Source organism: Syngnathoides biaculeatus, chromosome 16 (assembly GCF_019802595.1).
Source record: "Syngnathoides biaculeatus isolate LvHL_M chromosome 16, ASM1980259v1, whole genome shotgun sequence".
NCBI classification, from domain to species: domain Eukaryota; kingdom Metazoa; phylum Chordata; class Actinopteri; order Syngnathiformes; family Syngnathidae; genus Syngnathoides; species Syngnathoides biaculeatus.
In genome coordinates, this window is record NC_084655.1 from 15,634,633 (window position 1) to 15,687,204 (window position 52,572).

A 52,572-nucleotide genomic window follows, 5' to 3' on the forward strand; every position below is an offset into this window, starting at 1 on the left:
TTAGATTATTGTGTTTATTTATTTATTCGAGATCCGGTGGTTATTCTTGGAGCTGACATCACCTTTTTTTTAAATCAGTTTTTATTGTTTAGACGTTAGTTATTTTTTTGTTTTTTTTATGATATTGCTGCGTAACATTTGAATTTGCGTTTCCCCATTTTATTTTTTTTTATTGTCTACATACAGTATGACCATTCTAAAAAAAAAAAAACAATTCAGAGGTTACAGTGTTTTTCTTGACTGAATATTTATTCTTAATTTTTTGTAAGACTACTTTTTAATGAGTCATATTACCCAAAGCAACAGGACCCTAATAATCATACCTGTACTAAAAAGTGAAGTGAAATCATATATATAATTTTATTTTATCTTTTTGGCGTATACTATACCCACGTGTGGCTATTACGGTTATAACTGTCGACGCCATGTAGTGTCGTTACATATATTCTGTTTTCCATGACATATTTGATTACTTTTTTGCACATTGAGGAGGAATGAATGAACGTGACGAATGCTGTGCTACGTCACCGCTTTCTGCGCGGAAGGATATTGTCAGGGAAACGTGCAGTTCCGGGATATGGAACTACTTCATTGGAACAGGCCAGGAAGGAACAAGCGTTGAATTGTGCAAGGATACAGAGGAGTTACACGTCGCTAGCAGGTGCACGATAGCTTCGTGAATTTTCAAGTCCTGAGAGAGACGCGTCATGGCGCCGCATTCAGCGTTTTCCTGTTTTCGTTCATTGTGAGCAACACGTCGGTCGCTCGTGTTCACATGTGACGAATGTCACGGTAAGTCTGGCTCACTGGCGAATGTGCATCCTAATCGCTAGCCCTATGCTAATGCTACATAACAGCTGACATTTCAATGAACACATTGCTGACACGTTCGCTACCACTTGGAGTGTTTTTTTTTCTTTTTTCATTACTATCCAGGGCTTTAGAAAATGTCCATCCGAGGTTAAGGTTCGGAAAAACGGGTTAGCCTGAAATAAAAAAAAAAAGTAACGCGTGAGACTTTCGACGTCATTCGGCACCTGTGTCGTTTTACGTCACATGACGTGGTAAATTTGTAGGTTTTTCTGTCCAGGAGTTTCTATGGTTGCCTTTATAAAGACCGAGTGGAGAGTTTTTCCTTGGGTCTTCATTCACCCCCACACAAGTGACGTTAGAAAAGCTTGCAGGGCAATAAGAATAATTTTGCGAAGCATCATCCTATCTTGACGTCACGGAACATTTGTTTTGAAATGGCAGTGTTGCCACTATTTCCTATTACATGATCATGTGGATAGGTTTCCAATGACGTCACCGCGCTCTTTAGACCAATCGGATAAATTAACAATGGGAAAAAAACTTCACGCCTCACCTGTCACCTGTGTTCTCTGACTTCTCTGAAACACATGATGGCGTAATTGGAAACCTATCCACAGATGAGGAGGAAGTAATCTAGATTGAGCACGTTTTTTAATATCCAGCTCGAGCTAAACGTCATTTTTGTGTGGGTGGATGACGAGCATGAGTCACCGCAGTGTTGTGCTTACTGTGCGTGCATGCTCAGTTGTAGAAGCACAATTAAAGTCACATCCTCGACCCACACAGGAGAAGTCTTGCGGCGTGCTGTTTTTCCATGGTAAACAAAGGCGCGCATAGTCTTAAGGATGTTTGACAAGACTTGTGTCAAGTCAAGTTTGCTGTCCGAACAACTTGACTGCTGAATACTGAGTGTCATGGGATATGGTATTCACTAATTGAATGAATTAAATTGTTGCAGAAAGAATACCCCTTAAAACACTTTGCCCATAAGAAATAATGGGAAAACAAACTGTTCATAAGTCAAACTGTTGCCATTATGAAACCTTTAACTTTTCATCCATCCATTTTCTTTGCCGCTCATCCTCACAAGGGTCGCAGGGAGTGCTATCGCTGCTGCCAATGGGCAGGAGGCGGGGTACACCTTGAACTCGTTGCCAGCCAATTGCAGGGCACATCGAGACAAACAGCTGCACTCGCAATCACCTCTCGGGGCAATTTAGAGTGTCCAATTAATGTTGCATGTTTTTGGGATGTGGGAGGAAACCAGAGTGCCCGGAAGAAACCCACACAGACACTGGGAGAACATGCAAACTTCACACAGGCGGGTCCCGGATTTAACCCTGGACCTCAGAACTGTGAGGCCAACGCTTTCCCACCTAAGTCACCGTGCCACCTGTTGACTTTTCAGTGATGTTTTAACATTTGCAGTGGTATTACAACTGCAAACATATTTTACGAATGGAAATATTAGTTTAAATTAAAAAAAAAAGCAATCAAAAGTCTTGATTGTCACATAAGGGTCAAAATAATATTCATATTGAAGTTGCTCACTATCAAAAAAATACGCCTTAATCTTGACCACACAGTCAACCAGAAACTCTGATAGCCAATATTCAATATTGACCTTTGTAAGTGAATATTTTGGGTTGGATTTTGTGTTTGTACTGTATATGTGCAACAGTTTGTAGGAGAGGTTCTGCCACACTGGATTTCTTGGCAGGTGATTAAAGTCTATGTCAGGGCATAACTCTCAAATCCCGACACTCTTCTGAATTCCACATCCCCTGAAGCTGCTTGGCCGTCCTCCCATCCTCAAATTGATTTCTCATCTCTTTTAAGTCCTAAATCCTCCTCAGCATGCAGCTGAATGAATCATTTCTGTGCAGCCTCTTGCACGTCATGCTCGATGCCCTGGTTTGTTTGTGTGTAGTCGCATGTAAATGAGCCAACGTCTGACTTTCCCGAGTTAGTGGGTTTTGCTTCCCCAAACGATTAACTTTGCTGCCATGCACCAATCCTTTAAGCTGTGTTTTATACAAATGTGACTCTTGGGTAATGCAGGTATATTGAGTAATATTACACATATTGTCTTGGGAAAAACTACTATTTTGTTTTTGTAAAATTACAGCTTTGTCTTCTGAATATTTCAGTTTTAATTTTTTATATTATACGCCTGTATTATTATTTTTGTTGTTCTGCACATCCACCACATGCAAAACCTCCAATGAAGGTGATATAAATCTTTAACAATTTATATTTTCATTCATTCATTGTAATTTAGCCGGGGCTGTTGAGGGTAGTGATGTGGAAGTCAATGTTACATTCACAGATTCAGAGGTGAACAGAACCACCATTGTCATTTTTGGGGGGGTGAAAGATCGGTTTGTAAATTCTAGCAAAGGGCTGCTAATGTGCATAAAAAAGAATGTGATGAAATATTGAGACCAGTAATGAGGCTCTTGTGAGAACAGCAGTCATGTGGTCATGAGAGGGGGTGTCGTCCTATTTCTCGTTGCTGCTTTTTTTTTTTTTTTTTTTTTTTCATAAGTCTGTGATTCACAAAGAGCCTCATGTTTGAATGTGCAGCTATAAGAACCACATTGTGGTGTTTTGTGTCAAGCAGGTTCTGGAACTCCTATTTCACCTGACTTTGGAGTAACTGCAGTCTTTGGATCGAGAAGACAGCACTCTCGCAGCCAGTAGTACCATGTCAGGTATTTATTATTTATGGATTCAATCATTTTTCAAAACACAGCTGTTTAAATTCAGTATTTTATTTTTGAAAGTTTTTCCTCAGCAGTCTTGTTTAATTGGATATCTATATTTCAGGCACTTATACTCCAGCCCCTGGTGGGCCCTTTTCAGCTCTAACTCCAAGCATGTGGCCTCAGGACATTTTGGCAAAGTACTATCAAGTAAGCACATGACTTCTCTTGTATATTTGCCAGTCACTCACGTTTGAAAAATGTACGGGTGTGGTCAGTCATGCCTGCAGATAATAAAGTTGCGGGTGTGCGTTCTGTTTGCAATTGAGTATACCCCTTTAAGAGCGGAGGTGGGTGGTGGCAGGTAAACTAGGAATTAGAAGTAGGCTGAGCAGAGACAGTGTGCTACCGTGTTTAAGAAAAAAAAAATAAAACAGACGTCAGGCTGTGGTTCACTGCGCCGAGCGTGTGCGACAAGTGGCGCATCATAGAGGGAACATTGGTCAAGACTACACAAAATAAGCGACATCTTTTAATATCTATGTATTTCTACTCATGACAAATTTTACACGCGTGATTTTTCGTGCTCGACTTTGCAGATTTGCGAGTGACTGACATACTGTTTTTAGGTTTTAGATCAGTATTCCCTAAATACTAACAAACATTGGTATATTTCTGAGAGACCTTCAGGTAAATTTTCTACCTTTTTTTTTTTTTAAGTCCAAAAATTATTTACTCCAAATAATATACCATGCGATATTTTGGGACAATTATTTTTCCCAGTCAAGTATAGTGACAGACAGAACAATTGAATGCTCGTCCACTAGATAGTAGAAGGTACATAGAAAATTAACCCGCTTCCCCACTTTTTGTGACTTTTTTAAAATATAGATCAAATATGTGCCATGGCTCAATATATATCAGAAACAAATGTTTTGGAAAATAACCATTCTGTCATTAATTGAAATTGTTCTCTCCTCTACAGAAAGACAACTTGGAACAGAATGAACTCAAGTATGATGAGTTTGGCTTCAGGCTGGACATCGACGGTAATGTTTTATCCATATGCATGCGCTTATTTCTTTGCTAGAGAAGTTCCTCAAATTCTCTCTGTGAAATATTCAGTGGAAAATTAATTTGGGCACACATTAGTTGCACTACTTAGTGTCTACATGTGATCTCTGAATTGTAACTGCAACTGACTTAATGTCTTTGTACTTATACTGGCATTCCTGAAATGTTCTATCTAGTCTGATGTTTTTCCACACTTTTTTTTTTTGTTATTCAAAAGCTTTCGCAGTCATTGATTGTCACATGATTATTTTATGAGGTCATGCTTTTTTTCTTCAATTTTTCAATTATATTTTCATGTTTTTTTTTTTTTTTTTTTTTTTTGTCTTCTCATTCAGAGACTGATCCAAGTCCTTGGCTAGGCACTGAAAGCTCACCACAACGTGAAAATCCTCAGCAGAGATTGCGGTGGCAGGCACATTTGGAGTTCACACATAATCACACAGTGGGTGACCTCACCTGGGAGCTCATTGCACCTGTCCTTCCACGGTCCGAACGCCTGCGGGGGCTCGTACTGGGCGGCATCCCTCATAGCATGAGGCCACAGGTAAGGGGTGTGTGCTGTATTTCCAAAATAGCACCAAAGCTGGGAAGTGACTTTCGGGGGGAAAACAAACTGCAACATGCAAAATGTTTTCTCTCTGGCAGTTATGGATGCGTCTGTCTGGAGCCCTCCAGAAGAAGAGGACATCTGAGATCTCGTACAAAGAAATCATCAAGAACAGTTCCAATGATGACACCTCTACAGCTAAACAGGTGACACCCCCAAAATTTTTGTATACATTCAGTTGTCGTAACATTGCTGGGTCTGCATAATCTAATGAGTTGATTAAAATCTGTTTTTAGGTACCATCCCTTTGCATACGTTGACAAATGTATTTTTTCTTTTTCAACCCATCCCTCAGATAGAGAAGGACTTGTTGCGGACGATGCCCACCAACGTGTGCTTCAATAACCTCAAAAGTGTCGGCGTGCCAAGGCTGCGACGGGTACTTCGAGGTCTGGCCTGGCTTTACCCTGACATTGGGTACTGTCAGGGAACCGGAATGGTGAATGTTTATCCCTGAAGAGCTCATCTCCTCTCACTTTGCTAGTGGTTTCTTCGTCTATGACCTACCTCTCCCTGTCTTTTTAGGTGGTTTCCTGTCTGTTACTCTTCATGGAGGAGGAGGATGTGCTATGGATGATGTGTGCCCTAATTGAAGACCTCCTCCCACCGTCATACTTCTCATCCACCCTGCTGGGTGTCCAAACAGACCAGAGGGTGCTTCGTCAGCTTATTGTTCAGTACCTGCCGGCCCTTGACCGCCTTTTGCAGGAGCATGACATTGGTACGGCAAAAGAAAAGGCGGGGGAACAGGGGGGGACATATCGATCCCCGTTTTATTCAAACATCCGTGTCGAAAGCGTACTAAATGCAACCCTCTCCTCACTGTACATTTAGAGCTATCTCTGATCACATTACACTGGTTCCTGACATCCTTTGCCAGTGTGGTGGACATCCGTTTACTCCTCAGGATCTGGGACCTCCTCTTCTACATGGGCTCCCTCGTGCTTTTTCAAATCACTCTGGGCATGCTCAAGATCAAGGTATTTGCTGAGATATTTCATTGAAGATGCTTTCACGTCTTCATTTCTTTCTGAAATAAATGTTTTACAGAACAGCAAGATGAAATGTCAAAAGGTGTTTTATAATGTAATGCTGCTGATTAATCCTCAGTATTGCGTTTCCACTCCCTCAGGAGGAGGAGCTCATATCTTCAGAGAACTCTGCGTCCATTTTTAACACGCTGTCTGACCTACCAAGCCAGTTGAGGGATGGGCCTGCAGTTCTTGGTGAGGCGATGAGGCTGGCGGGGAATCTGTCACAGGACACGTTGGATGCCCATCGGCGCAAGCACCTTGCATACATCCTGAACGAACAGACACAGCTGAACAGTGGAAGCACACCACTCAATTCCAATCTCAACAAGGTTAGTCATTTAAGACTAAGCTTCATTGGTATACAATTGTACCTTTGTTCTTCTCAGCACTCACATAAAACCCATCCTTAGAATTGCGTTGGTGTGTGTGCAGGTGCTGAGGAGACAGTCCCTGCATAGAAAATCCACTCTTAGTTCTTTGCTGTTTGGGGAGGATGAGGCCGACGCTCTCAAGTCCAAGAACATTAAGCAGACAGAACTGGTGGCAGCCCTTCGGGAGGCCATAACCCGCACTTCAGAGCATTTCCATTGTCTGGACCCACGCCACTCCAGCTCTGTGAGTTCACAACACCACAGCACCGAATCACTACGTCGTGGATCTTCAATAAACCGACTTGTAGTCATAGATAGATGACTCACTTAAATGTTATGTGAATCAAGTATTTTGCCCATCTTGTCACTGTAGGAGCTGACCCCCGACTACTCCATGGAGAGTCACCAGCGGGACCATGAAAATTTCCTCGTCGTGTCCCGAAACCGTCGACGACGAGCCAAGGCTTTGCTGGATTTCGAGCGCCACGACGACGACGAGTTGGGCTTCAGGAAGAATGACATCATCACTGTAACATATCACACACAAAATTAACATTGATAATCATGAACAAAATAAACCAAACTGTGATGATTGTACTCTCAGATTGTCTCACAGAAGGATGAACACTGTTGGGTTGGAGAGCTCAATGGACTTCGAGGTATGCATGTGTTTTTGTCGTACTATGGGTAAGCTACATTTCCATAATCCGTCCAATTTACCGTATCTTTGTCTTGCTCTCAACAGGCTGGTTCCCTGCAAAGTTTGTCGAGATCCTAGATGAAAGAAGTAAAGAGGTATAGTATTCGTTAATTTTCTCCGTAATATAAAAATTAATTGTACGTTGTATTAGACCGGATGTTCCTTGTAAAGTGACATTTGTATCATACTACTAGAGGTGCTTTCACTTTCTCTCTCTTCAGTACTCACTCGCAGGGGACGACTCAGTAACAGAAGCTGTGACCGATCTCGCCAGAGGGACACTGTGTCCTGCCCTGAAAGCCATCTTTCTCCATGGCCTCAAGAAACCCTCCATTTTGGGGGGGCCCTGTCATCCGTGGTTATTCATTGAAGAGGTCCGTTGTCAAATTTCACCTCACTCTGTATTTTTTATTTTTAGAAGTGTTTCAACTTCCGTCATTCCACCACAAACCATTTTCAGGCAGCCAGCAGAGAGGTCGAGAGGGACTTCAACTCTGTCTACTCCAGACTGGTGTTGTGTAAAACCTACAGGTAAGACTCACATTTATAATTGCTTGCTTGGTCTTATTTTGTAGCACTGATGCAGATGAACAGTGCGTGTTTAGTATTGTAAATGTAAATTAAGGAACTGTTTTTATTGCAGGTTAGATGAAGATGGGAAGGTTTTAACACCAGAGGAACTCCTTTACAGAGTGAGTTGGCTTTAAATATACAGTACAGTATTTTGGTTGATTTATTGGTTTGTGAGAAGTTCTTGATGGGGGAAATATCTTGACTTATGTTTTCAAATACACTGATGCCTCGGTTCTCGACCACAATCCGTTCCAGAAAACGGTCCGAGAAGTGATTTGTTTGAAAACCGAATCGATCTTTCCCATTACAATGAATGGAAAACGAAATAATGTGTTCCAACCCTAAAAAATGTGGCCCCTTTTAAAGCATTTTTTTAGTTTTTTCCTGATAATAAACTTCATAGTAGAAATACATGTATAGTTTGAATACTTTATATAATAAAAAGAAAATATTTATTTTTTGCTTAAAATGTATGCTTTAGTAGTATGCTAGGCTGGGAGTGCATTGCCGTATCTGTAGCGACTCGGCCCCCAGCCTTGTAAACTTTTTGTATTAACAAAAGTGCAGAATAACTTTAAACAAGCAACTTGACTTCTTTTGGAGCCATGATTGGGGGTTAATACGGTAGTCCTCGATAAGAAGAAAAACAAGTCACTACCAAGGACACATTTGTGTACAGCGGCTACGTTATATAGAATAACAAGTGTGCTGGTTGCGCCACGCGAGTTATGTCATTTCTGGGTTTTTTTTCGGTGGGTGTTCGAATAGACAACAAAACACGTCGTGAGTGGATCAACTGCTTGCACTGCGCGCATTATGTTATTTCCGGGTTTTGTGGGGGTGTTTAAGTACCAATTTTCGTTCGAAAACGGGGATGTTCGAGAACCGAGGCTTTACTGTAGTTCGCAAGATGTAGATGATGTTGTCTGAGGGGCTCCTGTCGTATTTCTTCAGGCAGTGCAGTCAGTCAACATGAGCCATGATGTAGCTCATGTACAGATGGATGTCAAGTTCAGGTCTCTTGTCTGCGTTGGCCTCAAGTGAGTTCACGCATCTGCTAGAATTAAGTGATTGTTAGAGGGTAAAAGTTGGAAAATAAACTAAATCAGAACACGCACTTGCATCTTTCCAAACAGTGAGCAGGTGTTGCACTTGTGGCTGGAGGTTCTGTGTTCCAGCATGGCAGCTGTAGAGAAATGGTATCATCCGTGGTCGTTTCTACGCAGTCCAGGATGGGTTCAAATTAAATGTGAACTCAGGTAAGAATTTGCAGTAGATCTTTACTTTTACTATATACATTTGAGAAGGTTGAATGTTATCAATCCAGTGGCCTTGTACAATATTGTGAAACAGGATTGACCCTCTCCTCAAATTCTTATATTTTTGCACATTTTCCCCACATTAACATCATCAAACAAATTAATTATCAGAAAAATACTGTCTATCCCAAGTGACTTTAAAATGTTTTTATATGATTTCATTTTTTAAGGCTCTGTAAACTGTTCGAAGTTACCTAGCCATTTGTGGAAAAAGTAATTGCCCCCAAACTTAAAAATGTGTTGTCACCCTCAGTAGCAACAACTGAGGTGAAGCGTTTTCCTTGATTTGCAATGTGTGTTTTTTTTTTTTTTTTTTTCCCCCACTCTTCCTTGCAGTTGTTTGAATTGAGCAAAAATGTCAAGTTTTCGAGCATAAATACCCTTTTCAAGGTCATGCCACTGCATTTTACATCGATTCAAGTCCAGACTAGGCCACTCAAAAAAATTTTTTGAAGCCATCAAGAAGTTGACTTGCCGGTGTCCTTTACATTATCCTGGTGCAGAACCCACATGTGCTCCAACTTGAGGTCACTAACTGAACGGCTGATCATTCTACCTCAGGATTTTCACTTGGGTTATATTTCTCAGTTTTACATTTGTTTGGTGATCTAAGAGTGGGGAAACTATCATGAAATAAAAAGGAATTTGAGGAGGGGTGCCTATACTTTCTCACTACACTGTACACAGTGTAGTTGGCACAAATGCAAATTGTTCCTCTTTCCACAGGGTCCTTTCAAAGTTTGCCTTCAGTCTATCTCAAGATTGTGAATTACCTGAGCAAAAAGAGGTATGCTAAGAAAGTTGCAAAACCATTGGGTTTAGAAGGGGACATATTTATGGTTTCTTCCATTCGGTAGGAACTTCATTTCTACTTTTGTAGGCTGATGGTCCTGCTTCTTTGCCTTCTGTTCTAGGAGAAGGAGCAGAGGCCACTGAAGGAGGGTGTGCAGGACATGCTGGTGAAACATCATCTCTTCAGCTGGGACATTGACGGCTAGACAAACACTAAACAAAACTGCAACCTAATTGGTGTGGGTGTCAGTGTCTGAACTGTCTTTTTGTCTGATTATTGGACACATTATGAGGTTTATTGTCAGACAATGGTAACACATTTCAAGGACTGCAAAACCCCAGTTTACTCACATGGGTGTGCATTAACACGCATCCTGTTTTTGTTCAATGTGGTATTGAGAGATATTTTGTCAAGTTTTACGATGGTCAAACTGAGCAAGTAGTGCAGAATAATCTGTAGCCAGTGGACTGCAGCACTTTATTTTAGCTATTTCCCCCCCCCCCCCCCCCCCAATGGTTTTGGTGGAAGGTGACCTCAAGGACAATTTCATGTGAAGTGCAGCTGGAGGTTCTTTCACACTCATTGACTTTTCTATTTAAGTCAACTATATTGAGACCAAAACAACATTCCATAAAGCTGTAGTTGTAAATTATTTTTCAGAGAAATGTTACATATCTCATCTATTAAATGTTTAAATACTAACATTGCACATACCAAGTTTAGCTTTTGTTATATTAGAGGACGTGTGTGAATGTGTACTACCTGAACAGTGGTAGTGAACACTGCACGATGTATTTTTTTTCCTGCAATCCAAATAAATCTTGAGTTTTGCGTACTAAAACAAATTTTCCCATATAACCTCATAGCAAACTGACGATTGTGATTTGTCAACGCTTCTTTTCCTTTCGGCTTGTCCCAATTAGGGGCCGCCACAGCGTGTCATCTTTTTCCATCCAAGCCCATCTCATGCATCTTCCTAATACCCACTGTCCTCATTGTCCTCCCTCACAACATTCATCAACCTTTTCTTTGGTCTTCCTCTCGCTCTTTTGCCTGGCAGCGCCATCCTCAGCACCATTTTACCAATATACTCAGTCTCTTGCCTCTGGACATGTCCAAACCATCGAAGTCTCTCTTGAACCTTGTGTCTAAAACATCCAACTTTGGCTGTCCCTCTAATGAGCTAATTTCTAATACTATCCAACCTGGTCACTCCAAGCGAGAACCTCAACATCTTCATTTCTGCTACCTCCAGTTCTGTTTACTGTTGTCTCTGCAGTGCCAGTCTCTAATCCGCACATCATGGCCGGCCTCACCACTGTTTGATAAATTTTGCCCTTCATCTTAGCGGAGACTCTTCTGTCACATAGAACACCAGACACCTTCCGCCAATTGTTCCTTCCCACTTGGACCAGTTTCTTCACTTCCTTACCACTCTCACCATTGCTCTGTATTGTTGACCCCAAGTATTTGAAGTCGTCCACCCTCGCTATCTCTTCTCCCTGGAGCTTCACTCTTCCCCCACTACCCCTCTCGTTAATACACATACTCTATTTTACTTGGGCTAATCTTAATTCCTCTCCTTTCCAGCGTGTGCCTCCATCTTTCTAATTGTTCCTCCGCCTTCTCCCTGCTTTAACTGCAGATCACAATATTATCTGTGAACATCATTATCCAAGGGGAATCCAGTCTAACCTCATCTGTCAACCTATCCATTACTACCGGAAACAGGAAGGGGGTCATGGCGGATCTCTGATGCAGTCCCACCTCCACCTTAAATTCTTCTGACACTTACGGCACATCTCACCGCTGTTCTACTGTCCTCGTACATGTCTGTACTATTCTAATTATTTCTCCGCCGCACCGGACTTGCACATGCAGGACCACAGTTCCTCTTTTGGTACTGTCATAGGCTTTCTCTTGATCTACAAAGACACAATGTACCTTGGGAAGTCAATTATTTAACCTAAAACAAAAAGCCTATTCTGGATGGCAATAAAACTAGTATTGTGCAGCTTAGTACAACCAGTTTATTTATTTTTATTTATTTTTTTTATTTTTTAAATGAATGTCACGTTAACAGTAGCAAGCTGTAACACAATAGGTACTAGAGTTCACAATTAGCATCGTATGTCTTAGAATCATGTGTGACTGACTGCCGGGGAGACAGGATTACTGTAGGGTGGAGCTGTGTTGTAGCACACTAGTGGGTAAAAGATCACAAGTGATACAAGGTTAAGTATCCAAGGGTAGAATTTTCCATGAGTGCCAAATAAATAATTGACAATTATAAAATGTAACAGCTAATATTCTAGTTTCCATACATCTAGGATTAAAAGGATGTGTTCCCTGCTACATTCAGTTGTATATATTTTCAACCAGGGTGCGAACAAGTATAAATAGTACATGAAAAAAATTCTTTTCATTGCAAATCGATGGGCAAGTGTCTGTTTTAGCTGCTCGTATTTCTTGGACCCTTGTTTCGGGTTTTACCTCCCTCCCTATCATTAAGCCACTGTATTAAAAAAAAAAGGTAATGATTTTGACATCACCTATCATGTAAACCATTGGCAACAGTGATGGTAGATTTGATTGATTGACTTAAAATCCAATTTTCACGTTCTGTTGTTTTAAAAAAAAAAAAAATCCTGGTTTAAAAAAAAAAAAAGGCAATGAGGAGTAGGACTGAGGAGTGTTTTGTGCTAAAATAGCTGGAATGACTGATGGAGAGGGAGGTAAGCAAAGAGAGAGTCAGTTCAGCAACATCCTGCTCCCGATGTGGAGGCCACTGCTGCAGAGTTGCTCTGGCCTTTCCCTTTGTGTCGCTGGCCTCCTCTTCTTCTCCCACCTCCTCCCGTCTTTGGCTGGGCAGAACAGATGGTACATGAAAAATATTTACAACAAAAGTGGGAAGACAAAAGTTGAACATGCAGAAAACCTTTAGGGGAAAAAAACTGCAGAGAAAAAAAAGAAGCATTTTACTTAATCCCCCACTCAGGATCACCACCGTTACGATGACCCGCTTTACCTTGTTCTCTTTGTTGCCCTCCTTTAACTGAGGGTCCTCCTCCCCCTCTCCCTTTGGGGAGCCAGCCACGCAAGCAGAGAGGGGAGAATATGACATGATGTATGATAAAGTTTGAATGGATGAATGTGTTGTTCCAAGAACAGAATAAGGACACAGAAGAGTGGACAAGTTAGAGAAGCAGCTAGCGGTGTGAGTTTATAAGAGAGAGGTAAAAAGCAGAACCCCCGTTTGGGATTTGTCTATTCTTTGTACTGTGTATCTCACATGTGTCGCGCTTGGCCCCGATGACTGCGATATCGTCACGCCTTCGTCGGTGGTTGCCGTGGTGCCGTCCTCTTTTCGAGACTGTGTCTTTTTCGTGGATTGCATTTTTATCTGTGGAGGTTTGGAGTTTGACGGCAAATTATTGGTGGACTGCAGGAGCTGAAAAGAATGTGACGGGGAAATAATTTTCATGGCAAAGGTAAGGACGTTTGATTTTTCTGGAAGCAAATCACACCAACAAACTCTTGATGAGAAGTCCTTTGTCTTACCTTTGTGATTGTCCCCACAGCCTTGGTCCGTCCCTCCCTGAACACTAGCCTCTGGTCACAGTGAAGGTACTCGGGGGTCTTAATAAAGCGGAAGTGGACAGAGGCCTTGTCTCCTGTCCGTAAGCAGTCTCTGTTCATGGACAAGATGGTGGCGGTCTGCCTTATGCTGCCACAGTGGACTGTGTGAAGAGTTAAAGAGGTGCAAGATGGGAAGGTAAGCAACCATTTCAGAAAAAGCAGATTGTCTACAGGTGTATGAGGGATGAGAATTTTCCACAGATTCGTGAGTTTTTTTCAGCTGAAAATGTCACTTTTGTGAAATGTGTAAATTCGTTCTTTTTTTTGGGGGGAGAGGGTACATCTTGACGCGGGGTGAGGCTGTGATCAAGACTGGCCACCAGCATCTATCGGCAACGCTCGTCCAATAACGACAACGTTCCGATTTCCATCAGCATTTTGGCGGTATTTAGTCGGTATTTTCATTTTGATGTTAACATTTCATAGATATGCTTTCTGTTTACTACGGCAGTTATAACTCATAGACATACGTACGCACGTTATCAAGCGGTCTGCACGTTTGCCAGTATGGCGAAAGTCTTGGAGCGAAAAGATGAAAATCGTGCCAGGGAAATTGATAAAAACCATGGGGTAAAAAAGTGTTCCAGATGGGCATGGCTTGAAAAAAAGTGTAAGCGTGCAGATAGGAATGAAAACGGTATCAACGTGTCTAACCGAACACATACAAAAATGTGGACGTACCCGGCAAAGTGCTGTACACTTTGTGTTCTGATGGGACAAAAAAATATCCGGGACCATATCCAAACCAGGAAACACAAAGGTCAGTTGGATGTAAATTTCTCAAATATTATATAATTGCCAACTGTTATTACAATTAGACCTATCTGTCGCACAGACGTTTTCAGTGTTTTTCCAAATTGGTCATTCTCATCCCTGGGGTTTGAACAGATACACACTAAAACCAAACAAGATCCAACTTTGTTGGTTACCCACCCATAGCTTGGTATCGGGGTGATATCGTAGTGGGGTGATGCAGAACAAGAATCTCTGCCTCAAACTCCCAGGTGGCTTGTGGGTTCAACCTTGAGGACACCATCACCATGCCTTTCCTTATGGTTGAACGCTTTATCTGTATCACAGAGAAATAATATGGGGGATCACGGAAACACATTTTTAAATATCTATTTCACTTTGGCCAAGTGATTCCTAATTTCTGTTACCGTAATTTCTGGCCTGTAAGACACAACTTTTTTCACACACTTTCAACGCTGCAGGTGATGCGGCTAATTTGTGCATTTTATTTCTGACGGCCGCAAGTGGGCACTCGAGCGGGAAAGGTAAGAGTGAGACCAGTGGAATATATGACTTTTACCGGTATGTTTTTTTTCTTAACCGCCCCTGTTAGCGCTGCGCTACCGTATTTCTGCTGTGTTTTTTAGTGTACCGTCTTTCTTTGTAAATATCTAGTGTTTCAATGTGGGTACTTGCAGGTTTAACACAGGTCCAGCTTATGTATGTACCAAATGGTATTTCCTTTACAAATGTACTGAGTGAGGTTTATAATCCGGTGCGCTCTGTAGGTCCGGAAATTTCGGTACATATGAGGTGATCAAGGCACTGTGTTTTAATATAGAACAACAATACAAGCATTTTTTTCAGTCCCACTTTGAGTTGAAGTCTATGTTGAGGTGTCTTATAGGTTTATAAATGCAGATCTGAACATGGCCACCAAGTAGTGCTGTTCACCCACTTACCTTTTTGAGTGCAAACGAGGCAGTCTGACCCCCTCGGACTTCCTTCACAGGCATTCGCTTGCGGTGAATGGATTTGACGGCGATGGGAATGAAGCTGCCCAAAGGGTCTGGCCCCAGTAGCATGGTATCATTCAGACGGATTAGTCCACGTAACGTGGTTCCGGATACGACTGTTCCAACTCCCTAAGACAGGAAATAAGAGTGCCGTTGGTTTAATAGCAGAGTGGGTCCTGGGGGAACTGCATATCAGTAATTCCCAACCACTCACACAATCTGTGCACATTCATACAACAGAATACAAATTTTCACATTCCCAGACTGAACAGATCAGTGTAAGTACATTTCTAAGTCATTTGAGACAAAATCATTATTTCAGTACACTGTGTATCATTTTTGAGACATTTTTGTTTGGTGGTCCATCACGTTATTTTCAAATAAAATAAATAAACGCTGCGGCTCAATCAAAGTTGGGAAACATCCTGCACTGTTCTAACCTCAGCAAGCATAAAATGCAAGTTTGTTGATCGCAAAACAGCCACCCACCGGTACAGAGTAGGTGTCGTCGATCTGAAACTCGGCTGGCTGGTCGTCTCTGTAGCACGTCCGGGATGACAGCAGGTTCAGGAACATCTTGAGCAGGTCCATGTTCTCTCCAGTCACGTTTGAGATTTGAAAAATGGGACACATCCTGCAAGGAAAAACACGTGCAGAACTTACTAAAAAGAATTAAACTTGCAGTCACTTGAGAAGTGCCTTGGGATAGACTTTGTACCTCTCAGAGCTGAAGTTGGATGCCGTGACTATGACGTCGTCCTTGTTCTGCACTAGGACAGGGATTTTCCTGCAGCCAGGGGACTTCAGTAACCTCTGAAGCAGCTTTAATGTCTCTGTTAGGATCAGCGCGCACAAGCATGACAGCTTCCCTTCACATTTATTTTTAATCTCTAGACTTCTAGTAAAGAAATAATGACCTGGTTACTTGGCTCCAAGAGCAGTTAATAATGAATGCCTATGTTGGGTTCTAATATACAGTGCCATTTTCTGATTTCTGATTTTTCTCTAATATCGCACACAGATAACCCAAGTAAGTATGAAATGCACTTTCAAAAAATGTGTGGTAGGTTTGGCGGACTACTCCTGGGAAGGTTCTCAGTGTTTTCCAGTTGTGGATAACAGATAATGACCGTGGTTCAGTGGCATCCCAAAACCGTGGAAATAGATGTGATTTCAACCACTTTGTTTCTAATCTGTTCTTAAATTTCCTTGGATCGTAGCATTGCCTGACAAGTACTATAGAGGTGATTTCTTGATTTTAAACAAATGTGGCCAGTGTAATTATATTTGCCTTTACAAAAGTGTTATTAATTTGAAAAATTATTGAAGAGGATTTTTTTCAAAAATAACAAGGTGCCCCCAAATAAAAATTGCATACTTATATAACAACACACCATTATTTCAATTTGTAGCTGATTTAGACTAACTTGCATGGATGTTGGACTAAAGCTGGGTTTAACTTCACTTGTCAATTAGAGAACTTTTTCTAGGTATAAAAAATAATGGAGACTTCTACGGAAGTAGATTTAGTGCCACCAGGATTTGAATTTGAAATGTAAAGTGGAATAGGATTTGAATTTGAAATTTAAAGTGATGACATTTTCAATAGTTGTATTTCAGTGTAACTTTTCAATGTTAACAATTCAACTGGCTACAATTCACGGTCTGAAATTCAACGTCTGTGCCACCAGGAAGGGTTACTTCAGGTCAGAACCAAACAGCCAGCCAATGCAGTTACTCTTTCTTAGTGTGTGACGTCACGTGACTCAGAAAACGAAACCCCGATTGGCTGGGTGCTCTGCCAGGTGAATTTCAGACAGCAAATTGTAGCAACTATTGAAAATGTGATCACTTTACATTTAAAATTAAAATCCTGTTTTCTGTGGCATTTCAAATTCAAATCCTTGTGGCACTAATCTACTTCCATCATTTTGACCACCAAAAGAGGCAACCATTGCAGGCTTAAATTTGTTTTCCTAATGATCAGCTCACTCTAGAGCACAGCTGCTTTTAACAACAGCAGACAAAGTCTTTACGTTTCGGCCAAGCCAGCAGATTTGGAGAAAACGAGCAAGAAAGGCCTTTGCTGCCAGACGACTGACCTTGCAGGATGTTAGCTGGACACATGTCTATTTTCGTCACCACAACAAAGACGGGAACGTTGAGGGCGAGTGCCAGACCCAAGTGCTCTTTGGTCATGCCCACGATCCCCGCGTTACTGCCGACCTGGAGAGGACACCGGCGAAGATCACTGCAAGCTTGTAATGTTATATAACGCAATTTCAGATGCCACGTCTCACCATGAGCATGCAAAAGTCTGGTAAGTGTCCGGTCATGCCAAACACGGTGGTCTTGAGGTATTTCTCATGGCCAGCAAGATCGATGAAGGTGATAACTTTGGAGGACTTCTCACAAATTTTGGTCCAATCTAGACTTCCTCCGTGGCTGTCCGGTTTGTTCACCACCTAAAATCATACGGATTGAACAACTTGAATCCAAATGGCACTTGAACAATTATCTGTTTGAGGTCACAAGTTTAAATGGATGAACTACCATTTCCTACAATGAAACAAGGTAATCTCTCAGAATGGCATCATTTACTTGTACAATCAACCGCAATTGATTTGACAACACATTACTCTTCTGACAATGTCAATTGAAACCAAACATTTTTTCTGTTTTTGTCAAAGACAACATTTTTGCTACAGCTCTTGACTTTCAATAATTCTGCCATTCATTTGTGCAGGAGTACTTTATGTTGTGGCTAGTTTGCAGGTATACTAGCTGCTTATTAAACATCACATCAAAACCTAACACTTTACTGTAACTATTATGTTTTGTTATTTTTAAAACTAGCTGTTGCTATCTTAAAAGTAAACAAATCTTCAGCTTCATTTGTAGGCTTTTGCCAAGCACATGTAAAAGCAACAAGCGGTGCTACATCCTAAAGCGAGACATAGTGGCGTATTGGGCAATGGGATAATTCATTAAACAATCGGACTAGTTTTGAAAGAGATTACCGCCTGAATATTTAAGGTGAATAAAAATCTGGCACAACAGTATATGCCACAATGCATGTTCCAAATCTTTCTTTGAGATTTACTATAAGTTGTTCCACTACAGAATTACCTTAAACAAATCAAAATTGAAGAGATTCTTGGCCAATGTGGACAACTCAAGTACTGTTACCGTAATTTCTCGAGTGTAATGCCTCCTGAAGTATAATGTGCACCCCCAAAGTTGACCTAAATAATCAGGAAAGCCCTTCTACCAATACACATTTGCTCAAAATATTAGGAATGATCTGTATTTATATTTTGTTAGGTTTGTACTTGTATTGTTGTTCAAAAAACTGTACGTATAACAATCATTAATAATCATTGTGCGTGTGCTGATGTAGTGGCAATACAATCTCGGGACAGGCCACAGAATATGCTTGCCCTGGTCCCTGTAATTGAACAGAATCCCTCAACCAGCTAAAATAAATGCTCAATGATGGCACATTTTAATACTGTTGATAGTACATATTAGTCTTAAAAATATTTAAGTGTTTATTAAACACTGCATTAAATATTTGTGCACAGTGCAGTTTATCCACTACAATACACATCCTTGGCCAAGCTATCAAAATAAGCATTATGACTCATCTCCAATCCAAAAAAGATCCATAGTACCGGTAGCTACCTTTGGTGCACTGCTGTGGAATTCATCATTGATGACTTGAAACTTTTTTTTCTTAAATCCCAAGAGTTTGTTGAGCAGCGCAACCTCTCCCCCTCCGTTCGGCTCCAATCCGTAGCATCTTTCACGGTGGCGTCAGGTGGCTATCAAAACAATGTGAGCTCAAACTACGTAAACGAGCGTAATGGGCACATTTAAAAAAAAAAAAAAAAAAGGCGAGCATTTCAATTGCGTGCACGCTCCCGTGTTTTTTTTTTTTTTTTTTTTTTTGTCTCTATGACGCTCTTACTACGTAGTTTGCGCTCACGTTGTTTTGATACCCACCTGAAGCCATTGAGGCAAGCTTTGAAAAGCAGCTGCAGAACTAGCCGTTGTAGTCGACATTTTTTGTCTTAGTTCAAGCTAAAACCAAATCACGGGCAGTCGTTTATGCTCTTTGGTGCAGTAGCAACAAGCACGCTACACTAAACCGTAAAACGCAAGCTCCGGGAGGAGCTCTGAGAGCTCAGGTTGGGGGCGCACATTACCGTAATATATACAAATGTGTAATATAAGACATCGAATATTATATCGAAATGTATATGTGTACATTTTTACCAATATGTACCTGTATATGACTACAATGTGATTGTATTTTTTATTTTTCATCCATACCTAAATATAATGCGCTCTATTAACTTTTGAAAATATTTTGGGAAAAATGTGCACATTATTTTTGAGAACTTACAGTACTTGGATCCTGACAAAAAGGAAATGGTTTTGTGTTGTGCTCACAAAAATCTCTGCTATAGTGGATGATGACTCCAATGCAACATTTTGTGTTCCCCAGGTAGAATACAAGCCTTCCCAGTGCACAAAACCATCTTTCTCACCTGTCCCTCTTGGTCAAATCCGAGTATATCGTTTCCCACGCTGCTGGTCCTGCCGCTCTCCATCTCATGTTTGTGTCTGAAAAGTTTCTGGCGAGCGAAGCCTCTGCCGTTATCCAGCTCTCCATGCGTTAATACTCCTAAAAGAGTACTCTTCCCAGCATCCACGTTCCCTACCACTGCCACCCTGCGAGAAAAGACAAAACCAATGTCGTACAGAAAATGCTAGCTACAAAAACAAAGCAGATATAGTAGCAAAGCTTTGTTGCTCACCTGACCTCCAGGAAGTCCAGCTCCCCCACACGCCGACGGATCAGATAATCTCGGACCAAACCCTCTGCTTCGGTCCGTTCCCTCAGCGGGATTAGATCAGAGTCCAGTTGTGCACACATGGATCGCACAGTTGCCTCTGAAGCCTCCATATCCTTTTCATTGAGACCCCAATCGCCACCATCTCCAAAGACCAAAAAGGATATTTAAACAAAAATAATAATTCAATTAAATCCAACCTTTTATATAAAGGCCTGGAAAATGATGTGTGTAAATAGGAGGTTTGTGAGTGGATGCATATCAAGTGAGTCTCACCTGAACCCATCCCAACCACATAGATGGTCTCTCCGGACCCTTCTTCCATTCTGTCCTTTAGCTGGCTAAGTAAGGAGTCATACTGCTCTCCATTTGGACTGACAAGAGCCAACTTGATTGCATGAGGTAGAGAGAGAGAAAACAGGGCATTACATTGTAATGTCAATTGCAATTACATTATAATAAACAATATGCTGTTAAAAAAATACTTATCCCTTGTTCAATTGTGTACTAATTGCAAAAGAGAACGGGCACAATTTAAGGGTAAGGAAAAAGTTGAAAAAACAGCATTCCACAAATACAGCTGTCGCTCCTTATGAAATATGTATATCATCGTACATATGACTGCTGATCGAAGTGTGCACTAACGCCACAGTGAAATGATATAAAGTAAAACTTCAAGCCCTTTAATTCACATTGAATGCATTGAGAGTGCTGTTTACCGATTTCAATTAAGGAATAGATTCGCTGACTGGAGGCAAAGTGTCGGAAAGTGATGCAACCGTGTGTAATATGGTTGGCACTTCACAATCTTTTGTGATGAGTAATTTGACCTTCGCAGCCAATTGAATATTACAGACACACTCTAAAGTTTACATCATTCAATCAATATTCAGAACTCGTTTGACAAGAATGAACACCAAAACAAAAACATGTATATATTTGTATTGGGTTTTTAAAAGCAGCTCTCACTGAATAATAGCGAAAATGTTGTCACACTTTCAAAACTGCTTACTTTTTTGAGTTGCAAAAAAAAAAAATGCACTTGTTTAAAAACATTTTTCAACTAAGTGTGACAAAATGTGAGCCAGTTCACAAACTGCACCCCACGTTTGTCTGAAAAGTAACCACATTTATCGATCATTCCATTTGTTCCTCTACTTGTTTCATCATTCAACGTTAACCTCCAGTCACGTGTTATTATTTATAACTCGTTACTGGCTACCAAATGGTGTGGAAAGCCTTGAGGCGGCAAGTTTCAACCACGTAAAGGAAAATGCTCTTAAGACAGTAGTGTGCTTAAATTGACATGTAACGATAGCTTTATTCACGTCGGTAGTTGGCGCACGCAGCAGCCGCTTCATTTGCTAGCCTTAGCTATTACAACAACAACAACCAGTCTTGTATCATGTTCGCTATCGTTATTGAAACAATATGCTCTACTTCCAACACGAAACACAATGTTTAGCAAAAGATACGTCTAAACTCAATGATACACCAATTTCTCATTCATTTTTTTCCCCCACGAACAGATAGCTAGCATTAGCAGAGTGCTGTCTAAGGCCTAGCTTCACCTTGCTGGTAAAGTCGATCCTCCGGTCCTCGGGCTCTCCGTTGACTGCGTCCCCGTCCTCGTAGAACTCGTCCCCGGGGTCGTCCGCGCATCCTCCGCGGTCAGGCGCGAATATGCTCGCCGGGAGTAAAGCATCGGCGAGCGCGGAGCTCGACTCGTGCGCCGCCGCTGCTGCTACCGATGCCATTTGGAGGTTGGCGAGGAGCGTTCCTGTAGACTTGTCAGGCTGTCTCGGTTGTTGTGATGGCGGCTCAGAGCAAACGTCGGATAGCGGCTCGCTACGCCACTCAAAGTTTAAATTGTGCAAACATGGCAAATTGGGAGATGGGGGGCTATTTGTGAGCTGTCAGTTTCCCTTACAAAATAGCACGTCACCGCCCTGTTGGTGATAATGAGGTAGGTGTGGGTGAATGTGTTACATGCTCGCCAATCGTCTCTGGGAATCTCCGGAATATGCGAGCGGATGGCCAATGCCACGGAGGGGGGGTCGAGCATGTTTCCGCTGCCTCCTCCTCTCGGTTTTCCGAATCTTTTGAGTGCAATATGTGAGCAACGGCGCCCGTCATACGTTGACAAATCTGCCATTCAAAGTCCACTATAGTTTGATAAACACAAGGGCTGATCTGGAATTTGTCATCATCATCATCATCGTCAGTCACTTTAAAACCGATCGACTACTCTATTACAGAGCGAACTGTGACGTATGACTATTCATATACACTTCAAGTATTAATATCGTCCTATATATATATATATATCTATATCCATTTTATCGATCTCAAGCGGGCCGCACCACAATATTTTTGGTTAAAAAGCCGCAAGTAACAATGATTCAAAATTTTACCTGTTTTTGTTCAAACTGTTGGAAAATATTCACATTTACTCGCTCTTGTTGCAAACCATTAGCATTCTCAAATTTTTAACCCCATAATATTTCAACAGTATTATGAATCAGGGAGCGTGCACCATTCAGTTATGCATCCTTTGTAAAGCTATACATCAAGAAATTAAGTTGTGACAATGCATGATCAGGGAAAAAGCTTTTGACTGACGTTTTGTAATATTCAATGTCTTAAAACATTTCTCGAGGAGGTATTTTGACACCATTTTATTTTAATGTGCTCCTGAAACTTGACATTGTTTGCCCTTCACAAGTGAATCAATGTCATTCAAATGTTTGTGCACCCTCGATTGGACAAAGTTAGCAATATTTGAAAAAATAGCAGTGAATGTGTTCTCCACCTCTAGGGGGGGCAGTGGACACCTGAATGGCCGATTCTGTCACGTGGGCCGTGTGTTGTTTTCTCAAACATTCCCACCTTCACAGTTTTGCAAGTTGTCTTAACCAAAAAGTGTCAAAGCACACATTTTACATGAAATGAATTTTACAGCACAACCATCAACAATTATACCCTAAAATAAAGATGATCTTGTTTGACTTAACTCACAAATGCACTTGGTGTGAACCTTGAGCTTGTTTACCAGGACAGCAATTTTGTTGTATGAACGACAACAGGTGGATGCACAGGTTAGTTGTATCTTCTGCTATCTTGTGTAAAAGTATATACAGTAAAGCCTCGGTTCTCGAACGTCCCCGTTTTCAAAGAAATCGGTTTTCGAACGAAAATTTCGAGATTTTTTTGCTTCTGTTTTCGAACGAAAATCCGTACTGGAACGGCCCCGTATTCCGTGCGGCCTGACCAGCTGACACACGACACTTTGTTGTGAAATCCCATGCCCCCGAAAAAACACGGAAATAACATAATGCACATGACGCAACCAGTTGACCCACCCACGACGTGTTTTGTTATTGTCAATTCAAACGTCCCCTGAAGGGGAAAAACCCGGAAATGACAGCGCGAACGGCGTGACCAGCGCACTTTTGTTATTCGGTACGACGCAGCCTCTGTACACAGACTTGTCGTGGTAGTGACTGTTGTTTTTCTTATTGAGGACTACCGTATAAACCCCCAATCATGGCTCAAAACAAGGCAAGTTGCTTGTTTAGTTATTCTGCACTTTTGTTAATAAAAAAAAAAAAAAAGTTTACAAGGCTGGGGACAGAGTCCTACAGATACAGCAATGTACTCCCATCTTAGCGTACTCTACTACTAAAGCATACATTTTAAGCAAAAAATAAATATATTTCTTAAATGATTTTATTGTATATTTAAACTATACATGTATTTCAACTATCCAATTTATTATCAGGAAAAGCTAAAAAGAATGCTTTAAAAATCCTAATTTTTTCGGTTTGGAACGCATTATTTCTTTTTCCATTCATTGTAATAGGAAACATCGATTCGGTTTTCGAACGAATCACTTCTCGAACCGTTTTCTGGAACGCATTGTGCTCGAGAACCGAGGAATTGTTCTGCCTGTCACTATATTGTTGCCATACAGTAGCTGGACGAATAAAGACATTTCTTTGTAGTAATGCAAATATAAATACTATATTGCCAAACCCTCACCCCATACACTGTAAATAGAGTGTTCAGTCAAAGAATCTGGCTGTTGCAATATCATGGAAACCAGAGCAAAGGCAGCCCTTTTGGACCCCAGTACTAATTTTGCACATTAGAGTCATGCAACATAGGTCTGAAAGTGTGCTGTTGTGTTACAAAGGTCGCTTTGTCATCAGACCTCCTGACTTCACTTCCTGATGACCAGTTACTTCTGCAAAGACATGTCAACTTCCTTTCAGGGAAAGGTCATTTGTGTATCATAAATCATTTTATACTTGACACTTTGTGGTTTCCAGGATGCAAATTTCATAGAAGCAGAGTCCCAGGCCTTGACCATTGAGTCCCGGTAACTTCTCAAGGAATAGAGATAGAGTCACCCTCCACTTTATCGCGGTGCTTGCATCACAATTCTGCTATATTTCAGATTTTCTTTGTATTTACTCTTTCATCTTATATACTGCTTTCTACAATATTGTGTATTCTATCTTTAGAGCCGCTGGAGCGTATCCAACCTGACTCTTGAGAGGCGAAGTAATATCCTGTACTGGTCGCCATCCAATTGCAGGACACATGTACACACAACAGTCATTAACATGCATATTTTCACCTATGGGCAATTTCGTGTTTTCAATTAATCTATCACTTAAGATTTTGTAAATGTGGGAGGAAGCTGGATAACCCAAAGAAAAGCCACACAGGCATGGGGAGACATGCAAACTCTATACAGTCGAGGCCGAATTTGTATCAAAGTCCACAGAACTGTGGCAGATGTGCTAACTGGCGTGCTGCCGGGTTCAATCCTGATTCCCCTTCCACTCCCCAACCTTGTGTGGGGTTTGCATGTTCTCCCTGTGCCTGCGTTGGTTTTCTCCGGCCACTCCGGTTTCCTCCCACATCTCAAAAAGATGCAACATTAATTGGACACTCTAAATTGCCCCTAGGTGTGATTGTGAGTGCGGCTGTTCATCTCCATGTGCCCTGCAATTGGCTGGCAACCGGTTCAGGGCGTACCCCGCCTCCTGCCCGTTGACAGCTGGGAAAGGCTCCAGCACTCCCCGCGACCCTTGTGAGGATAAGCGGCAAAGAAAATGGATGGATAATTATCTTGCTTCTATTTGTATTGAAGTACATCTGCCATATTTGAAAAGTAAACTATGCTTCTCATTGTGAACACAATGCATTCATCTCAGTTGCCACAAGCGGGGTCAGACCAGAGTCACCACCCACTTCGAGCTGGGCTGACTGTCATCTGATCCCGCTTCTGGCCAAATCCACTCGGTGGGCATCGCCGCATTCAGTCGAGCTAAATATTTAGTTGTCTCTTTGGTGACGAATTCATTTCTATTTTTTGCCCGCTCGGGGTGTCGAGTTTCAGTGCGACAGTGCAGTCGAATGTCAGGCAGTAATTAGCTTGACTTCACGAGGGTTTGCAGTTGCTTGTTAAAACCGTTATTAGTGGTGTCGAGTCGTACCCTGAGCTCATTGGTCGACGTTATTCGTAGGTTGCAGTGCTGTGGCTGCCTGGACTGTCATTGAATCGGAGCCACCTCCCACTCTGCATAAAATCTCTTGAGGTCAGCGGGGCGAGGCCCCGCAAATCACTATACTTCCTCTCCTCGACTGCTCATCACCGTTGACCACATCTGAAGTCACGATGGCCGTAAGTGAAAGTTTCCTTCATGTACTTGTAGTTTTAATTTCTATTTATTCACTAAGATGGTTAACATGGAGTGCTTAGCATATTTTTCTTGTAATTTGCACATGACTCTTGATTGATGCCTGTAGCAATCCCAAAAATGTCTTCTTCAATTATAGGTCAATGAAAACACATTAAGGGGCATTTGTTTGCTGATTTTTATTTTCTTTTTAGAGAGGTGCATGTCTTTTGTTGCCTTTTATGGTCAAAGTATTGCACTGCAGCACTCCCGTGAACATTTGCCAAGTACAGAAACTGCTGAATTCTCAGCTGCTTCTCTTGTCAGCGCATAAACTTGCTGCATTCCTTCTGCAATTTATTAGATTTTTCCACAACCTCGATGCTTGCTTGCTTGTTTGAGCACCTTATCTGCCTTTTTCTGGCAAAATTAGTGGCATCCCAAATCAAGCAGCATTTTTTTTTTTTTAAGTCTCTCGGGACTCATAAACTGAGTTCAAGTCTACAAATGTCTGCTTTTATTGGCTACTGGGCTGACCATGTGTCTGCTGAGGAATAAAAAGCAGACCTCCAAGTCACCATGTACCCTAATGAATTACAATAATATTTGACAAATATGGTGAATTTTTAACCGGTCCTCAAAAGAAAAACCTAGATTGTCTATAGTCTGCACTGCATCATACCGAGAAGTTTTTTTTTTTTTTGTGTGTGTGTGTGTGTGTGTGTGTGTGCGTTTTGGTTATTTTATTGTTCAAATAATAATTAATCAGTCTGTTAATCCAGACTGAGGATTAGGAGTTTTGAATAGTTTGTACAGTACATTGGATTCCCCAACCAGACTTGAGGGCCTCCTCCCATTTGTTGCGCTCGCCCACATTACAGTTGGACTCCTTCATGGAAAGAATGTCGCAGCCGTGCTCTTCCTCCAAGCCTGCCTTTCCAATCATGGCTTGGCTTGTCTTCAATTTACTATTTTTCACATCAACTCAATCTCCAAGTCAAATTTAGATTTATTTTTTTTCCAGTGGAGAGAGAAATTCAACCTTCAAGTGGCTTGTTGGTTGATCATCCTAAATGACACATACTTTCTTCATCTGAATGTAATTGGCAATGGCAGAATTGAAAATCCTCAAGTGGCTGCTGTATTTGGATGTTCTCCCCCACAGCTGTTCCCATGATGCATCATTTTAATAATGACCACACATCACACAATCATTCAACACATTGCTGTTGGAATTTTACCATTGCTGAGTTACTCCACTCTTAACTGCCATGTGCACAAAAGCGTTTCTGCTGTTCTCAGCCTTTCCCCCCTCCCCCCTCCCCTCTTGAAGTATATCTGAGGAAATACTTACACCATACACTGTATCATAATTCCTTCCTCAACATTTGTAACCCGTGCCAAGATGTGGCGTAGTGTGGAAAATTGGCACGGAACAGCGCTGCGGAGAACCAAGAGCTGAAATCTGGCTGCAATGAGTTTCATGAGGGATCAAACATTTTCAGATGAGAGTTCGACGTAATTGTTCAAACTACTTTTTATGAATCTCTGAGCACATTTTAAAGATGCTATTGACTAATGTGCTTGTGTATGTGTTCCTTCTACACAGGGAATGGTTATAAAGAACATGTCCTTCAAGGTTGGGCAGACTATGACCATTGTTGGAAAGGCCCTGCCCGATGCTACAAAGTAAGTATAATCTGGTGTCTTAAAATCTCTCCAGGAAGTGAATTTGACCTTGAATTTCAAGATGTGGATTCTTTGCAACGAAAGTGATTTTTTTTTTTTTTGTTTTTGCAGCAATAGTAACTTTGGTGCTTGTGTGTGTGTGCTGCAGTTTTGCACTAAACGTTGGGCCGAATGAGAAGGACATCACCATGCACATCAACCCGCGTTTCAATGCGCACGGAGATGAGAACGCCGTGGTTTGCAACTCTTACCAGGAAGGAAAATGGTGTGATGAGCATCGGGAGGGAGGTTTCCCATTCCACCAGGGAGAGGAGTTTAAGGTGAGTCCATCATTATTCCCCCCTCCCCACTTTTTTTTTTCTGTAGCTCTTTCTAGAGCTCGTGCACCTACGTCACCGAAATCACGTGACTGGCCATATTGCTGGTCAAACAACCTTGTTCAATGGTAAGTTGATTGGAGACAACACGAAAATACGTCTTATAGCACGACGCCCAGAGTTTTGTCTCATACCGTTAAACATTTAGAAGGTGATAATAAATGAAGGTATATGGAAAAATGAGAGACACTTACCATAGAGGACCCATATTTAATGCCGAAGAAAGAAAGAAAGAAATTGGACTGTTACCCCACTTGCAGTTATTTTGGACAAATGGATCCACACACGTATCTGGTAAATAACTCGTCAAGACTTAGACAAAAGAGTTTGAAAGCGTATTAAAGTCTGGACGTGTACAAATACTTCGTTGTTAGATCTGTTCTCAACGGGGAGACTGCTCGTGAACGCGGAAGTGTGTTCGGCGACACGTTAACCTTTGCCGAAATCCATCGGTCTTTTCAGCTATTATTCAATACAAATACCAATATTTAAATAAATGACCCCTGGTTTTAGACAAACTCACATTCATTAACTATGACTGGGGGGAAAAAAAAGAGCACAAGCAAGTCAGCTCCTCCGTTGTGTTTCCCAAGAAGTATTTATAATGCCAAGTTGGCTCATTTGAGAACAATGCCTTAAAAACAAATAAGACTCAGTCATCCCCATCATACACGGAAGCGTGTTGCGGCCACACGTTAAACTTTGGTAAACCCCTCCGTGACACTTCTTTTTTTTTTTTTTTTTTTTTTTAAATATGCATTGTTCTCAAATGAGTCCACCGCGTAATTAAAAGAAATCAAACCGCTGGGATAGGGTTCAGCCCCGTACATGGAAGCATTTTGCGGGCACACGTTAGCTTACGTAAACCTCTCTGCGACAGATGGTTTATTTTATTTTTAAAATATGCATTGGACCCATTTGAGAACGATACATATTAAAAAAAAAAAAAAGTCTGCAGGGTATAGATTTTCCGAAGATTAACGTGTGGGTGCAACACAGTTGCGTGTACGTTGGAGACCTGTTGTTTATTTATTTTTTTTTGTTTTTTTTTTTTAACGCATTGTTCTCAAATCAGCCAACTTGGCATTATAAATAATTCTTGGGAATTTGAGATTGAGAAGAATAATTCCATCCTGAAATGAAGTCGTGTATATTTGGTTGGGCACCATCCATCACGTTTAATTGCCGAAATCCATTGATCTTTTCTTGTCTTTTCAGCTGGTATTCCATAGAATGATCTCTTTGAATATCTGTCTCATCTGTTGTGTAAAAAAAAAAAAAAAAAAAACAGCACAACAAGTCTCAGGCATTCTGAATATTCTGCTCAGGTTCAATGTCTCCCACACTGTCGAGCAGCTCTTTTTGACAATATGGCATCGTGAAAATAGTGACGTCACGTGCACGAACCCTGTGGTGGCTTAAGTGGTACTGGTTTTAAGGCAGAAAAACCATGTGGTTTATTCCCAAACGCAAAAGAAAGTTACCTATAATGTATTGTAAGCTGTTTTACTGTTTACTTAAACGTGTCATGGTGTCATGTTAAAGCATTGAATTTCCATGTGGCCTAAAAGAAATTATGGTAAATGATCACTGCACCTCAAGGTGCCATTTTAAAAGAAATTGTTACAATTAACTCTCAAATCCCACAAATTCCTAAACAATATTTTTTTTTTTGTCCCCCTTCATAGATCATCATTGTCTTCACTCCCGCGGAATTCCAGGTCACTCTGTCGGACGGCTCTCAAATTCGTTTTCCCAACCGTATGGGCGCTGAAAAGTACTCGTTCATCAGCTTCAACGGGGACGTTCGAGTCACCAGCTTCGAGATCAAATAAACCTCAGTGAACTTTCGGATCATTCTTTGAAATCGGTGCTTACATAAGACGATCAACCCAGCAGCGTAACTGATTTGGTTGGTACCTACGGAGTCGTTTTGCTGTTTTACACGTGCAGACACAATGAACAGAGATGAATGAACAGCAATTGTCACAATGCAGGAATGTCATCACTAAATTCCATGATTGACAGTAGATCAAATTAAATACTATTTTTTTTTAAATAATACACTGAACTTTACAGCTTCTACCCTCCCAAACATTCCAAATTTGTACCAGTGCTTGCATTTAATTAGTAAAACAGATTAAAACACAGACTTTTGTGATTGTGTTCACTTACTCCTGTAAAATATCTTGCGTGATAATCCAAAGTAGCCATTAGATGTCGCCATTGTCATAAAAATGTTTATTACTTGGTTGTTACTGTTAATTTCAAATGAAATGCTAGTTCACTTGCCATTTATGGACTGTATAATTCTAATTCAAAAGTCTTTTTTTTCTGTCACTTTCCCCACGTTAAGCAGAAATACTTTTCCACAGAAGTTCAAATGATTTTTTTCAAGTATAAATGTCAGTACTGTAGTTGCAAGACCGAATTGCTAGACCAGCTAATGTGACATTTGGAAACTATAAATTGTGGCATGTACAAAAACAAGTTCACAGATCAGGAAAAAATGCAAATCTTTATTCAGTCCTATCAAACTCAATTTTGAATGCTGGCCTTTGTATGAGAGACACGCAAGTGTTCGTATAATTTAATCTGACGTAACAAAAGGCAATGGGACTGATTTTTGGAGGGGAGACGTGTGAAGAACCAGCTGCGCATGTCAACAAGTTGCTGTGCTTTGAGTTATAACGCAAAGCCGGATAAGATAAATTTAAATTTTTAGAATGTTTATTTGTTGGCGAGATCGCTGATTGCCTCAGACACACACAGTGCTGTTTTTTTTTTTTTTATTCTCATTTGAACTAAAACTGTCCAAGGAAATGAGCCGTATACCCATTCAAACCCACCCTCTTAAAAACATGTACCTGCCTGGTGTCACCTCATGGCTGTGCGAGTAAATATGAAATGTGTGGTGTAAAAATGATTCACCTCAGCTTACATAAAAACTATATTTAGCACCCTCATGACTCCAGATTTCTGCAGCAAGGCTATCAGCCACACATTGAGATGTGCGTGGGCCTCAGCACGGGCTCGCTGCGGCGCTGCATCTACATCCTCTCCTGCAAGGTTCCGTTTATATAATACGGCCATCATGTAACCTGTTGAGTATGATTTTTTTTTTTTTTTTTTTTTTTTTTACCTTTCCATTCATTTGCACCCTCCCCCCCAACCCCCTTATTCCAGTCATGGTGTAGTTGAATTTGCATGTGTGATTTTATCTATTTGCTGCTGCGCGCATCAAAGGAAGTCATCTAACCCAGAAATGGTTTAAAAAAAAATAACCCATCAATCCATCTTTGGCACTGCTTATCCTCACTATGGTCTCGGGTGTGGTGGAACTCTTCCCCAGCTGACTGAGCGAAAAGTGGGGTACACCTTGAGCTTGTCAACACCCAATCAGAGCGCACAAACGTCACTCACATTTACTGTAAAATCACAGACAATTTTGAATATTCAAGTGGTAACTTTGCTATGTGACCACTTTCCTCTTTAGAAATTGCAACATAATCGAGTAATGTCATCATACATAACTCGTGCATCTATGTCATAAGATCACGTGACTTTTGTTTACCTCGCCATATTTCTGGTCAAGCTAAGCATTGCTCAATGCTAAGTCAGTTGGAGACGACACGGAAAAATGTGTCTTGTAGCACGACGCCCAGAGTCTTGTCCAATAGCGTCAGACATTTAGAAGGTGAAAATACATGACGGTACATGGAAAAATTAGGTAAACTCCGCATAGAGGACCTATATCTAATGCTGGAATAGTTTTCGCCGATAAGAAATTGGGCTGTTAATTCACTTCCGCTTGTCTTGGACAACTGGATATACACACGGATCTGATGAGTAAATTGTCGACATTTACACCGAAAAGTTTGAAAGCATAGAAAAGTCTGGATCCATACAAACACTTTGTTGCTGGATCTGTTCTCATCAGGAATAAATCCCACATAGTGAGGGTTTTGATGGTTCGGGAACGCGGAAGTGTGTTTGGCGACATGTTAACCTTTGCCGGAATCCATCGATCTTTTCAGCTAGTGTTCAATACAAATACCAATATTTAAACAAATAACCCTGGTTTTACACAAACTCGCATTCATTAACTATGATTAAAAAAAAAAAAAAGAGGACGTAGTCGTCTCCATGGAACATATATGGAAGCGATTGCGGTCACACTTAACTTCTGTAAACCTCTCCAATTTTTTTTTTTTTTTAAATATGAATTGTCCTCAAATGAGCCAACTAGTCATTATAAATACTTCTCGGGAATTTGAAATTGAGAAGAATAATTCCCAACTGAAATCAAGCGATCGCTACACAGGTGTGTGTGTGTGTGTATTTTGGTTGGGCACCATCCAACATGTTTAATCTGAAATCCATCAATCTTTTCTGGTCTTTTCAGATGGTATTCCATAGAATGATCTCTTTGAATTATCTGTCTCATCTGTTTTGACAACCAACACCACAAGAGGTCTCGGGTATTGTAAATATTCTCCGCCGGTTCAATGCCCCCCACACTGTCGAGCAGCTCTATTTGACCGGCAATATGGCGCCGTGAAAATGGTGACATAAAGTGCGGGAGCTCTATACTCACACACTATATACGTTCACTGGCAACCTAACATTTAGTGCTCACATTTTGCATGTTAACATACCAACAATTAAAACACATTTAAAGTCGGACGATAATTAAATTGTTTTTGTAAGTCTGAATGAAAACCAAGCGTTATTGTCTTTATACTTAAAAGCCTCTGAAACAAATCTGAAAGGTTACCATATGCATCTGGCATGCACCCCTGGGAATTTTCTTCATTTATCCCAGCAGTCATGCTGACAGCTTCGAGAGTGTGCGTTCGCTAGCCAACTTGACACCGTGCGTGTGTGCGTGTGTGTGTGTGTGCGTTATGGGTGTATAAGTATGCCGGGCAGCACAGGTGACCTTTTTCATCAAGCAAGCCCGTTCAAATATTAACTGCCTGTCTTGATCTGAACTCTGTGCACAAAGGTATGAACTTGGTGGGACACAATTTGCATATTCCGTCGTAGTAGGCAATGTTGGAAATATTCTTGTATTTAAGGTACAACTGAATTGGATATACGATCGGGGGTGGGGGCTGCAGCATAAACGGCATAAAAGTAGTGACAGGGTGCCACCTTCCTGTTCTGCAGTATACATTGAAAACTGATTTAATTAGACTATTTTATAACCTCATGCTTTAAAAACAAACCTAAAGGTCAGCGTTTAAACACTATGCTTTTCTCTCTTTTTGAGGCTTGTACTTCTTCTGCAATATGTGTTGCAAAAAGACAAAGAAAAAGAAGTTAATCCTCAAATGTTTTTGTTGGATTCAGCCAATGTTTGACATCATTCATTGCAACGGTTCAAACTGAGATTGTGAGTGACTTTACCCGGCATATTTTGTATCGTACATCTTTAGCCACTGTGATCTTGACAATTTCTATTCTTCTGTCGTCCTCTTTTTTTCTCAGTAGCCAAGTTTATTCACATTTAGTCCTTCAGTCTCCAGTCTGCCTCTTATTTTGCTTTTTCTCACGTACATGCGGGACTCATTTGGGCCACCGTGAACACTGTATGCATGCTGTCCATGCAAATTAGCATGTTGTGGTAATACGTGTGACCACATGTGTTGTCTTTGCATTACAATGCAAAGACACTCGTGGTAATCTTCCCTGCTAAAAATTTTCTGTAGAAATTCTCTAGAAATCTATAGAATTTGTACAGAACAACTTGTTCAATAGAAATTTGAATGTGAGTGTGGTTTTCGATAGAAGTTCTATAGAACAATAGAATTTCTATGGAAATTCTATAGGACTGGGGTCCTAAAATTCTATACTTATTTAAAAATTCTTTAGAAATGTTCTATAGAAATTTTATTTTGTGTAAATTAGGTGTATAAACTACCTAGGTCTTCAGTGGAGATTTTACAAAAAATTAATCAACCTTAATATCATGTTACAAGCCTACAAACCATCAATAGTTTACAAAAATGCAACACCATAAAACAGCGTAAGCCTTAACATACAAATTCTGGAGCAGTTCAAAATCAATATTTATCTAATAAAATAAAATAAAAATTAATCAACCTTAATATCATGTTACAAGCCTACAAACCATCAATAGTTTACAAAAATGCAACACCATAAAACAGCGTAAGCCTTAACATACAAATTCTGGAGCAGTTCAAAATCAATATTTATCTAATAAAATAAAATAAAAAAGGCTTTTTAAAAAATCATTGCTGTCACCACAGATGCATATCAACAAATTTATTAATGTATGCAAATCGGTAGCGATGCTATTTAGCTAGTTGAAGTTGACTGTAGCAACCAATCATAGGATGGAAATAACCTTAAAACAAAAGTTGCTAAAAAGATAAACACGTATATATACGTTCGCTGTGTTTGTGTTTCTGAGACGTCCATAGCGAACATGAACACTCGGCGACAAGATGTCGAATGGCACATGTTGAAGCATGGATGGGGACGTTTCAGACTGGCCAAAAATTTAAAAAATATATGCGCATGCACATTAATATACACGTATGGGCAGATATGTGACCGGACAAAAGAAATGTAACATTCACATCCACAATTTGCGGTAGCACAGGAAAGAGAAATGCTTAGAAATGAAGAGAATAGGCTAAAATTACATTAAAATAATACAATTTCTTGGAAGGACTACTATGATTTAACTTGTAAATGTAGGTCAGTGCTTCTCATCAAGTTTCAGCTAGCAGCGAAAGCCATTAAAGCGTCGCTACATAAACAAAACACACTGCTGTCAACTAGACTCCACTTTCTACTTTTCCTGCACGTCTCCCTCAATGTTTGGATCGATACAAGGCAGGTATGTAATAGAATTGGGCTCTAATGGGAAGTACAAACTTGCTTTATATTTACTTAATCCCCCTTGGGGGCTTTTTCTGGCCAAGTATGAAAGGACCAGACTGTGAAATGAGACTATAGTCAGAGGTATACGTGCACAATTTGTGTGTGTACGTGTTTGCGTGGTGGGAGCGCAGACATTCGGAGAGTAGACTTGACAGTGAGTCAAATGGGTTTAAATTCTTCACCGGCTGCCTCAATGTCGACTTGACGGGTATGTGTTGCGCTCGCAGGGGTGGCTGCGATAGTCTTAAAACAGAGGTCTGGCTTTGGGAAATGTCTGCCAGTAGATAAGACAAAAATATTGTGATTTTTTTTTTTTTTTTTTTTGTCTTTATTGTTGTAGTTACTATTGCTGTTTAGGGTTATGGGTGAACTGAATTTTATTCCATCTGATTTTGGATGGATGATTGTCATCGTCCATCTTCGCGTGCCGTGAAGAGCGTCTCATCGTTGGCACGCCTCCGTGTGGGCTGCGCAGTTGCGACTGACGTTAAACTCGCCCGGACACGCATTTACCGGCTGACCCGCTTGAAGCCGATCGTGGCTATCCAAGCGGGACGGTGAACGTTTCACTGGAACGCAGCGAGGCCAGAGTTCAAGCTCCAGGTAAAAATGTCTGTGTGTGTGTGTGTGTGTGTGTCTGTCAAGTACAATACCTACGTGCCGGCGCATACATCAAGCAAGGTGAATGTAACTCAGAAAGGATAACATAGAGGGGTGTAAGTTTGAATTTTGGGTTCATTTTTTTCCATTCCAAGAGGTTCTTGTGAACTAAAAGTTGGACTTGTTACCTCTTTGATAAAATCTCACATTGCGTGCCGAGAGCCTCTCGCCCTCCCCTACCCGCTGACTTTTGGATTTTGGCCTGTTTTGCTGCCTCTTCTCTCTTCTTCCCCTCCTCTTGCGTGACCAGGTGGCAACGATCAAAGTGTGGATGTTGCTGTCAGATTTCAGCATCTATCAACGCGGACAAGATCTGAGGAGGACCACTTCCTTGAAGGCGCTGTCATAGAAGGTTGTAGATCAATGGACTGGGACTGGTCATGAGGAGAACTACTTGACGCAATGGAAAGTGTACAAGATAAAAAGGCGGCAACCAAGGGGAAAAACAAAGACCTTAAGGCCGCATGTTGCCGTGGAGTCGCAGGTGAGAAATTAAGAGCGGGAGGAATAAGATATTAAAGGGGAATTCTGTGGTTTGCTTTAACAATGTATCCGATAGGTCATGTAATATCTACTCTATTTTGACAATGTAATGTTAAATCCTCTCTCATTTAATAGTGTTTTGAGGAGATTTTTATCGACAATTACGAATTTTCAGGGTCGCCGCCATTTTCGCGAGTCACATGACCTACGTGCGCAGATGTGACCGTGTTACGTGCTGTTTCAAATGCTCAAATGCTTGATTACATGGGACACCATTACACCAAGCGCTGATTTCTCGGATTTATCCTCATCTGATGAAGAAATAGCAGCATCGGTTGATCGGGAAGACTGAGGAATACTTTCAAACAGATTTGAACCTGTCGCTACTGTTATTTCTTCATCAGATGAGGATAAATCAGAGAAATCCGCTGGGCATAATGGTGTCCCATGTAATCAACCGTTTGGAACGGCACATAACATGTCACATCTGCCCATGTAGGTCATGTGACCTAAAAATGGCAGCGCCCCTGAAAATTTTTAATTGTCGATAGAAATCTTCTCAAAACACCATTAAATGAGAGAGGATTTGACGTCACATTGTCATAAGAGAGTACATATTACGTGACCTATTAGATACATTGTTCATGCAAACCACCGGAATTGTCCTTTAACTTTTGAAGACATTTAGAAGCTTGAAAAAAGCGTAATCAGATGTAAATGTTTGGAAGCTCATCAGTGAAGCTACCACCACTATATTGAAGTTTGACTGCTTGACAGCCATTTTGTCCAATTTCCCATTTTCTTCCACTGTCTGTCAGACATCAGTAAGTAACTTCTTTAAACATACCTAACATACATTCAATCCAGACACTCTATTGTAAAACAAGTCTAATTTTGAAGATCATTCTTAACACAAAATATTTTCAATTAAAGCGTCCACATCTATTTTCATTTGTACTTATTCTTGCATCTTAAATTTTCCTCTTTGCAATTTACAATATGCCCAAAAGAAAAGCTGCAATGTTAAGTCGGTGGCATATCGGTTGTTAACGATGATAATGGGATATGGTAGATTAATCGTCATCATTAAAATATGCAGGTTACCTAACTTTGCCTCTTCAGTATGTTGTGCCAGCTAATTGCCTGACCCAAGCGTTGTATTCTTCCTAAGTGCCAAACCAGACAAAAAACACAGTCAGCAAACACTTGGTTTTTTTTTTCCCCCTTCCAGCTGCGCCCCCAAAACTTCAATTATTCACAACTTATGAATAACGCACTTCACTTCAAGCTGGCAAGTGGGGGTATTTTTGCACATGATGCTGTGAATTAGTCATAACCGCACAATGGCAAAACATTCCATTTTCAGAGCTCTGCCCATCTCGCAGGAAAAGTATCACATTTATCGTCAATATATGTGAACACTGACTGGCGCCAACATACGCAGTACGCTTCAAGACTGAAGTAAAGACTCATTTGGCATGTGAAGTTATATTTAATTAATCTAAAACCCCTGTAACCTCATTCTCCTATGTGCCCATTGTACACAGAGGAATAATTATTATTAGATAACACGTCAATTTTCCAATATGTTGGTGTCTTTTCCTTATTATTCTTTTCATTTATGTTAGTGTTTAAACTGATAATTGCACACCTTCTCGTGTTAAGAATGACTGTAACATCTTATTCTGCAGATACCCAAGAATATTTGATCCCATTTGAACCCAGATCCTGGTTGTAAAACTTCAAGGTTTGTCTTCAACTACTCTGATTCCTGCAGCGGAAAGAGGGGAGACCTGACGTGCACATTTAGTGACGGGCAGGACCCAATTCCAGTCAAATCAGCACGCGTGGGTGTAAAAATTGTACATACAAATGATTGCGCAGCAAAGTGAAAAGGTCGTTCAGAGGCCGCAACGATGAAAGTGCTGTTCAGCTTTTAAATGCCAAACGTGCTTCATTTGGACAACAACCGGCCTCATTTGGTGACACAATTAGGAAACATCTATTAGCCAAGTAAGGTAAAGAAGACTGTCCGAAAAGAGGTTACACCGTACCATTGGCACTTCTTTATTGTATTCCTCATGCTCTCTAATTGGTTGGTTTTGCTTGGGTGTTGTGATATCTTGAATATCAAATTAGGAGCTAAAATGATGTCCTCTCACCTGCGAGTTCGACGTGACCACTTGCTCCACATTACTGCCCTTTGTGATAATTGTTAGATGTTAGAATAAGGCGGCACGGTGAATCACGTGGAAAAGCATTGGCCTCACAGTTCTGAGGCCCCGGGTTCAATCCTAGACCCGCCTATGTGGAGTTTGCATGCTCTCCCCGTGCCTGCATTGGTTTTCTCCAGGCATTCCGGTTTCTTCCCACATCCCAAAAACATGCAACATTATTTGGACACTCTAAATTGCCCCTAGGTGTGATTGTGAGCGCGGCTGTTAGTTTTGATGTCTTGATATCTGCATGTTAAAATAATAATAATAAGTTTAAAAGTTGCAACATCCATTTTCAATACACTTTGTGAGCTGGAGGCTATCCGATTTTGGGCTATCGTCAGCCAATCGTAGCACACATCAAGAGCAAAAAAACTTGAATGCCCTCAGTGAATGATTTAGTTTTCAATTAACCTATCATGCATAATTCCAACTCCAAATTTCAGAACTGTCTGGCAGACCTACTTATCGAATATAAAGAATATAATGGAAAATATGAATATAAAGAAAACCCTTCTCTTTCCCTTTATTTGATGTGAATGTCTTGTGCCCTTAACTGTGAGAGTGTTTGTGTTTATAAAACCTCCAGCATACTATTTTCTTTCCAACTCAAGATAAGTGGTCAAACAAAAACTGCTTCTCAAATTCGAAGTTCTGTTTTTCACGTGGTGTCTGCAGCCACCTGCAACCACCGAAACCGACCGGACTTTGGTGGTTTTGCTGCGTGCTCCTCGTTCCTCTCCAGTGTCTTCTTGTCACGTGTCAAGATTTCTCCAGCCTCCACCGTTCTTTGCAACCGGCTCCCCCCCCCCCACCCCCCCCAACCTCCGTTGCTTCCAGCCGTGCGCGCTCACGCAGCGACGGTGCGTCCGCCTGTCCGATCGCATAAACACATTAAACACTCAACCTGATTATCTGCAGCGCTCTTTGCTTTTTGCGTGCCTCCAATTACAAAGCCAGTGCGAGCTGCTGGTCCCGCCAAAGCGTCCAAACGCGGCTCGTTAAATATGCAATCCGGCGTGCAACGTCTTCCTCGCTGGAGTTTAAACGGATGATGAAAGCAAGCGAAATACATTAAGAAATGTAAAGTTAGATGCATTAATCGTTCAATGCCACTGCAAGGTGGAGTTTAGTAACGTGCGCCCCCCTTTTTTTAATCCATCAGGTGCATCAGCATTCTCTCTCCCTCTCTTTCTCTCTTGCCTTCTCTCTCACTCTCTCACTCACTCACTCTCACACACAGACGCGCGCGCACACACACTCTTGGATGTCTTCAGTGAGAAGAGGTTATGCTGCGGCGCGCTGCAGGAGACAAACTACTAACAAATGCGTGGGAACTATTTTGTCCGTTTTCGCCCTGTCCACGTGGACACGTGATGAAGTGAAGTCTCGTCGTTTTTTTTTTTTTTTAACAAGTTGCAATTTTGTGAGGAAAGGTCTCTTGGAACATTCGCTAGTGGAGCTCCTAAATTGGTGCTTTTGCACATCTGTCCACTTTTTTTTTTAACTAACGCACGCTAGGTTGTATATTATTCCCCAACCCCAATTTCTCTGCACACACAGCTTCAAATGAAACCTCAAATATTGAACTTTTAAGCATTCGCTGTCTCACAATGGTACTCTAGGAGCCCCCTCCCGTGCGCACAACCTGGTCAGGTGGGAGACTCTATTGGACATGTGAGTCCTAAAAGGAGGACCGTCACGAACCAGACTGAGCCACAGAGGCTGCAACGCGTACAAAAAAAAAAAAAACCTCAACATTTTCTACAATCGGGCTTCGGAACGTGTGCAGCGCAACATTTCGGGAGCGTTCTTGGAGAAAAATGACTTTACAGACTTTACACGCACGGATCCTTCCCAGAGGATACTGATTCTTTATGCTGTGCCCCGAATAGGAACCCTTTGGCTGGATTGTCCAGTAATTCCTGGACACCCTCTTCGCTTTTAATGACAGTAAAGGTAAGTTTGACCCATTTTCATGATGACTATTTGTCCTATGTTAATACGTTTGTTGTTAAGGAACAATTGGATGGCAGGTCCATGAGACCTTTTTTTTTTCTTAAGGATGAAAGACAATCAAAATGCATTTATTTATCTTTTTTTTTAACGAGTCGATTGTTACGTGTGTAACAGAACTGTGCATTTTATGGTGCTGTCCATGGTTCTGGATGTGGTGAGAGACGCTCCCACACTGGTGAAAACAAGTTAATGAAGGCTGTTTTATCCTTTTTAACTTGCCTTGTTGGACAGATGAAGTGCAACACAAATTCTCTTTTCGTTGTTAATCTACAATTACCTTTCACGTTTCCATATGTTTACCGTATGTTTTAAGGAAATGCACATTAGACAACAGCATCAGTCACACGTTTTGCCACCATCGCCACCCACTCTTGTCACTACTTTATCTCCATGTTGATAACGGAATACGTACTCTGCTTTGTCCACGTCATTGGTGCATCACAGGTAAACGAGAACCAACGTGAGACAATTAGCAACATTTCAATCGCCCCTCCTGCTCACATCGTTATTGAACACTTTTATATGTTTGTTTTTTGTGGTTGTAGTTGGCATAAATATAACTGATCTTATTGTTGTTTTTTCCCCATTATCAAGATCCACACAATGGGTTGAATGTCAGGTCCCCTCGGTTTGCAAACTACAACCATAATAACAAACAGGTTGCTGCATAACTGTCGACGTAACGACACATTTTTTTAAACGTATTGAATCTCATTCCAATGTCTAGGTGGACCTAATTTTGAGGCTGGGAGTGAATAATCTGCTGTAACAGTCACTTCAGGGTGACGTGATTTATATAATATAGTCTGACTGTTGTACTATACCAGTGGGCTCCTTCCTGTATGCCGTAAGTGACTCTGCATAGGGCTGCCATCATTTCAGTCTCCAAGTAATATGATTTGATTGCACACATAAACATAATGCAGAAGAGCGACAGGCTTCCCTTCTGCCATCCCCCCCTGGATGAATTTTATGCTTCATGCTGTGGAATTACTGCAAGTCCGGATGTACTTCCTTAAAGGGGCTTATAATAACGAAATGCCCTGGAGTGCCATAGCGAGGCAGCGGGCAGTTATTTCCAATGAACTTTGACCCCATCGGACAACACTTTCAACGTGCCCAATCATTTATATTTGGACCCTTTTTTTTTTTTACATCTTTTGTTAAGGTGTCACACAGCCTTATGTTTTATTTGTGAGCAGTTACACCAGAGCCATTCATTCAATAACAATTCATATTCCAAAAAATCCAGCTATGCTTGTTGCTGTTAATTGTGATGACGCAGCTGTGTACACTGCACAAAAAGTCGGCGAATAACCAACAAAGGAGTAATCAACAGATTGTACCCAACACGTGGATTGCATTTATTTCAATTGTTATTGAGTCACATACTCTTACCCCCCCCCAAAAATGAGGATTTTAGCAAATTATATCCTTCTGGTAAAAGACAAAACACGCTATTAAACCATAAATTTCCATAAATACGCATGCACACACACACATACACATTATCCAGCAGCTCAAAAACAATCTTTCATCCTACAGCTCCTAAAATGTTGAACACAATCCGTTAGATTCATTTGGATTTAGGTACAATTTATTCAAATTCAAATTATCTCCATTATTAATCTCTTGACTGTACAAGAATGTTTAAAGCAGGGGTCGGGAACCTTTAGGTTGAGAGAGCCATAAATGCTAAAATGTAATTTTAAAAGAGCCATGCAATATTTTAAAAAGTGATACAGGTGTATTTGAGCATTTATGTAGAACCAACACTTTTATAGTCCAATAAGTCTCTGAATTCTTTTAAATAACATTGTTATGATGTTGCTAACCGATGATGACAAAAGCACTTCTTACTATTAATGTGACTTCTGGTGCTGCATTGTTTTCCTGATGGCTTTATAGTCTTTCATATGTCGTTAGATTAAGCTTCATGCAGGCGTTGAGACTTCGATTTGTTAATCGTGAATATAATTCAATTTGATTTGCCTTCATCATGGTGAACAGTTCTTGCCAACAATATCATGTCTATTACTCATTTGATTATTTATGCGAAAAGTTGTGAAAAAGTTCACTGGCAACATCAGGCACGAATGCTTTGGCATCGTCCTCCATCTGTGAATGGCTGTCCAGTCTTGCTGAAAACTAGAACTCCCCATCTTTTTTTTCTTTGAGCGATTGTTTGCACAATTAGTTGTTGCTTCTTGCTCTGAGCCTTCTGCGCCTGTGCACGTCGACTACTACGGTGAACTACGGCAATCCCACCAGGACAAACTGTCTCTGCTCATTTGTGTTGCCTACGTGACAGAAATGACATTGTACAGTATGTACTGATGAGGGCTCTGGGAGCCATATGCAACATCAAAAGAGCCAGATATGGCTCGCGAGCCATAGGTTTCCAACCCCTGATTTAAAGTAACATGTTAATTTCCCTGCAAGTGTAAGAAGAAGTAGACACGCTGAGGTCTCATGATGAGCTGACATTTTGCACTGGGTGTTGCAAAATAGCAACAAAAGCCCATGGAAAAACAAAATAGAGGTAGCCTATTTATATGCATATGTGGCGTATGATTTGTCAAATTTCGAATTGTACTACTTTAAGGGGTGTCAGTTTTTAGAAGTTCTACCACATATCCTTGGATGTCCTCACTACGAATGCGTTCTATGCATGAGAGAAGCACACAACCTCATGTCGACGTCATGTCTGGGTATGTTCACCGCAGGAGGGAAAGAGAGGGCAGCGGCGGCTCTCTATAACCGGAAAGTAACGGGAGACGGTGCGAGTAGGGAGAAATGAGACAGAATCATAAGAAAAAATGAGGGGCATTCGTGCCGAGATAAGAAGAAATGCATAATGACTAGAGGAAAGACGGACAAGAGAGAGGCTGGGAGTCAAAAGCAAGGGGGCGTCGAGTGTATCAGAGCGACACCGGGGTGAGGATGACAGAAGGATCAAGTGAGGAGTCAGGGGAGAACGAGGCTAAGCGTATAGTTTGGAGGGGATAAAAACAACAACAAAAAAAAGGAGTAGAAGAAAGAAACCATGAGGCGGGTGTGAGTGGAGGCTGCTGTGAATGCTGCCGTCATCCAGTGGAGTGAAACAATGGCTGTACAACTGTGTGCTGAGGGCAGCCACATACAGCGCCCGAATGGCTTCCCGCCAAGGCCCGAGAAGGCGAGAGAGAGAGAGAGAGAGAGAGAGAGAGAGAATCTGGCCCAGAGAAGGCGAGCGAGCAGGGAAGAGGTTCGATTTCTGTGACTGTCGATATTCTGCACTGAAGAAGAAAAAAACATGTAAATGTGGCAGGTAGAGGCAGGGACACCAGCCGAGCGAAAAAGACACATAGATGACTCAAAAAGGAACCGCAATAGCAAAAACTGTGACTGAGTAAAAATACAGGCAACGGAATTTGATTCATCTAAAATACCAACATCAAGTTTCATGCTCAGTGCTCTACAAATCCTGCTGATAATGATCTCAGAGTGCCCCTCGTATTTATAGAGATTTATGGAAAGACATTCATATTCACAGTTATGTCACATATTTTTAGGATGCCCCTGGGACCCGATCATGGATAAGTGGAAGTTTATGGATGGTTGGATGGATTCATATGTCAACTCTCCATCAAATATAGCTTCTTTGTCCTGGGAAAAATGGACGCTACTCCGTCTAGCATCTTTCAACCTCACCAAGTTCACGGGGATTTTCCACACTGGGACAACAAGGCACTCTAAACCACCCATGCTGGCAAGAACCCCTTATCCATATAATGCCTGTCATGACTGACTTTCTGAAAACATTTTTCACCTCCTGGTTCTTCCCTTTTTTTCTGCGTAACATATGTAAACATGTTCGACGAAGAGTCGCTCTTAAGTGTTTACTTCAGTGGACTGTGCAAAGCGATGCTAGCTAGCTAACTAACGGCACATCACAATTGCGCCGGATAACCGCTGATGCAGACAAAGGCAATTAAGGGTGGGGCGACTCATGCCCATGATGTACAAGGCACAATAAAAGTGAAATGGTGGAAAAAAAAAAAAAAAAAGTTTAACAACACCTCCACAATCACACACAGTAGTTCTACGTCTTTGCACATGGTTCAGCAAAACTGTTCAAACTTATATGAAATATTCATAAATATCACTGAATTCACCTTAAGTAAATATTTGGAAAGGGGCACGCTGCATCAGCTGGAAAGCGTTGGCCTCACAGTTCTGAGATTCCGGGTTCAGTCCCGGACCCCGTCTGGGTGGAGTTAACATGTTCTCCTCATGCCTGTGTGGGTTTTCTCCGGGCACTCCAGTTTCCTCCCACATCCCCAAAACATGCAACATTAATTGGACACCCTAAATTGCCCCAATGTGTGATTGTGCGTGCAGCTGTTGGTCTCGATGTACCCAGCGATTGCCTGGCAACCAGTTCAGGGTATACCCCGCCTCCTGCCCGTTGACAGATGGGATAGGCTCCAGCACTCCCCGCGACCCTCGTGAGGATAGGAAGCAAAGAAAATGGCTGGATAAATATTTGGATGGATCCTTGAGAAACAAATGATCTTTTGTACGAGTTTTTTTTTTTTTGTTTCGTTTCGTTTTTTTTCTTGAGACATCCTGCAAACATGAGTCACATATGGCTCCCAGCCGAGCAGGCTGTTGACTCTTGCACAGTCACCCACAGGCCCCGCTATTGTGTCACGGTGAATATCACGAGTGCGTGCGACCAACAGGACGGCGGCTCAAGCATGCGTGCGTCTGACCAATCACCCAACGCGTTAGCTCAAAGACAAAGATGCGGCAGTTGGTAAAATAATACCACTACCTTTTGCAAATCCCTTCATGAGACATGGCTTCATATCATTTCGAAATATGGAGTTGTCGACAGTTCCACGGTGAATAACGTGTCAAAAGAAATCCCTCTAATAAACATGAATGAATTAAAGTGCAAAAATATTAGTTAGCTGACTTCTTGAGGGTTGACATTGAATGATGTAAGGCCTGAGGATTATATGGAGGGCAGCGGGACCATCACAAACGTTCATTCATCTCCTTGAAATTGGATTCGTTCAGAGAGCATCAAAAGTTAGCAACTCTCTTTTTTTCCAGTATTTTACTTTGCTGGAGTGAGAAAGACAGGTGGTCCAAATCCCTACACCCCACCCCCCACACACAGCCCATCTTGCTTACAAATATACCAAAAACCATGCCGGTTTTTGATGTTCTTGTGCTATGAGCTGGTTTGTGTTCCACCGATAAGAATTCTCCTTCTTCGTCGTAATTGGACTTGCTTAACAGACAAGCAGACGCTATTCTCTTTGGCAACATTAGAGGGTTGGTTTCATCAAAAGCTTTCTTTTCCCCTTCCTGCTTCCAGCTTGCTTGTTTCTACCAGTCTGCAGCAGCATTTTTTTTTTTTAATATAATCGTTAAATCATGCTTACTTCACTCTGGAGAGTGAGCTTGTTGTTACAGATGAAGCCCTTGCATTTATTCCTGGTATGTCTTCCTACTATTAGTATTTATGTCGCATCTATTTCTCTGCTGGCCTTTTATAAGAGACAAGCAACAGTGAAAATAGATCCTTCCGCCCTCGGCCAGAGGAGAACAGTGCTTAAAGGTTGTGTACTTGTTTGTACGCAAACAATCGTGTGTTTGAGTTGCGTTCTTTCTGTTTGCAGTTAATCCAGGTGCCTCCGCCAGGGTGCAACAATAGTCACAAGCCCACGCAGGCACTCGTCTCCAGCTAATCTCCGATGACAAGCCGCAGCGTGCGGCCCACCGCAATATCGCCCAATGATAGATAATCGTATGCTGCTCAGCGTGCGAGTGTCAGGATTTGTTGCAGGTCATGTCAGGGATTACTACGAGCGTGCGGTAGTTGCTACTTAAATGTGGTTGAGGAATAAATACACTCTTTTTGGATTAGTGCGTAAACTGGGATGAACATTCAGATTGGTGGTGCGCAGATGGGGGGGCTGCATGGCTAATTTAGTAACACGCACAGCAAGTTTTCTGCAAAATTGACATCATTGGGAGAGCAGGAGAGGTGACTTTGGGACAGAACTCAAGTGTGACTTTGCAGTGGCTGCGTGTGTACAACTGGTGTGACAAAAAAAAAAAAATCTCATTGGACATACAATTGCCTTAAACATTACTGAGCAAATTCTCGCTGATGGTGTAGTGGTACACTTGCCAGACTTCCTTGCAGTCAGCGTGTGTTGAGTTTCCACTCGGGAACAGTGTGAATGTGAGTGTGAAAGCTCGTTTGTCTCAAATCGTCCCTTGTGATTGACTGGCAACCGGCCCAGGGTCATGTCCGCCTTTTGCTTGAAGCCGGCCAGGGATGGGCTCCGGCACTGGCACCGGCAACTCTGAACTGGTGTGAGCGGTGTGGAGGATTGCTCAACATTTGCATGGCTATGGAAAGGGCAGGGGGAAGGCGGTTTCCGTTGTTAACACCCCTACCCAAGATTTCTCATACAGTGAAGAAAATAAGTATTTGAACACTCTGCTATATTGCAAGCACTTAGAACTCACACAGGGCTCCGAAATTTTCATCGTAGTTGCATGTCCACTGTGAGAGAGATCATCTAAAAAGAAAAATCCAGAAATCACAACGGATTATTTTTTTTTTAACTATTTGTGTGATACAGCTGGAAATAAGTATTTGAACACCTGAGAAAACCAATGTTAATATTTGATGCAGTAGCCTTTGTTTGCAATTACAGAGGTCAAATATTTCCTGTAGTAGTTCACCACGTTTGTACGCACTGCAGGAGGGATTTTGGCCCACTCCTCCACACAGATCTTCTCTAGATCAGACAGGTTTCTGGGCTGTCGTTGAGAAACACGGAGTTTCAGCTCCATCCAAAGATTTTCTATTGGGTTTAGGTCTGGAGACTGGCAAGGCCATGCCAAAACCGTGATATGCTTCTTATGGATCCACTCCTTGGTTTTCCGGGCTGTGTGGTTCGGGTTATTGTCATGTTGAAAGACCCAGCCACGACCATTCTTCAATGCTCTGACTGAGGGGAAGAGGTTGTTCCCCAAAATCTCACAATACATGGGCGTAATCATCCTCTCCTTAATACAGTGCAGTCGTCCTGCCCCATGTGCAGAAAACACCCCCAAAGTATGATGCTACCACCCCCAGGCTTCACAGTAGGGATGGTGTTCTTGGGATGGAACTCATCAATCATCTTCCTCCAAACACAGTTAGTAGAATTATGACCAAGAAGTTCAATTTTGGTGTCATCTGACCACAAAACTTTCTCCCATGACTCCTTTGTGTCATCCAAATGGTCATTGGCAAACTTAAGACGGGGTTTGACATGTGCCGGTTTAAGCAGGGGAACTTTCCGTGCCATGCATGATTTCAAACCATGACGTCTTAGTGTATTACCAACAGTCACCTTGGAAACGGTGGTCCCAGCTCTTTTCAGTTCATTGACCAAGTCCTGTCGTGTAGTCCTGGCCTGATTCCTCACCTCTCTAAGGATCATTGAGACACCACGAGGAGATATCTTGCATGTGGCTAAACTCTGATTGAGATTGACCGTCATGTTAAGCTTCTTCCATTTTGTAATGATTGCTCCAACAGTGGATCTTTTTTTAAGAAGCTGGTTGGCAATTTCTCCGCAGCCCTTTCCAGCCGTGTGGAGTTGTACAATTTTGTCTCTTGTCTTTGGACAGCTCTTTGGTCTTGGCCATGTTACACGTTTGAGTCTTACTGATTTTATGGAGTGTACAGGTGTCTTTATGCAGCTAACAACCTCACACAGGCGCATCAGGTTCAGGATAATACATGGAGTGAAGGTGGACTTATAAATGCGGACTAAAGGATCTTTGAGGGTCAGAATTCTATCTGATGGACAGGTGTTGCAGCTGTATCACACAAATAAATCATTAAAAAAACATACATTGTGATTTCTGGATTTTTTTTTTTTTAGATTATCTCTCTCAGACTGGACATGCACCTACGATGAAAATTTCACACGTCTCCTTGATTTCAAAGTGGGAGAACTTGCAATATAGCAGGGTGTTCAAATACTTCTTTTATTCACTGTATCTCCTTTCTCACAGCCAGCATGCTGCCCCTGTAATGCAAGCGCTACTACCCTGAGAAAGTCGACTTTGACATGTAACACGAGATGGGCTATTGGTTCAACTTTTGGTTCTCCCCCAGATTAATCAACGCGCCCTTGAACAAAATACCCAACCCCCAGTTTTATTAATGCAAATGTCCCTCTTCATCTAACCTAATTACTTACCTCTTTTATCAAATTTGGTTGAAGAAGAGAATGGAATGGAAGTATTCAATTCAGACCAAGAGTCCACCCAAGGGACGGCCTCCTTTGAAAATGATCAACTTCCACCTTGGAGCAATGATAAAGATACCATATTTAGTAACTTATGAAAGGATTAAAAAGCAACCAGTACGACTAATTATGGGGAAGCAGAATAGAATATAATAGTGCTGGAGAGCAGCGGGACGTCATTGTAGGAATGCAGGTTTGGTTCACACACAGTCTGTGGGGTTCAGCAGTCTCTCTCTCAAGCCCGAATAAATGGAAAGGTGTAAAAACCAAGCCATATTAATCATGTAAAACGTGACTGTAAAAGCCAAAGACAGAGGGAGCTTGTTGTCCAATCACTTCCATTTGTCCCCTTGGGGGAAAATTCATTTTCTGCTCTACTATGCATCCATGCAAATGTCACTGATGGAAAGTAAGAAATCCGTTGAGAGTTTGGTGCACAGGTGTCAAACTCAAGGCCCGGGGGCCAGAATCGGTCCGCTGTGTGATTTAATGTGGCCCGCGAAGGCAAATAACATATATCAACTTCCATGATTTTTGTAATAATCTGTAACAAAATTTCAAATTGTGATATCCAAAATTACAAAGTTGAGATATTGCAAGCATTTTTGTGTTACCAAACATGAACAATAATTGAAAAAAAACCATTATGCTTGATTTCTGATTCAAAACTAGTTCATAAATTTCATCTGTAAATATCATGAGGCGAAATATTTTCATGGATTCACAGTCATAATGGCCTTCTGAGGGAAATCGTACCTACAATGTGGCCCGCGACAAAAATGAGTTTGACGCCATGCTCAAGGGCACCTCAGCTGTACTTGAGAGGCAAACTGACAAATTGTGCCAAGTACCCAATCTTTAATGAGTAGCAAGTTTTATAGTTTTTCTTTTTTTTTTTTTTTTTATTTGAAGCGGTCTTCATTCCCTGAGACAAGCCCTTGAAGGGAAGTCCGTACAGACTGAGATGGATTCCACGCAATTACTATCCAGCTATGAGCAAGAAAAGATTGTGTCTTATGGGTTGTTACTCCGGTAAACACATGCCAGCGCAATGCTCAAAGATTTGTCTCTCTCCTAGTTAATTTTTTGACTAGTCCAGTCCATTCCAGTCTACCTTGAGGCATTTAACATTAGCATTTTAATCAGATGGTAAGAAATGTCACAAAGACCCAAAACAAGGAGGAAGTATCTTGAAAGGGAATCAAATCCCACCGTCATTGCATCAGCTTCCCGATTCCTTCTCGCCGTGACGCGCACGGATCCACGCGTGCGCTCTTGGCCCGCCTTTCCCTCGGCAGTTTTGTTACCTGTCACTGCAGACGCCAGCGAGGAGGGCAGACTCGAGCCTGCTCTACCGTCACTAAGTCATTTTGACGGACAACACGTCCCATCGTTCAACCCCGATCTGCTCACTGCTTAGTGATGGGAGCAAATGGCCGCGGTTAACGACAAATCGTGACCTTTTCTGAGACAGAGCGCCGCGTGTGTCGTCTTAGAATGTTCGTGAACGGGTCCTTTGGCATCCGTGCAGGTTGTACTGTATAAATTGACATTAAATTGAGATTTGGTGATTTCCCGTCCTCCCCCCAAACCCCACGTACAAAACTTTGCTAATACAATAAAAGCCAATGTTGCCTTGTTGGAGCTAAAATATGTTTTACACCTTTGGAGATCAGTGGGGCCTCTATAATGACCAGCATAAGGGGTCATCCAATAAACCGCATGAACAGTTCCTGAAACGTGAGCCAATCATGGTTACGGTCACACATTAGAGGAAGGCAGCCAAATACGGTCATCGGGTCACGCTTTTCTACTAAAGCCCCCAATCTCCCCTCCTCTCCAAGAGCTCTCGTGTTTTTCATATGTTGTTTGTCTTTTTTGTTTTCAGGAACAATAACTTTGACAGCGTTTTGTAAAAGGAGTGTTCTGGTTGCAAATTGATGGACATCTTCTAATATTACGTTACCAAAAGTTGTCATTTATTGTTTCGCTTGATACAAACTACGTAGGCAAGAGAATGTAGACACTCTAGTGAAATTATGATGAAAAGTCAAAAATCTGGATGAAGTCAATGAATGTTTTTTTTTTATTGGTTATTGACATCATTCATTAATGAAACTTGAACAACTGAAACCTGAAAACATTTTAGCAATTGAGAAGATCAGACTTTTTTTTATTTACTCTTTAGTGCCAATAAGAGTCCAAAGGGCTCAATTTTATTAATCTCGTTGGCCAGCAGGATTTTTTTTTATTTTTTTTTAATAAACCCGAGCCTCATGGTTCTTTATCCCTGAACAGAAAGCTGTTGGGAATGAGAAGTTCAGTAAATCCTATAATTAAAACAGTCCTAAAACTACATTATACTTAACATTTTTATCAATATAAAAGCAGTTAAAACCCAACTCTGCAATAAATATAAAATGTGCAACTGTCTATTCTGTAGCGCTTACATCAGAACATCCATCCATCCATTTTCTTTTTGTCGCTTACCTTCACGAGGGTCGCAGGGTGTGCTGGAGCCTATCCCAGCTGTCAACAGGCAGAAGGCGGGGTACACCTTGAACTGGTTGCCAGCCAATCGCATGGCACATGGAGACAAACGGCCGCACTCACAATCACACCTAGGGGCAATTTAGAATGTCCAATTAATCTTGCATATTTTGGGGATGTGGGAGGAAAACGGAGTGCCCGGAGAAAACCCACGCAGGCACAGGGGAAACATGCAAACGCCACACAGGCGGGGCTGGGATCGAACCTGGGTCCCCAGAACTGTGAGGCCAATACTTTACCAGCTGATCCACCGTGCCGCCTACATATGAACAATTAGTCCCAAATTAGCATCTCCTTAATTTTGAGCAGACATACATAAAACAAAATATACAGTGAAGAAAATAAGTATTTGAACACCCTGCTATATTGCAAGTTCTCCCAATTAGAAATCATGAAGGGGTCTGAAATTTACATTGTATGTGCATGTCTACTGTGAGAGAAAGAATCTAAAAAGAAAAATAACAATGTATGATTTTTTTAACTATTTGTGTGAGACAGCTGCAAATAAGTATCTGAGAAAACCAATGTTAATATTTGATACAGTAGCCTTTGTTTGCAAATACAGAAGTCAAAAGTTTCCTGTAGTTGTTCACCAGGTGTAAATTCTATCTGATAGATGGGTGTTCAAATACTTATTTGCAGCTGTATCACACAAATAAATCATTGAAAATTCTTACATTGTGATTTCTGGATTTTTCTTTTTAGATGATCTCTCTCACAGTGTACATGCAACTACGATGAAAATTTCAGACCCCTCTGTGAGTTCTAAGTGCTTGCAATATAGCAGTGTTGAAATACTTATTTTCTTCACTGTACATACACAAACACGAGGTTGCATAGCGTGTTTGCTGAAGACAAACCAAAGTGTTTTCGCCCCCACAACCCTGCCCGATGTAATAATGACGACGATAATCACTTATAATGAGATCTTACCTGGATAGCTGATTTGTTCGCATTCTGACACTGCTTTTGCGTATATGCAAAGAAAAGTGATCTGCTTCGCGAAAACATGGCAGAAAAACTGAATTGTGCTTTTCATTAAAGGTTAGCAGTGTTGATGGAACATAATTTTGCCATATTATATCATTCAAGCACATTATTTGTCCTCTTTTATGCCTCGTGGCAAAAGCCGACCTGTTCTTTGGGCCCACTTCCTTTCATGCTGGATAGGTAATACACATATGCACGCACACACGCGCGTACACACACACACACACACACACACACACACACACGTCCACAGTTCACACAAAGCTGAGAGCTGCAGGGGTGTAAATGTCAGCCCTCACTCTGTCTATTTGTTGATAGATTTGATTGATCGTGGAATGCTGACAGTGTGTGTGTGCCTGTCTCTGTATGTGTGTACTTTTATTCGGCTTTGTGAGGACAGTGTTTATACAGAAGGTACCATTTGGTAAGTTAA

At 41.4% G+C, this 52,572-nt stretch overlaps 3 protein-coding genes across 4 annotated transcripts; 2 read left to right on the forward strand and 1 right to left on the reverse strand.

Moving 5' to 3' along the window:
* Positions 1–562: 562 nt before the first annotated feature.
* Positions 563–10,578, forward strand: sgsm3 (small G protein signaling modulator 3). The gene is made up of 21 exons (XM_061845773.1): positions 563–792; positions 3,437–3,527; positions 3,643–3,728; positions 4,504–4,567; positions 4,928–5,136; positions 5,238–5,345; positions 5,495–5,638; positions 5,725–5,920; positions 6,034–6,179; positions 6,332–6,562; positions 6,666–6,848; positions 6,978–7,133; positions 7,209–7,263; positions 7,350–7,399; positions 7,526–7,678; positions 7,765–7,835; positions 7,948–7,996; positions 8,832–8,917; positions 9,014–9,136; positions 9,923–9,983; positions 10,111–10,578. Exons 2-21 carry the CDS (start codon positions 3,521–3,523, stop codon positions 10,192–10,194), a joined length of 2,262 nt encoding a protein of 753 aa, XP_061701757.1. The 5' UTR covers positions 563–792; positions 3,437–3,520; the 3' UTR covers positions 10,195–10,578.
* Positions 10,579–12,585: 2,007 nt separating this feature from the next.
* On the reverse strand, positions 12,586–22,386 carry gtpbp1 (GTP binding protein 1). Of its 2 annotated transcripts, none has more exons than XM_061845776.1 (13): positions 21,807–22,386; positions 20,512–20,623; positions 20,200–20,380; positions 19,930–20,113; positions 17,677–17,841; positions 17,479–17,602; positions 16,095–16,209; positions 15,866–16,010; positions 15,323–15,505; positions 14,562–14,697; positions 13,551–13,729; positions 13,282–13,392; positions 12,586–12,853 (listed from the first exon to the last, which is right to left on the reverse strand). In XM_061845776.1, the coding sequence occupies exons 1-13, from the start codon at positions 21,990–21,992 to the stop codon at positions 12,746–12,748; spliced, it is 1,929 nt and encodes a 642-aa protein (XP_061701760.1). In that variant the 5' UTR covers positions 21,993–22,386; the 3' UTR covers positions 12,586–12,745. The 2 variants fall into 2 exon arrangements, with proteins under 2 accessions (XP_061701760.1, XP_061701759.1); XM_061845775.1 differs by having other exon boundaries at positions 13,282–13,440; positions 21,807–22,383.
* A 3,391-nt stretch (positions 22,387–25,777) lies between these two features.
* On the forward strand, positions 25,778–30,954 carry lgals2a (lectin, galactoside-binding, soluble, 2a). Its single transcript, XM_061845777.1, has 4 exons — positions 25,778–25,930; positions 27,535–27,614; positions 27,763–27,934; positions 29,680–30,954. The coding sequence occupies exons 1-4, from the start codon at positions 25,925–25,927 to the stop codon at positions 29,824–29,826; spliced, it is 405 nt and encodes a 134-aa protein (XP_061701761.1). The 5' UTR covers positions 25,778–25,924; the 3' UTR covers positions 29,827–30,954.
* Positions 30,955–52,572: the final 21,618 nt, after the last annotated feature.

Coding starts and splice junctions, on each gene's coding strand:
- sgsm3 (XM_061845773.1), top strand. Junction 7,400..7,525: donor TAGATGAAAGAAGTAAAGAG/GTATAGTATTCG, acceptor CTCTCTCTTCAG/TACTCACTCGCAGGGGACGA. Junction 7,997..8,831: donor CAGAGGAACTCCTTTACAGA/GTGAGTTGGCTT, acceptor GTATTTCTTCAG/GCAGTGCAGTCAGTCAACAT.
- gtpbp1 (XM_061845775.1), bottom strand. CDS start 21,992: ATGGCATCGGTAGCAGCAGCGGCGGCGCACGAGTCGAGCTCCGCGCTC. Junction 20,114..20,199: donor CTGGACTTCCTGGAGGTCAG/GTGAGCAACAAA, acceptor CTTTTCTCGCAG/GGTGGCAGTGGTAGGGAACG. Junction 16,011..16,094: donor TCCAACTTCAGCTCTGAGAG/GTACAAAGTCTA, acceptor TTTTCCTTGCAG/GATGTGTCCCATTTTTCAAA.
- lgals2a (XM_061845777.1), top strand. Junction 27,615..27,762: donor GCCCTGCCCGATGCTACAAA/GTAAGTATAATC, acceptor TGTGTGCTGCAG/TTTTGCACTAAACGTTGGGC. Junction 27,935..29,679: donor ACCAGGGAGAGGAGTTTAAG/GTGAGTCCATCA, acceptor CCCCCTTCATAG/ATCATCATTGTCTTCACTCC.